Source organism: Lolium perenne, chromosome 1 (assembly GCF_019359855.2).
Source record: "Lolium perenne isolate Kyuss_39 chromosome 1, Kyuss_2.0, whole genome shotgun sequence".
NCBI lineage: Eukaryota > Viridiplantae > Streptophyta > Magnoliopsida > Poales > Poaceae > Lolium > Lolium perenne.
Genome location: NC_067244.2, coordinates 70058770 through 70130858, shown reverse-complemented (window position 1 = coordinate 70130858; position 72089 = coordinate 70058770). Strand labels below are relative to the sequence as shown.

The window sequence follows — 72089 nt, the reverse complement described above, 5'->3', positions numbered from 1 at the left end:
TCTCCAAGATTTCAAAGCCTCTTACTAATCTTCTTCAAAAAGATGTACCTTTTGTTTTTGATGATGATTGTAAGGAAGCTTTTGAAAATCTAAAGAAAGCCTTAACAACTGCTCCTATAGTTGAACCTCCTGATTGGAACTTACCACTTGAAATTATGTGTGATGCTAGTGATTTTGCTGTAGGCGCTGTTCTTGGACAGCGAGTAGATAAAAAACTGAATGTTATTCATTATGCTAGTAAAACCCTTGATGCTTCTCAAAGAAATTATGCTACTACTGAAAAAGAATTGTTAGCTGTAGTCTTTGCTTGTGATAAGTTTAGATCTTATATTGTTGATCCAAAAGTTACTATACATACTGATCATGCCGCAATCAGATACCTTATGCAAAAGAAAGATGCTAAGCCAAGGCTTATTAGATGGGTACTTCTGTTGCAAGAATTTGATTTACATATTGTAGATAGGAAAGGTGCTGATAATCCTGTTGCTGATAATTTGTCTAGATTGGAAAATATTGCTTATGATCCTGTTCCTGTTAATGATAGTTTTCCAAATGAACAATTGGCTGTAATAAAGGTGAGCTCGCGAGATAGTCCTTGGTATGCTGATTATGCTAACTTTATTGTTTCCAAGTACTTGCCTCCAACCTTTTCAGCTCAGCAAAGGAGGAAATTCTTTTATGACTTGAGGCATTATTTCTGGGATGACCCACACTTATATAAAGAAGGAGTGGATGGTATTCTGCGAAGATGTGTTCCCGAATATGAACAGCAAGAGATATTAAGTAAATGTCATGGTAGTGCTTATGGAGGACATCACGCCGGAGATAGAACTGCGCAAAAGGTTCTACAATCAGGTTTTTATTGGCCAACTCTCTTCAAAGATGCAAGGAAGTTTATCTTATCTTGTGATGAATGTCAAAGGGTTGGTAATATCTCTAGACGCAATGAAATGCCTATGAATTATACTCTTGTTATTGAACCGTTCGATTGTTGGGGATTTGACTTCATGGGACCTTTTCCCTCTTCGGAAGGTAAAACTCATATACTTGTCGCTGTTGATTATGTTACTAAATGGGTGGAAGCCATACCTACAAAAGTGCTGATGGTGAGACCTCTTTAAGAATGCTTTTAGACATTATTTTTCCTAGATTTGGAGTTCCTAGATATATTATGACTGATGGAGGTTCTCATTTTATTCACGGTGGTTTTAGAAAAACTCTTGATAAATATGGTATTAATCATAGAATTGCTTCCGCTTATCATCCTCAAACTAGTGGGCAAGTAGAACTATCAAATAGAGAAATTAAATCTATCTTGGAAAAGATTGTTAATAAAACTAGAAAGAATTGGGCTAGTAAATTGAAGGATGCACTATGGGCTTATAGAACTGCTTATAAAAATCCCATGGGAATGTCACCTTATAAAATGGTCTATGGAAAAGCTTGTCATTTACCTTTAGAACTAGAGCACAAAGCTTATTGGGCTGTTAGAGAATTAAATAAAGATCCTAAACTTGCCGGTAATAAGAGGTTGCTGCAATTGAGTTCTCTAGATGAATGGAGAAGTGAAGCTTATGAAAATGCTAAACTCTTTAAAGAGAAAGTTAAAAAATGGCATGATAGAAGGATTATCAAAAGAGAATTTAATATTGGGGATAAAGTCCTATTGTATCGGTCTCGTCTCAGATTCTTTGCAGGGAAACTACTCTCGAAATGGGAAGGACCATATGTTGTTGAGGAGGTGTATCGTTCAGGAGCAATTAAAATTAGCTCTCTCCAAGGCAATGCCACGCAAGTGGTGAATGGACAAAGACTCAAGCATTATATCTCAGGTGATTCTTACAATGTAGATGTTGATGTTATTCGAGTGGAAACACCGGAGGCCTTCATCAAAGGACAAATTGGCAGTCCGCCAGAACTCGACTTTGAATAGGTAACAGTACTGGTAATGAAAAGTTCGCAATTTACTTTCCGAACAATATTTTTGCTGTTTTTGGAAAATATGAAAAATTACGAGATCGAAACGGAGTGGAGGAGACGCACGAGGGCGTGCCCCCATAGGCCGACGCGGGCCCCGGCCAGGCCGCGCCGCCCTATGAGCTGGCCGCCTCGTCGCCTCTCTCCGACTCTGGTTCGACCTGGTACTTTCCTTATGACATAAATTTTTTTGCTATATAATCCCCCGGACCCCTGGAGGTCCGTATATCGTTTTCTCGACGTGTTTTGTTTCGAGCTGTTTCTGCCAGGATCTATTTTCAGTCTAGAAGCACCATGGTCTCCAAGAACAAGGGCAAGGAGCTTTCGGATGAAGATATTCAAGATCCCGAGTGGAAAGAGGTGGACAAGAGCGTCAAGGAAGAGGATGAAGAAGAGGTGGAGGAAGACTCGCGCGCACACCCGCGAGCTACCATCGCAAGCATCGAGGTGGTGGATAACCCTTTTAGTGCAAACAAGTGCGCAAGAATTCGCACCGGAGGAAGGGTTCCACGTCATTACCTAGCTCCGAAGACATCTTCTTCAGGCACTCACCATCCCTTCCGCAATCTAATTTTCAATAGTCAAATTGAAAGGACTCCCAAGGTAGCAATGCCTAGCAATTGGGATATAGATCGTTCTAACACTGCAGGAAGGATGAAGCCTGAGGGTGAAGATTGGGGAAATAACTCCAAGAGTTGGGACTCGCCGTCGGACATACTTCTTAACCGCGTCGAGCACAATTTGGAGATGATTCGCAACCTCACGTACAAGATTGATGAGCTTCAGGAGCTTGTTGAGAAGCTTGTCAGGAATTCATCACCACCATCGCCGAAGGAGTAATTCATCATCGGTATTGGCATCCCCTTGGTTTGTTCCAAGCTTGGGGGAGTGCCGCGGTATCACATCATCACTACCTTTTACTTTTTACTATCAAGTAGTGTCATATCATGAGTAGGGAAGTTATCATATAAGATAGGTTGCAGTGTGGAAGTATCTCTCCTTTAGTTGGTTGTCTATGTATCCCTTGGTGTGAGTTATCGTTATGGAATATTAATGAGAAGACTCATCATTTACATACTGCACATCTTATTTTAGTTTGCAATCCTTATTATATGATTGATCTTGTTATTACTATTGGTATCACTTTGGGAGCATTGAATAAATCTATTTGGTTTTGGCAAACTTAGCATTGGTCAATAGTAACAACACTTTGAGGTTTAAATAGAAAAGAGAAATACATGTAGTTGTTTCATTATCTTTCTTTCTTGTTAGCTCATAGCTTATTATTCTGAAGTTAAAACTGTTTGTGCTTGCAAGATGCATGATTGTTTCTATCACATGTATATTTGTTTGTTTCCCTCGACTCTTATGCTTGCTAATTAACCTTGCTAGCCAAAGACCTGTACTGAGAGGGAATACTTCTCGTGCATCCAAACCTTAACCCAAACCTATGCCATTTGTGTCCACCATATCTACCTACTACATGGTATTTCCTGCCATTCCAAGTAAATACTTCGTGTGCTACCTTTAAATAATTCAAAATTTACTATCTCTTATTTGTGTCAATGTTTTATAGCTCATGAGGAAGTATGTGGTGTTTTATCTTTCAATCTTTTTGGGCAACTTTCACCAATGGACTAGTGGCTTCATCCACTTATCCAATAATTTTGCAAAAAGAGCTGGCAATGGGATTCCCAGTCCCAAATTAATTAACCTAAATAGACACTCCTCCATGGTATGTGATTGATGGACGGCACCCGAAGGATTCGGTTAGCCATGGCTTGTGTAAGCAAAGGTTGGGGGGAGTGTCATCACAATAAAACTAAAAAAAAAAGGCACTCCTTCATGGTATGAGATTGTTGGCAGGCACCCGAGGATTCGGTTAGCCATGGTTTGTGAAAGAAAGGTTGGAAGGAGTGCCACACAAAATAAAAATAAAATGGGAGCCGCTCTTTGAAGGTTTGTCTGGCAAGGGGGTTAGAGTACCCGCTACCAGTCATTGACAACAACAAACACCTCTCAAAATGTTACTTTTATTCTCTTTATATGATTTCAAAACTGAAAAAGCTCTAGCACATGATTTAATCCCTGCTTCCCTCTGCGAAGGGCATGTCTTTTACTTTATGTTGAGTCAGTAAACCTATTTCCCTCCATCTCAAGCAAGCATTTGAGTAGTTGTGATCAAACCATTATATTGTGATTTGCTTCATCATGTCTTTTACTTTTCCTTGTTTAGTACAAGTTTTATCTAAATGAATATAGCTTTGCAAGTTATCAATGATCATGAGGAGACTATTATGATTGAGTATGCAAGTTGTGCCATATAAACTTTAACATGAGAGCGCTGCTCGATAGATAAGAATAACCTGTTAATTGTTCTCTGACCAAGAACGAAGTTTGCCATCACCAACTATGATTTCTTATGCACCTTTATTTGTGATTACCTTATACTTGTTTCAAGTTGAATTATATGAGGAAGTTGTTTACTAGAATGTCTTGTGTAAATGAATATGATGCTTCTTGTCCGTATTTGATTTATCGACTCTTCACTCCATAAACATGTGGTCCTGTTTACTGAGTTCAGTTTCGCTTGGGGACAAGCGAAGTCTAAGCTTGGGGGGAGTTGATACGTCCAATTTGCATCACTATTTTATATCATAATTTGCTGTTATTCATTGATATATTTCATATTTGGAGATAATACTTATGTTACTTCATCTATTTTGCATGTTTCATGATTATTGGAGGATCGAGCACCAGAGCCAGGATTCTGCTGGAAAAAGCGCCGTCAGAATGCAATATTTCGGAAGATCAACAGTTGACGGAAATTATACGAAAAACCTTATTTTCCAGAAGATGAAGTGAGCCAGAAGGGGGAGCCGAGGGGACCCGAGGTGGGCCCACCTCATAGGCCGGCGCGGCCCAAGGCCTGGCCGCGCCGCCCTGTGAGGAGGGGGCCCACAGCCCCCTCTCGCCTCCTTTTCTTCGCGTACGCCTTCGTCCCGAAAACCTAAGCTCCAGAGGGTACCTCGCGAAGAGTTACAGCCGCCTCTGCGGGGCGGAGAACACCAGAGAGAAAAGAGCTCTCCGGCGGGCTGAGATCCGCCGGGGAAATTCCCTCCCGGAGGGGGAAATCGACGCCATCGTCAACGTCATCGAGCTGGACATCATCTCCATCACCATCATCATCACCGCCGTCTCCACCGCTGCACATCGTCACCGCTGTAGCAATTTGGGTTTGATCTTGATTGTTTGATAGGGGAAACTCTCCCGGTGTTGATTTCTACTTGTTATTGATGCTATTGAGTGAAACCGTTGAACCAAGGTTTATGTTCAGATTGTTATTCATCATCATATCACCTCTGATCATGTTCCATATGATGTCTCGTGAGTAGTTCGTTTAGTTCTTGAGGACATGGGTGAAGTCTAAATGTTAGTAGTGAAGTATGGTTGAGTAATATTCAATGTTATGATATTTAAGTTGTGGTGTTATTCTTCTAGTGGTGTCGTGTGAACGTCGACTACACGACACTTCACCTTTATGGGCCTAGGGGAATGCATCTTGTACTCGTTTGCCGATTGCGGGGTTGCCGGAGTGACAGAAACCTAAGCCCCCGTTGGTATATCGATGCAGGAGGGATAGCAGGATCTCAGAGTTTAAGGCTGTGGTTAGATTTATCTTAATTACTTTCTTGTAGTTGCGGATGCTTGCAAGGGGTATAATCACAAGTATGTATTAGTCCTAGGAAGGGCGGTACATTAGCACAGGTTCACCCACACAACACTTATCAAAACAATGAAGATTAATTAGTCGTATGTAGCGAAAGCACTAGACTAAAATCCCGTGTGTCCTCGAGAACGTTTGGTCATTATAAGTAAACAAACCGGCTTGTCCTTTGTGCTAAAAAGGATTGGGCCACTCGCTGCAATTGTTACTCTCGCACTTTACTTACTCGTACTTTATTCATCTGTTACATCAAAACCCCCTGAATACTTGTCTGTGAGCATTTACAGTGAATCCTTCATCGAAACTGCTTGTCAACACCTTCTGCTCCTCGTTGGGATCGACATTCTTACTTATCGAAGATACTACGATACACCCCCTATACTTGTGGGTCATCATCTTCTTGAAATATGCAGGGATGAACCACGGGGGCATCCCCAAGCTTAGACCTTTCACTCTTCTTAATCATCTATCATCCTCTTCTCTTGATCCTTGAAAACTTCCTCCACACCAAACTCGAAACAAACTCATTAGAGGGTTAGTGCATAATCAAAAATTCACATGTTCAGAGGTGACACAGTTATTCTTAACACTTCTGGACATTGCCCACAGCTACTGGAAGTTAATGGAACAAAGAAATCCATCCAACACACTAAAAGAGGCAATGCGAAATAAAAGGCAGAATCTGTCAAAACAGAACAGTCCGTAAAGATGAATTTTTATGGGGCACTAAACTTGCTCAGATGAGAAACTCAAAACTAATGAAAGTTGCGTACATATCTGAGGATCACGCACGTAAATTGACAGATTTTTCTGAGTTACCTACAGAGAACACTGCCCAAATTCGTGACAGAAAGAAATCTGTTTCTGCGCAGAAATCCAAATCTAGTATCAACCTTCTATTAGAGACTTCACTTGGCACAACAATGCAATAAAATAAAGATAAGGAGAAGTTGCTACAGTAGTAACAACTTCCAAGACTCAAATATAAAACAAAATTGTTGTAGCAAAATAAAAACATGGGTTATCTCCCAAGAAGTGCTTTCTTTATAGACATTAAGATGGGCTCAGCAATTTCAATGATGCACTCGCAAGAAATAAGAGTTGAAGCAAAAGAGAGCATCAAAAAGCAAATTCAAAACACATTTGAGTCTAACCCACTTCCTATGAAAAGGAATCTTGTAAATAAACAAATTCATGAAACATAATGCAACAAGCATAGAAAGACTAGACAAGCACAACTTCAAGATTTTAAGCATATAGAGAGGTGTTTTAGTAACATGAAAATTTCTACAACCACATTTTCCTCTCTCATAAAGATTTTCAGTAGCATCATGAACAAATTCAACAATATAACTATCACATGAAACATTCTTATCATGGGCTACATGCATAAAAGTATCATTACTCTCCACATAAGCATAGTCATTCTTATTAATTGTAATGGGAGCAAATTCAACAAAGTAGCTATCATAATTATTCTCATCAAGTGTAGGAGGCATAGTATAATCATAATAAAATTTATCCTCCATAGTAGGTGGCACCAAAAGACCACTATCATTATAATCATCATAAATTGGAGGCAAAGTATCATCAAAGAAATTTTTATCCTCCATGCTTGGGGGACTAAAAATATCATGCTCATCAAAACCAGCTTCCCCAAGCTTAGAATTTTCCATATCATTACCAACAATGGTGTTCAAAGCGTTCATACTAATATCATTGCTACTAGCATGCAAATAAGGTTCCATAGGTTTTTTAATTTTCACATCAAACAATCCATGTCTTAACTCAGGAAATAGCTTAAAAAGCTCACTGTTACTTTCCATTATGCCTAGCTAGTGAAATAAAAACAAGAAACAAAAAGATGCAATTGCAGGATCTAAAGGAAATAGCTTCGAGCACTTACAACGGTACCAGAAAATAACTTAGTTACCTGGGACCGGAGTGTGAGTGCCTTTTACCTTTCCTCCTCGGCAACGGCGCTAGAAAATAGCTTGATGTCTACTCACGCTTCTTTTCCTGTAGACAGTGTTGGGCCTCCAAGAGCAGAGGTTTGTAGAACAGCAGCAAGTTTTCCCTTAAGTGGATCACCCAAGGTTTATCGAACTCAGGGAGGAAGAGGTCAAAGATATCCCTCTCAAGCAACCCTGCAATCACGATACAAGAAGTCTCTTGTGTCCCCAACACACCCAATACACTTGTCAGATGTATAGGTGCACTAGTTCGGCGAAGAGATAGTGAAATACAAGTGGTATGAATGAATATGAGCAGTAGTAACGACGCCAGAAAATAGCTTGCTGGCGTGCAGTTGATGGTAGTAATATTGCAGGAAGTAAAGATGCAGTAGAACAGTAAATAAGCGATGATTGCAGTATTTGGAAACAAGGCTTAGGGATCATACTTTCACTAGTGGACACTCTCAACATTGATCACATAATAAAACCACTCTACACTCTCTTGTTGGATGATGAACACCATTAATTGTGTAGGGCTACAAGAGCACCTCAATGCCGGAGTTAACAAGCTCCACAACATTCAATGTTCATATTTAAATAACCTTAGAGTGCATGATAGACCAACGCAATTATACCGAGTACTAACATAGCATGCACACTGTCACCTTCAGGCTATGAAAGGAGGAATAGATCACATCAATACCATCATAGTAATAGTTAACTTCATAATCTACAAGAGATCACAATCATAAACTACGCCAAGTACTACATGATGCACACACTGTCACCATTACATCATGGAGGAGGAATAGAGTACTTTAATAACATCACTAGAGTAGCACATAGATTAATAGTGATACAAAGCTCATATGAATCTCAATCATGTAGGGCAGCTCATGAGATCATTGTATTGAAGTACATAGGAGAGAGATTAATGATACGTCTCCGACGTATCGATAATTTCTTATGTTCCATGCCACATTATTGATGTTATCTACATGTTTTATGCACACTTTATGTCATATTCGTGCATTTTCTGGAACTAACCTATTAACAAGATGCCAAAGTGCCAGTTGCTATTTTCTGCTGTTTTTGGTTTCAGAAATCCTAGTAAGGAAATATTCCCGGAATTGGACGAAATCAAAGCCCAGGGGCCTATTTTTCCACGAAGCTTCCAGAAGTCCGAAGACGAAACGAAGAGGGGCCACGGGGTGGCCAAACCCTAGGGCGGCGCGGCCCCACCCCTGGCCGCGCCGGCCTATGGTCTGGGCCCCCCGTGCCGCCTCTTGACTTGCCCTTCCGCCTACTTAAAGCCTCCATGACGAAACCCCCAGTACCGAGAGCCACGATACGGAAAACCTTCCAGAGACGCCGCCAACGCCGATCCCATCTCGGGGGATCCAGGAGATCGCCTCCGGCACCCTGCCGGAGAGGGGAATCATCTCCCGGAGGACTCTACGCCGCCATGGTCGCCTCCGGAGTGATGTGTGAGTAGTCTACCCCTGGACTATGGGTCCATAGCAGTAGCTAGATGGTTGTCTTCTCCCCATTGTGCTATCATTGTCGGATCTTGTGAGCTGCCTAACATGATCAAGATCATCTATCTGTAATTCTATATGTTGCGTTTGTTGGGATCCGATGAATAGAGAATACTTGTTATGTTGATTATCAAAGTTATATCTACGTGTTGTTTATGATCTTGCATGCTTTCCGTTACTAGTAGATGCTCTGGCCAAGTAGATGCTTGTAACTCCAAGAGGGAGTACTTATGCTCGATAGTGGGTTCATGCCTGCATTGACACAGGACGTGTGACAGAAAGTTCTAAGGTTGTGTTGTGCTGTTGCCACTAGGGATAAAACATTGATGCTATGTCTAAGGATGTAGTTGTTGATTACATTACGCACCATACTTAATGCAATTGTCTGTTGCTTTGCAACTTAATACTGGAGGGGGTTCGGATGATAACCTGAAGGTGGACTTTTTAGGCATAGATGCAGTTGGATGGCGGTCTATGTACTTTGTCGTAATGCCCAATTAAATCTCACTATAATCATCATGATATGTATGTGCATGGTCATGCTCTCTTTATTTGTCAATTGGCCAACTGTAATTTGTTCACCCAACATGCTGTTTGTCTTATGGGAGAGACACCTCTAGTGAACTGTGGACCCCGGTCCAATTCTCTTTACTGTAATACAATCTACTGCAATACTTGTTCTACTGTTTTCTGCAAACAATCATCTTCCACACAATACGGTTAATCCTTTGTTACAGCAAGCCGGTGAGATTGACAACCTCACTGTTTCGTTGGGGCAAAGTACTTTGGTTGTGTTGTGCAGGTTCCACGTTGGCGCCGGAATCCCTGGTGTTGCGCCGCACTACATCCCGCCGCCATCAACCTTCGACGTGCTTCTTGACTCCTACTGGTTCGATAAACCTTGGTTTCTTACTGAGGGAAACTTGCTGCTGTACGCATCACACCTTCCACTTGGGGTTCCCAACGAGCGTGTGCTTTACGCGTCATCAAGCTAAATTTCTGGCGCCGTTGCCGGGGAGATCAAGACACGCTGCAAGGGGAGTCTCCACTTCTCAATCTCTCTACTTTGTTTTTGTCTTGCTTAGTTTTATTTACTACTTTGTTTGCTTTACTAAATCAAAATACAAAAAAATTAGTTGCTAGTTTTACTTTATTTGCTATCTTGTTTGCTATATCAAAAACACAAAAAAAAATTAGTTTACTTGCATTTACTTTATCTAGTTTGCTTTTTTGTCTTGCACTCTATATTAAAAATACAAAAAAAATTAGTTATTTCTGTTACCATGTCTAGCTCTGAACCTGTTACTTCTTCGCCTGAAGAATTAGTCTTCACTTTTAAACAAGGGGATGAGGAGAGTTTTAAGGATGCTTGGTCTAGAATTTTTACTTCTTATCGTAAAACTGAACCTCAAATGACTCTAAGTTTGCTCCTTAGTAATTTTTATTTTGGTCTTATGGTTCGCTATAGATATGCTTTGGATACTTTAGTGGGAGGAGATTTCCTTCATTGCAATGGGGATCAAGCTTTTAATGCCATAAAGAAGTTGGTTGCATCACATGATTCAGCTAATAACTTTGATTCAGCCCTCACTAGCATATATAGTAGATTAAATAATCTCGAGATAAGTACATCTCGCTTGAATGATAACTATTGCCACGTTCGTAATCATCTTGAACAAGTTTTAGTGAACTCTAAACTCTCATTGTGGGATCCTGCTGTTAAAATTATTATCGGTGATCGAACTCTCCATGCCTACTGTGATATTATGTATGAATTTTGCCTTATGCCTGAAAGTATTTATAAATCTTTGAAACTTTGGGGAGTTGATGAAGGGGGAGAAGAAATAACTCTCATAGATAACTCTACTATAATTCCTAAAGGAATAGCCGCAGGTGTGCATACAACCATTCTTGGAAGGACAATATCCATTGATTATCTTGTTATTGAAACAGGAAAACTCACACTCGGAAGATCCCTGCTGAAACTATTGGGAGCAGTCATTGATGTTGGAGAAGGCACTCTGAAATTCACCTCTATACCGGGGGGAAATCATATATTTCCTAAACCCAAGGGAAAGAAAAACAATAAGAAAGGTAAGGGTAAAGCCCAAGGTAAGGTTGACACGCCATCTCTTGATAATACTTGATGCACACTTTCTGCGCCTAGCTGAAAGGCGTTAAAGAAAAGCGCTTATGGGAGACAACCCATGTTTTTACCTACAGTACTTTGTTTTTATTTTGTGTCTTGGAAGTTGTTTACTACTGTAGCAACCTCTCCTTATCTTAGTTTTGTGTTTTGTTGTGCCAAGTAAAGCCGTTGATAGAAAAGTAAGTACTAGATTTGGATTACTGCACAGTTCCAGATTTCTTTGCTGTCACGAATCTGGGTCTACCTCCCTGTAGGTAGCTCAGAAAATTAAGCCAATTTACGTGCATGATCCTCAGATATGTACGCAACTTTCATTCAATTTGAGCATTTTCATTTGAGCAAGTCTGGTGCCATTTTATAATTCGTCAATACGAACTGTTCTGTTTTGACAGATTCTGCCTTTTATTTCGCATTGCCTCTTTTGCTATGTTGGATGAATTTCTTTGATCCACTAATGTCCAGTAGCATTATGCAATGTCCAGAAGTGTTAAGAATGATTGTGTCACCTCTGAATATGTTAATTTTTATTGTGCATTAACCCTCTAATGAGTTGTTTCGAGTTTGGTGTGGAGGAAGTTTTCAAGGATCAAGAGAGGAGTATGATGCAACATGATCAAGGAGAGTGAAAGCTCTAAGCTTGGGGATGCCCCGGTGGTTCACCCCTGCATATATTAAGAAGACTCAAGCGTCTAAGCTTGGGGATGCCCAAGGCATCCCCTTCTTCATCGACAATATTATCAGGTTCCTCCCCTGAAACTATATTTTTATTCCATCACATCTTATGTGCTTTTTCTTGGAGCGTCGGTTTGTTTTTGTTTTTGTTTTGTTTGAATAAAATGGATCCTAGCATTCACTTTATGGGAGAGAGACACGCTCCGCTGTAGCATATGGACAAGTATGTCCTTGGTTTCTACTCATAGTATTCATGGCGAAGTTTCTCCTTCGTTAAATTGTTATATGGTTGGAATTGGAAAATGATACATGTAGTAATTGCTATAAATGTCTTGGGTAATGTGATACTTGGCAATTTTTGTGCTCATGATTAAGCTCTTGCATCATATACTTTGCACCCATTAATGAATAAAATACATAGAGCATGCTAAAATTTGGTTTGCATATTTGGTTTCTCTAAGGTCTAGATAATTTGTAGTATTGAGTTTGAACAACAAGGAAGACGGTGTAGAGTCTTATAATGTTTTCAATATGTCTTTTATGTGAGTTTTGCTGCACCGGTTCATTCTTGTGTTTGTTTCAAATAAGCCTTGCTAGCCTAAACCTTGTATCGAGAGGGAATACTTCTCATGCATCCAAAATACTTGAGCCAACCACTATGCCATTTGTGTCCACCATACCTACCTACTACATGGTATTTTCCGCCATTCCAAAGTAAATTGCTTGAGTGCTACCTTTAAAATTCCATCATTCACCTTTGCAATATATAGCTCATGGGACAAATAGCTTAAAAACTATTGTGGTATTGAATATGTAATTATGCACTTTATCTCTTATTAAGTTGCTTGTTGTGCGATAACCATGTTCACTGGGGACGCCATCAACTATTCATTGTTGAATTTCATGTGAGTTGCTATGCATGTCCGTCTTGTCTGAAGTAAGAGAGATCTACCACCCTATGGTTAAGCATGCATAATGTTAGAGAAGAACATTGGGCCGCTAACTAAAGCCATGATCCATGGTGGAAGTTTCAGTTTTGGACATATATCCTCAATCTCAAATGAGAAAATTATTAATTGTTGTTACATGCTTATGCATAAAAGAGGAGTCCATTATCTGTTGTCTATGTTGTCCCGGTATGGATGTCTAAGTTGAAGAATAATCAATAGCGAGAAATCCAATGCGAGCTTTCTCCTTAGACCTTTGTACAGGCGGCATAGAGGTACCCCTTCGTGACACTTGGTAAAAACATGTGCATTGTGATGATCCGGTAGTCCAAGCTAATTAGGACAAGGTGCGGGCACTATTAGTACACTATGCATGAGGCTTGCAACTTATAAGATATAATTTACATGATGCATATGCTTTATTACTACCGTTGACAAAATTGTTTCATGTTTTCAAAATCAAAGCTCTAGCACAAATATAGCAATCGATGCTTTTCCTCTATAGAGGACCATTCTTTTACTTTCATTGTTGAGTCAGTTCACCTATTTCTCTCCACCTCAAGAAGCAAACACTTGTGTGAACTGTGCATTGATTCCTACATACTTGCTTATTGCACTTATTATATTACTCTATGTTGACAATATCCATGAGATATACATGTTACAAGTTGAAAGCAACCGCTGAAACTTAATCTTCTTTGTGTTGCTTCAATGCCTTTACTTTGAATTATTGCTTTATGAGTTAACTCTTATGCAAGACTTATTGATGCTTGTCTTGAAGTGCTATTCATGAAAAGTCTTTGCTTTATGATTCACTTGTTTACTCATGTCATATACATTGTTTTGATCGCTGCATTCACTACATATGCTTTAAAAATAGTATGATCAAGATTATGATGGCATGTCACTCCAGAAATTATCTGTGTTATCGTTTTACCTGCTCGGGACGAGCAGAACTAAGCTTGGGGATGCTGATATGTCTCCGACGTATCGATAATTTCTTATGTTCCATGCCACATTATTGATGTTATCTACATGTTTTATGCACACTTTATGTCATATTCGTGCATTTTCTGGAACTAACCTATTAACAAGATGCCGAAGTGCCAGTTGCTGTTTTCTGCTGTTTTTGGTTTCAGAAATCCTAGTAAGGAAATATTCTCGGAATTGGACGAAATCAAAGCCCAGGGGCCTATTTTTCCACGAAGCTTCCAGAAGTCCGAAGACGAAACGAAGAGGGGCCACAGGGTGGCCAAACCCTAGGGCGGCGCGGCCCCACCCCTGGCCGCGCCGGCCTATGGTCTGGGCCCCCCGTGCCGCCTCTTGACTTGCCCTTCCGCCTACTTAAAGCCTCCGTGACGAAACCCCCAGTACCGAGAGCCACGATACGGAAAAACTTCCGAGACGCCGCCAACGCCGATCCCATCTCGGGGGATCCAGGAGATCGCCTCCGGCACCCTGCCGGAGAGGGGAATCATCTCCCGGAGGACTCTACGCCGCCATGGTCGCCTCCGGAGTGATGTGTGAGTAGTCTACCCCTGGACTATGGGTCCATAGCAGTAGCTAGATGGTTGTCTTCTCCCCATTGTGCTATCATTGTCGGATCTTGTGAGCTGCCTAACATGATCAAGATCATCTATCTGTAATTCTATATGTTGCGTTTGTTGGGATCCGATGAATAGAGAATACTTGTTATGTTGATTATCAAAGTTATATCTACGTGTTGTTTATGATCTTGCATGCTTTCCGTTACTAGTAGATGCTCTGGCCAAGTAGATGCTTGTAACTCCAAGAGGGAGTACTTATGCTCGATAGTGGGTTCATGCCCTGCATTGACACCGGGGACGATGTGAGAAAGTTCTAAGGTTGTGTTGTGCTGTTGCCACTAGGGATAAAACATTGATGCTATGTCTAAGGATGTAGTTGTTGATTACATTACGCACCATACTTAATGCAATTGTCTGTTGCTTTGCAACTTAATACTGGAGGGGGTTCGGATGATAACCTGAAGGTGGACTTTTTAGGCATAGATGCAGTTGGATGGCGGTCTATGTACTTTGTCGTAATGCCCAATTAAATCTCACTATAATCATCATGATATGTATGTGCATGGTCATGCTCTCTTTATTTGTCAATTGCCCAACTGTAATTTGTTCACCCAACATGCTGTTTGTCTTATGGGAGAGACACCTCTAGTGAACTGTGGACCCCGGTCCAATTCTCTTTACTGTAATACAATCTACTGCAATACTTGTTCTACTGTTTTCTGCAAACAATCATCTTCCACACAATACGGTTAATCCTTTGTTACAGCAAGCCGGTGAGATTGACAACCTCACTGTTTCGTTGGGGCAAAGTACTTTGGTTGTGTTGTGCAGGTTCCACGTTGGCGCCGGAATCCCTGGTGTTGCGCCGCACTACATCCCGCCGCCATCAACCTTCGACGTGCTTCTTGACTCCTACTGGTTCGATAAACCTTGGTTTCTTACTGAGGGAAACTTGCTGCTGTACGCATCACACCTTCCACTTGGGGTTCCCAACGAGCGTGTGCTTTACGCGTCATCAATTAACCACATAGCTACCGGTACAGCCCTTAGCCTCGATGGAGAACTACTCCCTCCTCTTGGGAGACAGCAGCGGTGATGAAGATGGCGGTGGTGTCGATGGAGATGCCTTCCGGGGGCACTTCCCCGTCCCGGCGGCGTGCCGGAACAGAGACTCCTGTCCCCCAGATCTTGGCTTCGCGATGGCGGCGGCTCTAGAAGGTTTCTCGTACCGTGGCTTATTTGTATCGAAGATTTAGGTCGGGGGGCATCTTATAGGCGAAGAGGCGGAGTCGGAAGGGTTACGGGGGCGCCACACAATAGGGGGGCGCCCCCCCTTGGGCCGCGCCGCCCACACGTGTGGTGGCCCTGTGGCTCTCCTCTGGTCCCTCTCGGGTGTTCTGGAAGCTTCGTGGAATTATAAGATGCTGGGCGTTGATTTTGTCCAATTCCGAGAATATTTCCTTACTAGGATTTCTGAAACCAAAAACAGCAGAAAACAGGAACTGGCACTTCGGCATCTCGTCAATAGGTTAGTTCCGGAAAATGCATAATAATGACATAAAGTGTGTATAAAACATGTGTGTATCATCATAAAAGTAGCATGGAACATAAGAAATTATAGATACGTTGGAGATGTATCAAGGGGCCCACACAACAGGGCCGCGCGGCCAGGGCCTGGGCCGCGCCACCCTGGCGTGTTGCCGCCTCGTCGCCCCACTTTGTTTCCCTTTCGGACTTCTGGAAGCTTCGTGGAAAAATAAGATCCTGGGCGTTGATTTCGTCCAATTCCGAGAATATTTCCTTACTAGGATTTCTGAAACCAAAAACAGAAGAAAACAGCAACTGGCTCTTCGGCATCTTGTTAACAGGTTAGTGCCAGAAAATGCATCAATATGACATTAAGTATGTATAAAACATGTGTGTATCATCATAAAAGTAGCATGGAACATAAGAAATTATCGATACGTTGGAGACGTATCAGCCGCCGCCGCCAATCCCATCTCGGGGGATTCAGGAGATCGCCTCCGGCACCCTGCCAGAGAGGGGAATCATCACCGGAGGACTATACATCACCATGCCCACCTCCGGACTGATGCGTGAGTAGTTCATCCTTGGACTATGGGTCCATAGCAGTAGCTAGATGGTTGTCTTCTCCTCTTGTGCTGTCATGTTTAGATCTTGTGAGCTGCCTATCATGATCAAGATCATCTATTTGTAATGCTACATGTTGTGTTTGTTGGGATCCGATGAATATGGAATACTATGTCAAGTTGATTATTGATCTATCATATATGTGTTGTTTATGATCTTGCATGCTCTCCGTTGCTAGTAGAGGCTCTGGCCAAGTTGATACTTGTGACTCCAAGAGGGAGTATTTATGCTCGATAGTGGGTTCATGCCTCCATTGAATCTGGGACAGTGACAGAAAGTTCTAAGGTTATGGATGTGTTGTTTCCACTAGGGGAAAACAACGATGCTTTGTCTAAAGATATTTGTATTGTTTACATTACGCACAGTACTTAATGCAATTGTCTGTTGTTTGCAACTTAATACTGGAAGGGGTGCGGATGCTAACCCGAAGGTGGACTTTTTAGGCATAGATGCATGCTGGATAGCGGTCTATGTTCTTTGTCGTAATGCCCTAAGTAAATCTCATATTAGTCATTATGATATGTATGTGCATTGTTATGCCCTCTCTATTTGTCAATTGCCCAACTGTAATTTGTTCACCCAAAATGCTATTTATCTTATTGGAGAGACACCACTAGTGAACTGTGGACCCCGGTCCATTCTTTTACATCTGAAATACAATCTACTGCAATCATTGTTCTCTGCTGTTCTTTGCAAACAAACATCATTCTCCACACCATACGTTTAATCCTTTGTTTACAGCAAGCCGGTGAGATTGACAACCTCACTGTTAAGTTGGGGCAAAGTATTTTGATTGTGTTGTGCAGGTTCCACGTTGGCGCCGGAATCCCTGGTGTTGCGCCGCACTACACTCCTTCACCAACAACCTTCACGTGGTCTTCATCTCCTACTGGTTCGATAATCTTGGTTTCTTACTGAGGGAAAACTTGCTGTTGTACGCATCACACCTTCCTCTTGGGGTTCCCAACGGACATGTGCTTCACGCGTTATCAAGCTCTTTTTCTGGCGCCGTTGCCGGGGAGATCAAGACACGCTGCAAGGGGAGTCTCTCACATCCAATCTCTTTACTTTGTTTATTGTCTTGCTTTACTTTATTTTATTTTCTGTCTCGTTTGCTTTCTTTATATAAAAAACACAAAAAAATTAGTTACTTGCATTTACTTTATTTACCTTTTGTTTATTTCATCATGCTTCCCCCTAAGTTCACTCTGAAAGATATATCAGTAGGGCGTGGGTCTATCATTGGAAGAGATAATATAGAAGAATCTTTCACTCATGTTAGTACAGTTAAAGATTTTGAAGATAGACACTTGGTAGAACTTGCCCCTACTTATGAAATTGCTACTGCCTCTTTAGTACACATGTTGGAAGCTAGATTTGTTAATCTTAACCCTATAATGCAACATATGTTTCTTACACTCTCTGATATGGAAGTAGGAGAAAAGAGAGATTTTGTTTTAGAAACCCTTCTTAAAGAATTTGGTGATGTAGCTAGAGAAGCTAGAAAAGTCTTTATTCAACATAAGATGCTTGGCTTTTATACCGATTTTGCAAATACCCTTGAAAAGATGGAAAAAGATAGACTAAAGTACACTAATAAAGTAAATTGTGAGGGGGATATTAAAGTACCAATACCTTATAAGCTCTTAGGAATGCATGAGGCACTAGAAAAGAATTTTGATTGGATTGTTCCTGAAAATTTATTTGAGGAGGATAGTAAGCCTAAAAGTAATGAAAGAGGAGCCTCTGAAACTTACATAGATAAGATACAATGAATTGTTGAGAAAACTCCCAACTCCTATGTTGATGCTTCATCTCTTGACAATACTTGATTTACACTTTCTGCGCCTAGCTGAAAGGCGTTAAAGAAAAACGCTTATGGGAGACAACCCATTATTTTATTTCTGCAATTTTTGTTTTATATTTGTGTCTTGGAAGTTGTTACTACTGTAGCAACCTCTCCTTATCTTTACTTTATTGCATTATTGTGCCAAGTAAAGTCTTTGATAGTAAGGTTGATACTAGATTTGGATTTCTGCGCAGAAACAGATTTCTAGCTGTCACGAATTTGAGTAGATCTCTCTGTAGGAAACTCAGAAAAATCTGCGAAAAATCATGAGTGATCCTCAGATATGTAAGCAACTTTCATTTTATTTTAGCTTCTTCATATGAGCATGTTAAGTGCCTCTAAAAAATTCGTCTTTACGGACTGTTCTGTTTTGACAGATTCTGCCTTTTATTTCACATTGCCTCTTTTACTGTGTTGAGTGGATTTCTTTGCTCCATTAATTTTCAGTAGCTTTGGGTAATGTCCAGAAGTGTTAGGAATGATTGTGTCCTCTCTGAACATGTGAATTTTTTTATTATGCACTAACCCTCTAATGAGATTGTTTGAGTTTGGTGTGGAGGAAGTTTTCAAGGGTCAAGAGAGGAGGATGATATAATACGATCAAGAAGATTGAAAAGTCTAAGCTTGGGGATGCCCCCGTGGATCATCCCTGCATATTTCAAGAAGACTCAAGCATCTAAGCTTGGGGATGCCCAAGGCATCCCCTTCTTCATCGACAACTTATCAGGTCACCTCTAGTGAAACTATATTTTTATTCCGTCACATCTTATGTGCTTTACTTGGAGCGTCTGTATGTTTTTATTTTTGTTTGTGTTTGAATAAAATCGGATCCTAGCATTCCTTGTGTGGGAGAAAGACACGCTCCGCTTGTTCATATGAACACTGGTGTTCTTAGTTTTACTTTTAATGTTCATGGCGAAAGCTTAAAACCGCTTCGTTCATTGCTATTTGGTTGGAAACAGAAAATGCTTCATTTGGTAATTGGTATATGGTCTTGAATAATTTGATACTTGGCAATTGTTTTGAGCTCTCAAATAGATCATGTTTAAGCTCTTGCATCATGTAGTTTGAACCTATTAGTGGAGAACTACCGAAGAGCTTGTTGAAATTTGGTTTGCATGATTGGTCTCTCTAAAAGTCTAGATATTTTCTGGCAAAAGTGTTTGAACAACAAGGAAGACAGTGTAGAGTCTTATAATGCTTGCAATATGTTCTTATGTAAGTTTTGCTGTACCGGTTCATACTTGTGTTTGCTTCAAACAACCTTGCTAGCCAAAGCCATGTACTGAGAGGGAATGCTTCTCGTGCATCCAAAACCTTGAGCCAAAACTTATGCCATTTGTGTCCACCATAACTACCTACTATGTGGTATTTCTCTGCCATTCCAAGTAAATTGCTTGCGTGCTTCCTTTAAAATTTTATTCCTTATCTTTGCAATATATAGCTCATGGGAAAGTAGCTTAAAAACTATTGTGGTAAATAATATGTTGCTTATGTATCTTATTTCTTATAAGTTGATTGTTGAGCGGTAACCATGTTTCTGGGGACGCCATCAACTGTTACACTTTTGTTGAATATCATGTGAGTTGCTATGCATGTTCGTTTTGTCTGAAGTAAGGGTGATTTGCCATGAGTTGAATGGTTTGAGTATGCATATTGTTAGAGAAGAACATTGGGCCGCCAACCAAAGCCATGTATCATGGTGGAAGTTTCAGCTTGGACATTAATCCTCAAATCTCTTATGAGAATATTATCTGTTGTTGAATGCTTAAGCATTAAAGAGGAGTCCATTATCTGTTTTCTATGTTGTCCCGGTATGGATGTCCTCAAGTTGAGATCTAACAAAAACGAGAAATCAAATGCGATCTATCTCCTTGGACCTTTGTACAGGTGACATAGAGGTACCCCTTTGTGACACTTGGTTGAAACATATGTAATGCAATGATAATCCATGGAAATCCGAGCTAATTAGGACAAGGTGCGAGCACTATTGGTATTTGACGCATGAGGCTTGCAACTTATAGGATATTTTATGCATAACACATATGAATTATTACTACCGTTGACAAAATTGTTTCTATGTTTTCGAAATAAAAAGCTCTAGCACATAAGTAATCCCTACTTCCCTCTACGAAGGGCCTTTCTTTTACTTTATGTTGAGTCAGTTCACCTACTTCTTTCTATCTTAGAAGCAAACACTTGTGTCAACTGTGTGCATTGATTCTTACATACTTGCTTATTTGCACTCATCATATTACTTTGTGTTGACAATTATCCATGAGATATACATGTTGAAGTTGAAAGCAACTTCTGAAACTTATATCTTCCTTTATGTTGCTTCAAAACCTTCTATTAAGAATTTATTGCTTTATGAGTTAACTCTTATGCAAAACTTATTGATGCTTGTCTTGAAAGTACTATTCATGAAAAGTCTTTGCTATATGATTCAGTTGTTTAGTCATTATATTTACCATTGCTTTGAATCACTTCATTCATCTCATATGCTTTACAATAGTATTGACCAAGATTATGATAGTAGCATGTCACTTCAGAAATTATCCTTGTTATCGTTTACCTACTCGAGGGCGAGTAGGAACTAAGCTTGGGGATGCTTGATACGTCTCAAACGTATCTATAATTTCTTATGTTCCATGCTAGTTTTATGACAATACTCACATGTTTTATATATACTTTATATCATTTTTATGCATTTTCCGGTACTAACCTATTAACAAGATGCCGAAGCGCCAGTTCCTGTTTTCTGCTGTTTTTGGTTCCAGAAATCCTACACAGGAAATATTCTCGGAATTGGACGAAACAAAAGCCCACTGTCTTATTTTCCACGGAGCGTTCCAGAAGTCCGAAGAGGAGACGAAGAGGGGCGTCGAGGCGGCCACACCCTAGGGGGGCGCGGCCCCACCCTTGGCCGTGCCGCCCTATGGGGTGGGCCCCTCGAGCGTCCCCCGACTCTGCCCCTTCGCCTATATATTCTCTCCGTCGCGAAAACCCTATGACCGAGAGCCACGATACGAGAAAATTTCCAGAGACGCCGCCGCCAATCCCATCTCGGGGGATTCAGGAGATCGCCTCCGGCACCCTGCCGGAGAGGGGAATCATCACCGGAGGGCTCTACATCACCATGCCCACCTCCGGACTGATGCGTGATGAGTAGTTCATCCTTGGACTATGGGTCCATAGCAGTAGCTAGATGGTTGTCTTCTCCTCTTGTGCTGTCATGTTTAGATCTTGTGAGCTGCCTATCATGATCAAGATCATCTATTTGTAATGCTACATGTTGTGTTTGTTGGGATCCGATGAATATGGAATACTATGTCAAGTTGATTATTGATCTATCATATATGTGTTGTTTATGATCTTGCATGCTCTCCGTTGCTAGAAGAGGCTCTGGCCAAGTTGATACTTGTGACTTAAAGAGGGAGTATTTATGCTCGATAGTGGGTTCATGCCTCCATTGAATCTGGGACAGTGACAGAAAGTTCTAAGGTTATGGATTTGCTGTTGCCACTAGGGATAAAACGACGATGCTTTGTCTAAGGATATTTGTATTGTTTACATTACGCACAGTACTTAATGCAATTGTCTGTTGTTTGCAACTTAATACTGGAAGGGTGCAGATGCTAACCCGAATGTGGACTTTTTAGGCATAGATGCATGCTGGATAGCGGTCTATGTTCTTTGTCGTAATGCCCTAAGTAAATCTCATATTAGTCATCATGATATGTATGTGCATTGTTATGCCCTCTCTATTTGTAAATTGCCCAACTGTAATTTGTTCACCCAACATGCTATTTATCTTATTGGAGAGACACCACTAGTGAACTGTGGACCCCGGTCCATTCTTTTACATCTGAAATACAATCTACTGCAATCATTGTTCTCTGATGTTCTTTGCAAACAAAAATCATTCTCCACACCATACGTTTAATCCTTTGTTTATAGCAAGCCGGTGAGATTGACATCCTCACTGTTAAGTTGGGGCAAAGTATTTTGATTGTGTTTTGCAGGTTCCACGTTGGCGCCGAAATCCCTGGTGTTGCGCCGCACTACACTCCTTCACCAACAACCTTCACGTGGCCTTCATCTCCTACTGGTTCGATAACCTTGGTTTCTTACTGAGGGAAAACTTGCTGTTGTACCTCCGGCGATTTCCTGAACGGACGTGTGCTTCACGTGTTATCACTAGCCACACAACTAGCCGATTTCCTCCGGCGAGAGAGAAGACCACCACCGTGGTGCCACGGTCAGTGGCACCAGACGCCCGCCACCTGCCACCAGGTCGATGGCGTCTCCGCCATCCAGGGCCGCCGCCCTTGGTGCCGTGGTCCCAAACCTTGAGGAGGAGCAGTGCGAGATCCGTCTCCAACACCGCTGGCCCGGCGATGCCGAGGCTAGGACGGAAGGAGAGGATCGTGCCGCTAGGTTCCGGGTCCGCTCCGCCGCCCCCATCACCGCCCGCTCGAAGGCCTCGGCGAGGAAGAGGAGAGCCACGCCCCAGATCATTGCCACGCTGCCGCCATCATCACCGGCCGCCCGGCGAGGGGCCGCGCCGCCAAGACACTCCACGGGCCGGGGCCATCCCCCCGCGCGGAGGGTAGCCTCCATCCGCCGCACGGAGGGATCACGCGAGGAGCCCCCGCCGCCCCCATCACCGGCCGCGCCCGGCTTCGCCGGCAACGGCCTCCGGGGACGACGAGGAGGGCGGGAGGGGGAGGGGAGGATGGCGGCGGCGGCTAGGGTTTGCCGCCCCAGGTCGCCCAGGAGGGGGACGACCCGAGCGGACGATACGTCATGATCAATTGATTAGTTAATCACGACATGTACAACTATCATCAAGAGAATGAACTATTTCTATCTAAACTTTTGTCATGATTCGATACAAATCTGAACTTATCTTTGATATATCTTTACATGTTTATTGTTATTTTTTGTTTCTCTTCATTTTTATACACAATCAATTACATAGAGAAAATATGATTATCTTCATGTTATTGGTTTTGATAGTATTTTCATTTTAAATATTTATCATTATATATTTTATTTCCAGTCTAATCAAGTCAATCTTCGTGATGTTTGAACTGTCACTTTTCTCAATTACAAATAAGATTGCAACAGAGACTTTCTCGAGTTGTAAGTGGGGTTACAACTGAGACTCCAGTTGCAACTCAGACTTTTTTCAGTAGCAAAGGGTTAGCAACTCAGAATTTCTCTAGTTCCAAGTAGAGTTGCAACTAAAACTTTCTGTAACTTCAAGTAGAGTTGCAACCGAGACTTTCTATAGTTGGAAGTGGGGTTGCAACCGAGACTTTCTTCGATTGCAATTAAGGTTGTAACTAGGATTTCTCAATTGCAAGTGGGGTTGCAACTAGAAAATACTTTCGTTGACTAAGTCCATTCAAAGAATTTTTCGATTGCATGGTTTTATTTTGCGAATTATGAAAGGAGAAATTAACTTGTGTATTTTCGTCTTGAAAGTGTGAGCTCTCTAGCGCCGCTCTAATTAGGATCGCTTGATTTTTTGAAATGGGGATATACCCCAGCTGCTGCATGCATATGACCGTTTTATTACTTTATTAAGGTCATAATAGTACTTATTATAAACTCACGGATCAACTAGATTGGACACAAAGATCAACCAGCAGAAAAGGGAAAACAGCGGGTGCCAACAAAACATCAGTAAGTAATCCTATGATCAAGCCGTCGGCTACATCGGCTGTAAAAATCATGTGCTACCGTTTCCAGTCGATTGCACCCAGACTTCATGGCATCCCGCTAATCCTCGAACTGGAGATAGGACCACATACGGATCCAATGAATAGCCATAGGGATAACCTGCAATAAAGGTTGAGACTTTGGTTTGTTAAACACAACTCTATTTCGCACATTCCAAATAGCTCATACAATAGCGCAAACCTCGCTCACTCTAATGTTTACTATTAGGATCGCTTGATGAAAATGATTTTTGGGGGTTGAATGCATGTAACGGTCTTGGATGGATAGGCGTACTAGTCCTAGTACTGCTAGATTACTGGTTACTAGTTGAATGTCCGTGCGTTGCTACGGTCTCATATATTTGTTTTCATTGCCACATATGTTGCACATGTAAAATGCACATACAAAATATAGGCACATATTATAATGTAAATGTTAGAATTTTCAATTCACATAGTTTGACAAAATATGCATATTCATAGAACAGTACAATAGAGAGAGCTGTTAGCTACTCCAAAACAAAATACCAAGGTAGTGTAAGGTAAAGTTTGTTAGTTTCAAGAAGAGCGATATCTAGTGTCAAACAAACAATTATTATGAAATATCATGGGAAGCAAGACCACCAAATGTCTCTCGGCGCATGCAAAACTATTTTCTTTGCTGATGACCCGTAGATCCTTTCACCACCTTTACAACCACACTTTATCCCATCCGTCCATCCTAAGTCAGGTGATGAAAATATTCTTAGCATGACAATCCGTGTCCATTTTATGAAAGCCTACATCATAAGTCATAACAAAACAAGTTTCCATCAAAGGAAAATTGGCGAATATAAGGACATAAAAGTTTTCTTGGATTTACAAAGGGAAGGAAATACCTCTTATTTTTTTAGATACTCATTGGTGCGTTTAGTATAGGACCACTGGAACAGCAAGGAGATCTGCTTTGGAAGGTCATTCGCGCGTTATTAGCTGCTCGACTGTAATATCTGAGCCATTCGAAAGCTATATCGCACAAGTGAGGTATTGATCAAATGTATGTGATCTAGGAGAATTAGGTCCAATGTGAAAATGTTTTCTGTTGAAGTTGAAATAGTAGAACATGAAAATTAAAGTATAAATGAGATTAATTACACGGACATGCCACAACTGAGGTAGTTGTACATGGACTAAGGGCTAAAGCAAGCCTCGTCGTATGACCCTGAAGCCTCCTAGAGCGTGATGAATGGGTTTTACCAGTGGGAGTGCATGGCGTAGTAGGCAAGGATCTTTCTGCCTTCATTTTTGAAGTTGCATTTGGAGGGGAGCACTTGAAGGTTGTCAAGGCATCAGAGTGATGAAAAAGGATCCCCCGGAAACAATAGATTTCAGAACAAGTCTCAAAGAACAGAAAACATAGAAAATTGTATGTCACATAAATCTCACTACTGTTGCAGACTCCGATGTCACGCCATCCTTCTAACTTTTGGAATCCATTCTCACCTTGGAATATATCAAAAAGTTCAGTTGCAAGCCCAAAGCTTGTAGCACCAAACATTTGATAAATCAACACCTTTAGGCTTATTTAATTTGTAGAACTAATAAATAGGGTCTCACGGCCAAAGGTCTAGCAGAATATAAATGATCCACAAAGTAAAATGAAGCATAAAAGGTAACCTTGGTGCCATACTTGAGACAGGGCACTGATTATGTTTGAAAGTTGTCACAACCTTGGTTCATGAATCTCAAAATTGCCTCATTATTTGACTTCCTAGAAAAATATAATATAATTTAAACACTATGCACATTAGCATTCTCCTATTTGTACAATGAATGCAGCACCAAAAATTTATCATGATCAGAAATTGATGTAACGGTAGCTATGCTGCAACTTAAAAAATAGAAAAAATGCTAAAATAACCTACACAATTAGTTTGGATCGTATTATAATTTTGTGAACAATAATTATTAATGTTGATGAAACGGTAGCTATGCTGCAACTCTGCTCTTCTGGATTGTGCATCCCAGGATTTGGATGACAAATGTTAATGTTGTATTCCCATTCTCGACCTGTCTGAGTAGTTAGAAACCAATTAGCATAATTAAAAAATATAATGATGTTATAGTCGGAAAATATAAAAAAGGCGATGTTGTTAGTAATGTTGATGAATCAAAAGAAAATATTGAAAGCTCACAAATGCAACATATTAACATGCCAGAGTAGTTAGAAACTTATCACCTGAAAAGTTATCAATAAATTTTTGGAGCAGAAAATAAATGGCCAAGAAAGTAGCACCTAATCTAAAGTCTGAAAAAGCATACTAATCAATAAATTGAACCATTTGCACATCTAAATCCTGGAAAAATATGTGTACTTACACTCAATGTAGAAACTTGATCTAGGCATGCACACGAATATAATAGCCTTATGTAAATAACCTTGTGATACCATAGGAATTTACATACTTGAACACAACTTCATAGCTTATACCCTTGTATGAATAGATTGTAAAAACTCATCGATAAACATGAACAGTCGCTAGAACTGGAAGTAGATCATTATTTCACCTTCTGAGCAAATTCAAAGCTAGTTCAAGATTGAGAATTAGAACGAAACGTTGAACATAATTTAACCACAATATGATAGCATAAAACTTCACGTCAGTAGGCATAGTCCAGAAGGTAATGCAAAACTATAATCATCAACACAAAAGGGTACACATGTAACCTCATTCAGAAAAAGTACACCAACAACCATGCATAGAAAATAGGCAAATTCAATAACAACCCAATTAAATATCAGAGTTAAGCTTACATTAATGTGATAAGTAAGAAAATAAATGCAGTGTTTTAAGTATGCATGGCAGAGAAGTTTTGCATCTCCAAGTTAACCTTGTCCTTGATAATTCTCCATCTCATCTTAGGGCCCTAGACATCATCGACCACAGCACCATGGAGTCCCTCCATTGTGAATCCTGAAAAAAATGCAACGGGTGGTCAAAGTTTGTAGAATGCTGAGAAGTCTCTGATGTTAAAATTTTGCCAACATCCTGGTGCATAAACTGTCAGACGTGCTTCCTATTTAAATAACACAAAAACAAGACAAATTTTAGCAGGTGGACATGGAACTTCGCAAGGAAATACTTCATTGCCTGAAATTTTTTTGTAAGGTCAAGAATAGATTAGACCGTTTGATTGACTGCCACTGTTCTAGCTTATCTCCCTCAAGGTAATATGTTCCTTCGCATAAATATTTCAGTGACATTACAGGTAAATCTAACTCCTTAATCACTTTAAAAATTCAATGAATATGAACATGCTACCTTCACGGTCCAACACGTGATCATCCAATTTTAGCGTGTTGATGACCCGAGGCCCTTCCTCTCTTTGGTTGTGAAGCTGTTCATTCATCAGACATACATCTGAAAGATGCTTTTTTCCGAAGGAAGAATCCCCGTATACAAGGGGATGGGAGGACGGCGCCCTAGCGGCAGCGGCCTGCGGGATCTCGAGGCAGCGAATTTCTAGAAGCGATTGTCAAAGCTGAGGACGGTGACCTTGGGGTTGGGACAGCAGCCTTCGGATCTCAGGACGGAGGGCGACGTATGAGCAGCGGCGGGCGAAAGGGGGAGACCTCATGCCGGTGCTCGAGCATGGCGGCTGCTAGCAGGCGCATATACTCCCGCGCGTCATTCGTCTGTGTGGTGCTGAGAGATTGTTTCCTAGACATGTAGGAGTAAGAGATTTTTTTCTGGCAAGAAAAGGTATCTTTCCAACCTGATTGATTTATTTCCTAAAGCACTTGAGATTGTTTCCTTCACAATTAATTTCCTAATTCATTGATGCGGTGGTGATAAAGGGAATGAAATTGTTTCCTAGTTATTTTCAATCGTGATTGATATGCTGTGAGGGTTGACAAATGGAAGGAGGAAAACTTGCAGTGAAATTAGATCGGACGAAAGAGAGACGTAAGATTAGATTGAACGGCCAGGATCTTTTCAATGACGACCACCAAAGTGCGTTGAGTGTCAAACGACCAACTCCCATTTAATAGTAAAGATAAAGGAGAAATAAAAAAGGAAAAATAGCTTAAATTGATGAAGTGATATTTTAGTTCTCAACAGAATGAGTCCTAGTCAGTTTTAGAGTATTAGGAGGGTTTTACTTAGATATGATGAAATAAAATATGCCTCAAATACACCTAAAATTCGGTGGTTTTGCCAACAACCGAATAAAATCTAAGTGATTATAGGGTAGTAATTAAGGGGATACGCTACATCCGTGTAGGGATGTAAATGGAGCGGATATATTCTGCATCAAATCGGCATCCAGATGTGGTAAGTGATTTTAGGTATTCGCCGGATATATATGGATGCGGATACAGATAGTGTCGACCGGACATTCGTACTAATATGCTAGAGGATATGGTATCGGCAAACCCGGCGGATGCAGATTATTCGGCAATTTTTACGGATTATCTAAGGAAATTATTTAGCAAAATCTAATTTGCTACAAAGAAGTTAGATGTAAGTCCCTGTTCAGTGTTACTCCACCGTTCGGACAGAGTTCCTTGGCACTTGGAAAACCTGGATTAGGAAGTGCTCATGGTTTGTTTGACAAGGCACCACCATGGGAGAACAATGCCTTTCACCCTGGGAATTTTGCAACACGAGGTGATCATCTGTCGCTAAACAGGATACCATCATGGCAACGAAATGCATTCAGTCCTGGGAATTCAGAAATACAAGGCATTGGCTATGTGTTTGTTCAGGGGCCACCATGGGGGGGGGGGGGGGGGGGGAAATCCCTATCAAACTAGATTTTTTGCAACACAAGGTAATTGTCTAGTGCTCGACGAGATACCACCATGGAGTAGAAGTGATTTCAGTCCCGGGAAAGAGGGAATGGTGAGAGTGCATCCAGTGTTTAAAAAAGGGCCATCATGGAGTTGCGACTGTTTATATCCATGGAGAAGGAATACTGTGAGAAATGGAAACGACAAGCACCATAATATCATGGATGTGACAAATGGTGATTTGCTGCTACTGCGATACGGGGCATGGAGTTATATTCATTGCGTTGCATGGCAAAGAATCAAATCAGCAGCACTTGGCCATTTCAATATCCTTCAGCAGCTTGCATGTTGCTGGGCATGGCCTCCTGATCGTTATACTCGAGAAGTTGCAATATCCAATTTAGTTTTAGTCAAAACTGAAGGAGGTTTCAGTCCTTGTGACATTGGGCAGCAAAGGTCATACAAGTGCATTGACTTCTGTTCTTTCGTCCATTCGGGATGCCTCTTTCAGTACAAAAAGTGGGATCCAGGTGTGTGGATTAGTGTTGCAGAAGTAACAGAGATTAGTACAACAGGGACACGTGATACTTATTGCTCCACTTCTGGGCTGCAAAAAATACCTGCTATGAAGCTCAAGCATAGTATTGCCAAAACTAACTTCTTCCGTCATGGAATTGGTGATCCAATGGGTTCTTATGCCACAATGGTTGACAAATTTGAGCAAGGGCAGCGAGCAAACTTTACACAGTGCATTCACATGTTTGGCGATATAGTGTTGGAGCTTTTCAGAAAATTTTGTGTGGTGCTAGACTCTACAAGTTTTTGGTCAATGGAGGTGAAGATGCACAATTCTAGCATTGAATCGGGCCACTCATCTCTATTTTTGTGTCAACAACTGACTGAGGAAATTAAGGCTGGTTATACATACATCATGGAGGATCCCTTGGAGACACCTGTGCTTGTCAGTATGCCTCTCACAAATGTAAGTCCCAGGCTCAACGTATGGTCAAATTTTTCACTAAAGGAAAATGCAGAAAATGATACTATAATGCTAATGGAGAGGAATTTGCACGATCATGGCTATGATCTCAACTCCCAGCAGCAGTCCATGGTGCATGTCACAGAATCTCGTTTCTTTATATGGTTATGGAGCCATGTAAAAATGAAGTGGAATGCAGGTTATGTACACAGCATCACATTGAGTTCAACACTTGTTCTGTCCAAACGATATGTTGCTTTGGAGAGACCGTGGGATCCTGGCATCGTCATAATGTATAAGTCAGTTGTACCAGCTTGTTTCAAGGCCAGAGGATCTCAATGTCGAAGTGGGAGATACAAAGTGTTGCGACCTGAGCAAGCCATTGCTTGGGGGCAAGCAATGTTTTTTGGGGGCGGTAATGTCACACCCGTGGATATAGCTGCACTGGGCCTAGCACTAGCAGTCATGGGTTGTGGCCCAGGTGGACTTGGGCTTGGGCTTGTGGTGGAGACGATAAAAGAAGCAGCGCCACCTCTCGTCTGGCTCTTCCCCTCTCCTCTCGGTTCTCCTCTGGATCATCTTCTTGTTCAGGTCCGGTGGCTACACTTTGTATCTACCTCACCCCCGATCCTCACCGGCGGCCAGGGGGTGTGACAGATCCTTCTCTTTGCTTTTGTCCAGGAGCTCGGTGTAGATCTTGTGTGGACTGAGATCCAGATCTTGAGCGCCCTCCATTGCTCCATTGATCTCGGTCGCCGTCATACATAAAATCAAAAGGGGAATAGTTTAGCCGAGCTAAATTTCGACAATCTACCGGGGCTCCCGCGGCCGTCGTCGACAACTTCGCCAGGATGGGATTTGGGAACTACTAGGGGTGTGTTTGGCAGCCCGGGTGGACTCAGATTTTCTCACCCCATCCCACTTTTTCTCAGTTTTTGCTGTTTGTTAGATCGGGTCGGTCCGACTGGGCACTGCCCACCTCGCACGAAAAACGCCCCTCAGCCTGGTCGGATTGGGAAGCTCAAATCGAGCTTCTCAAGTGAGCTCGGCTGAGGGCATCCGAAAAAACCGCCCGAGCGACCCGCGGAGCCACGCGTGGGACGCGGCTGCCCACCCGCCCCCGTCATTTCCCCCCGCGCCTCTCTCTCTCAACTTTCTCTCCTCGCGCTTCCGCCTCTCCTCGCCGCCGACGGGCCCTCGCGAGCTCGCTTCCGCCTCTCCATCGCCGCTGACGGGCCCTGCGAGCGCGCGCCGCCTTCCTCGTGGCCATGGCGCCGCCTTCCTCGTCTCTGCCGCAGCCCCGCCGCTCTGCGGATCCACTCCAAGCCCCACCTCTCCACTCGCTTCCGCCTCCGCCCCGCCTCGCAGTTCCGGCGCCGCCACTCGCAACGCCACCGCCAGACTGTCGCCGCCCCCTACCTCGTCGTCTACGGCTCCGGCTCCACCTCCGGCCTCCTCCTCTCCTAGCTCCCCTCACACGTCCGGCGGCGCCCTGGCGTACCTCCTCTGCTGGACCCAACAACCGAGCATGAAGCTCCGCCCCCGTCCACCGAGTTCCGCCGCCACGGCACCCACTGTCTGTCCCGCCCCCGAGCACCAAGCTCCGCTCCGGCCACCGAGATTCTGGGCACGAATCCTGCCGGAATCGGGGCCACGTTCGTCTCAATCGGGATCTGAGGACCCGATTGCTTTTTTCGTTTTTTGTTTTGGGGCTTTTGTGTAAAATATGGACCTGCTGTGAATCTCAACACATACGAACCTACCAAACAACTTCCCAACTCAGCATGTCTCAACAAACCCAGACTACCAAACACATGCCAATATCTCAACTCAACTTAGCTGAGGTCAACATGTATGAGGAGAGATAGTGATTCTCTATAGACCCAGCCTACCAAACACACCCTAGGATGAGAACTTCAGATACGGGGAAAGGGATTGGAGGGTACAGCAATACAATACATAGTATAACAAGGTGTTAGATGCAAAAGTGTTCCACCAAGTATAGTAAATCCGATCTGTACCACAGGTTTTACATCCGATGGTCTATAATACGTAATCCTTTGATCTCACTTCAGGTTCAGATCTCATACAAGTTGTGCCCACGTAAACTAACTCCCCTGGAATAATAAGAGAAGAAGCCTTATAACAACAGGAAACAAAAAAAAAAGCAGCCTTTGATGTACTTATTGAGTGCAACCATAGACAATAACTGCTAACAAAAAAAGGACAGCCTTTAATACATTGGCTGGAAAAGTACAGAAAACAGAGCACTGGCTATATGGCGACTCCATCTAACCAAGCCCATTCTGTCTATCAGCGAACCACCTCTTCTATATACTTACGCATTGGAAAAACGGAACCATCAACTGCAAAACCCTCCAGCTGAGCCTTTGAACATGATCTTGATCCTGTATTTAATTTTGAGTGGTTAATATTAACTCTATGCATAGCAACGAAAATTTCTAAATTAAGTAATATGTATGAACTTACCATAGCAATACATAGTCAGAAAGTGTTCCACCTAGAGTTGTATCAGCATGTATGAACACATCAAGCAATGGACACTTGCACTCGCTCTGTGGAGATATCAAATCACTTAGATATGATGGCAACATTTTGATTCACATTGTATAACTTCAACTGAAACATGCCATGGAGTACACCTGTAAGCGTAATTGTAACACCAATATCCTAAGTGCTATCATTTGTTGGTGTGATATGCCTCTTCACTGAGGCAAATGGAGGCAGCATACTCAATTATTAGCACCGAATTTAGACTGCAGGGTAGGCCAATTATTTTGAGCTGGACAATTTGGGTGGCTACACATCCAACTGAACGAAAGTGAGGCATCCATTGTATTAGATCAAGCTCTCCAGTGGTAATCCACTAAGTGCATGATCTTGCCCAGTGATGAAAATGCAAGTGCATTTAGAAACACTAAGGTGCGCATATAACATTAAATCATATAGGCCCAGGACTGCATAGAGTTGTTGCATAGTAGCGTGCATACTAACGATGAGATCTAATCAATGCATGAGCACTTGCACTGAAGACCTTGCTTACTTATAGTTTCAGAACAAATACAAAACAATGAAGGATGCAAACAAAACCTAGGCAGAGGTGGCGCTGTGACCACGCGAAGAAGGAGAGCCTGGTGGGCACCCTGCGGACGTCCTTCATGAGGCTGGTCTGCTCCAAAATCCTTGCATGCTGCAGCCAACCATACCGACTTATCCTCTGAATTGCGCCGCATCTTTGCTATGTCGTTCGTCCTCCACCGCCTTGGCATGCTGCTCGTCCAGCTTCCCCTGCAGACAGTGAATTGATTGGTGAAAGCTGGTCACAGATGGTAAGAGCACTACTGTTTAATTAATAGCAGCTAGCACGAAGAAAGACCACTCTCAGTGAAATCAACATGATCACCATCCATCGTAGTGTCACGATTAGTAGTCACTTCTTGGTGCAGAAAGTTGATAGGTTGAGCTGTAACGAACTGATGTTACATGCCCCGTTTGGTTACTGCTAGTAGTTGCTGCAAGATAAATTATTTATTTGGGAAATTTAGATGATGCATCAGTTCGTGGTGTTGTACTCTTTTCGGTCTTGAAAGGGTTGTCAAAATGATATCTCATTCAAGATGGTCGTAAGAAGGTACAAATAGAGCTCAAATTAGTAGGACTGTTCAATGGTTTTTTCCATAGAAAAGGGACTGGATAACACAAAAACAAAATAGAGAGATTTTATGTTCATGTCAATTAATTACCTCAGCCTTCTTTAGCTAGGTGTAGGCCTACATCAATAGAAGAAATCAAGATGTCATTTAAATCCTCATGCCTAACATCACCGCCGTTAGACCCCTGAATGTGAATTGCATGTCATACATCTAGGCCAAAAAAAAGAAAGGTTTACTTAAGTGGCGTTAGACCCCTGAATGTGAATTGCATGTCATACATCTGGGCCAACAAAAAGAAAGGTTTACTTAAGTGGTTGATGCAGCCTTCCATGCTGGTGTTTCTTAGGGTGTGCAGAAGCTAGTGTTGGTGACATATAACACATACTGTTTAAGTGGTTAATGGGGAGAATGGAACAGAAAATATCTTCCTTTTTGTTGTTGGCCGTGTGAAGCTGGAAGGTGATATCTACACCACAGGAACTTGCAGCCTTAAAGTGCAAAGGGTACCCAGAGAAGCCATCCGCTACATCAAATCCTGAAACAAACAAATACTTTAGATGGAACAAAGTAGAAATTTTTATTTGCTAGGAAGAAAATAAAGAAATCTTGAATAAGTTAAATGTTAAATAGCACCAAAAAGGGTAACACATCCCTGTAATAAATTTATTCATACGGGGCAATGGAGAAAATGCATAACATAACTTGCACAGCGCATTGAATTGACAGGAACATGTTTCAGAACAGTCTGTCAAGGAACATGAGGAAATAAATAAATATGAAATGCATATTCAGCCTTTTCTTTGTCAATTAGCTAGGGATGTTCTTTTCACACTGGAAGTTGATCATATTTCTGTGCACACAGTACAATGAAGGATTTGTATTTTGTTTGTATCGTGCTTTGCCTACTCCAACCGGCATGAAACCATAGTAGGGCTACATATCTTCATAGGTGCTCGTGGCAAGAAAAAAGGTATATATATATATTCAAAGAGAGAATAACCTTTCGTAGAAACCTGAGAAAAAAGTCAATCTAGCTTTTCATTTAAACCCTATTTGTTTGATCCGAAATAACATGTATTCAGAATCTCATGTTTTGGAATCTAACTTTGGAAGTCAGTGCAAAGTGAAGTACATAATAACTTTTTTGCCGAGATTGTGCTATCTTCAGATTATCACGAATGATCCACACCTTTTCTTCAGCATCGTTGATTACATCAGGGCTAAAGATTTTCCTTTCACCGGTTTCAGACCAGTTTAGAGGTGTTCTGCATTTGCGACCATAAAGAGCTTCAAAAGGTGCCATGCCCAAACTGGCTTGATAGCTATTATTGTAGGAGAATTTAGCGAATGGAAGGCGTTCTTCCCATTTCATGCCGAATCAGATTACACAAGCACGGAGCATGTTTTCGAGGATCTGATTGACACTTTCAACTTGACCACTCGTTTGCGGATGATAAGTTGTGCTGAAGAGCAGATTAGTTTCCATAGCCTTCTGAAAGCTTTCCCAAAATCTGGAAGTGAAGATGCTTCCGTGATGCGAGCTTATTTCCAAGGGAACACCATGAAGAGAGACGATATATGCGAGCTCAGCCAACTGACTAGCAGAGATTGTTTCTTTGACAGGAAGGAAGTGAGCAACCTTGGAAAGACGGTCGATCACTACAAAGATAGCATCATTGCCTTTGCCATACTTTGGAAAGCCAGTTATGAAGTCCATCTCAACATTATCCCATTTCCACTTAGGAATCTTCAGGGGTTGTAGGATACCAGCAGGTCTTTGATGTTCTGCCTTGACACGGCGACATACATCACATTCCGAGACATATCGAGCAATATCACTTTCCATTCTAGTCCACCAATAGGTTGTCTTGATATCGAGATACATCTTTGTGCTTCCAGGGTGGATAGAGAGAGGAGTGTCATGAGCTTCTTTGAGAATGAAGCTTCTCAGGTTTGGATCCTTCGGAACAATGATTCGACCTTGGAAGAACAAAGTTCCTTGAAGTTGATAGAGAAAGACTTGTACTTTGGCTTTTGCATGTTCTCTTTGATGTTTTTGATACAACCATCTCTTAACTGTCCGGTTCGTATCTTATCCTCACGAATTTGTGTGACCACCAAGTTTGCAAGATAGCCTTGGGGAACAAGTTCTAGATTCAATTTCCTGAATTCTTCACAAAGAGCTAGTTGACTTTCTTGACTCATGAGAGTGTTGCAATAGGATTTGCAACTAAGGGAGCCGACCATGACATTATCTTTGCCTGGAGTGTAGGTGATAGACAAATCAACCTTCACAAAACAAGGTGTGGAATTGATAGCTACATTAGGTGGCCATCATCTACCCTTGAGATAATACTTTCCCAAAATTATTACTTCTCAAACCAAGTTATTTCTATTTCCTTTCCAAAAGTCCCAAAACCCTAATTTACTTTCTTCTCTATTTTGACCACAAAACTATTTCTAGTTTTATCAAAGCATTTCAATTTATTTTTCTCAGATAAAATAGGGAATGTGGGTGGTATTTTACACCATCTCATTTCCACTCTAAAAAGAGTTTCTCTAAAATATTTCTTTCTTCATTTGGTTTTAAGCTAAAGGCATGGTTTTAGAACTTATGCCTTTTCCTTTTGAAATATAATTTCTATAAAACTTATTTTAATGCATGTTAATGGTGTATATGCCATTTGTTGCACTTTTACTCTCTTTATAATTTTGGGAAGATTTCACCAAACTAGAACTGATTTATACAGTTGGCATAAGGTTAAGTCGCATATAATTATGTACGAAATCTATTCGCACCAAATTGGTCGAACTAAAATAGCAAGTAGTCAAAAAAAAAATTGAATACAGAATTATGTGGAAAAAGTAAAAAAGACTAAGGTACCTTTATTCTCTTATTATGGTTTTGATGTATTTTGACAGATATATTAGATACTACCCTTTGCTCCCTCTCTCTTAATAGCAGGTACCTGTAGAACAACAGGAATAGTCTACGTGATCTAGAAAACACACATATACAGCGAAGCAATGTGTTGCCAACCAAGAAAAGGAATAGGCCATACTCAGTATTCTGAGCTCCTGACTGTTGGCTGCCTCTTCAGCTTAGCATGCTCCGCGCATTTGTTTTGTTAAGATTCGTAATACATATAACTCTATTTTGTAAACACACAATGAATTCAGAGAGTTTTGAGATCTAACACTAAGAGCGGCGATGCACCTGACCGTAGATGCATTCGGAAGGGAGCGTCCTGCGTAAGCATTGGCCATGACGGATGCTCCCATGGCCGCGCTGCCTTGGGAGGAGAGGAGGGCACCGATGCACCTAAGCATGGAGAGCGCCATGAGGGTCAGCAAGAGCTCCACCGGACAGCTGTTGGAATGCTGCCCATGGAGCTCATCCACTGTACAGAGAGAGATAGAGAGCTCACGACGTGGATGGTGGCCTTAGATGCATCCCGAAGTGACCATTGGTTGCGCTGGATCTTCCCATAGACCCTGCCTCTGGAGTGAGGAGGGTGCCACACCTCGTCCGCGCCTTTAATCTCATTGGCAAGGAGATGTGGGCACCGGACTCCTCTGTTCCGTCCGCCGACTCAGGAGGGAGAGAAAAGTGCAGCACCTCCTAAGGGGGAGAAGGGCGCCCGCTGCATTTCTAGGGAGAGGGCAGCCTCGTCTCGTCTCGCAGGGAGGGAGAGGCGGATGGCGCCATGGGAGGCCAGGGAGGGAGAGGCAAACGGCGGCCTCCATGGGAGGATTTGGGTTACAGCGATTAGGAGGAATAGATTTGGGATTCCAATAGAGTTCTAGATTTTTTTTTGGAGGGGAATATATAGTTCTAGATGGAATCGTGGTGGAGTTCCTAGACTATTCCACGGCGGGGCCGCACCGCTTTGACCGCTGGGTAGAAAGGAAACCGAAAGAGCCACGCCTCAACCGGTATCCGGTTGCCCAACCTTCCAAAAAAATGAAGAGAAGTAACCAAGGAAGGTAGAAAGAAAAAAAGAGCACATGTCGCTCAAATGATGGAGTTAATCGATCAGAAATTGCACATCTACAGTGCTCCAATCGACCAGGAGGCATGAATCCATCTACCTTTTATATAGGGTATAATAATGAGGAGACTAAAGATACAAACTACAGAGGCTGAACATACAAACTGGGATTGGCATCCTGCTAAGCTAACTAGATAGGTTTTGATGGAATCCTCGATTCTAGGTTCAGATTCAACAAAACCACATATAGAGTTGATGGATGGATGCATATGCAGAGCGATTCGTTCATGACAATTTTAACAAATGTGATATTTTTGGAAAACATAATTAAGCACAAACTGAACTCTCCGAAAAACTAAAACTAGATTTGTTCTTTTTTTTACACTAGTACAAATGCCCGTGCGTTGCTACGGGTACTCAAATTTTATTTCTCAATGGATATATATATAATCCACAACTTAGTATGAAACTTTAAAACAAATCAAGAATATCATAATATACTACATCATGATAATACCGAACGCAATAACAAGACATCATTGTTGTGCATCTATGTGGTTCAAGTTCTAGGTCTTCTTGTTGCTCTTCCAGGGCAAGTCTCGCACATGTGTTATGGGCCATCATAACTGTCAACTCAACAATTTCTTATTTTGGATGTATAATAAATTTGTCTGTTCTTTGCAACATGAGAAAAACATGGCATTTGTTGTCAGTTAAGAAGCATGATAGTTAACCTTGTTGTGGTCCACCAAGCAAATTGCTCACCATCGTCCACTCATTCCCCTCAGCTCCTTGGTTGTCCATGTCACATTGTCTCAAGCCTTGCGTTTTTAAAGAATAGACTATGCAGCGAACAATTTTTTTTTGGCTATTTGGTACAACTTGTTTTATTTCTCTTACAAAGTTTGCAACACTTTGGAACTCCTTGTGTTACAAAATCTCTCTCAAAATTTCAATCCTAATAAGAGTATTTGTTTACAAGAACAGTTAGGTAGTATCATTTGTCCTTACAGGCTTTCAAACTACTCTGCGGAGTGCATATCCCATAACTTGCATATGTTACAACTTTTTGCCCAATTAAGTTACCCTTTTCAATACTTGCATTTCTAAGCATGTTTTCTCTGTAAAATTTTCAACTTATCAGACTTTTCCATTTAACCATATAATTTCCTTCACAGATAGAAGTCAAAAGCTTTTAACATCATAGGTCTTTGACTTGTTATTTGACAATTATATTTGGATGTCTTGCATCAATACTAAATAAGTTCTGAACTAATTAAAGTACTACAAAACATGGGATTTGTTCTACGAAACGGAAATTATTCTTCAGATCCACCTCGTATTCATGCTAGTGTGGATGTCGAGTGAAGCACATCTGAAACAACCACACATCAAAATGTCCATCGAATATTTGCATCTACTCATAGTGCAGTTTCTAAGAACTTTCAGATAATTTAGATAAATCCACTTCAGATAATTTAATGCAAGAGCTTCATTTCAAAGATAGAAAAAGATAGAAATCCACAAATATACATATTGGAACAAATAAATTGTATGCATATTATATCTCATAGGCACTCCACTTTATATCTGCAAACCCAAAGAAATTGTAAGCAGTCAATTCGACCTCCTAGATCATTCTTTGGAATCAATTCCATAATACTTGGTGCATATTAACCTCGGAGACAAACTTGAAGACAGACAAATCTAGAGTGGCAAACGGGCAATGCCTGATCTATACAGAATCTTTGTCTCGAGCTGAAGTAGTGCGAGCCAGGTTCAAGCAACCGGCCTCCTAGTCATCATCCTACCTCTATTCTAGAGTTACTATCAATTAAACATAATCAGAAGTTAAATCAAGGGAACTGGTAGCAAAGCCAAACTGCAACATTTTATTCTTATCAATTGACCGCTATATAAACAAATAACATTTTCTTCTCAGGCAATACGATGTTCAAAAGAGAATTCGTTTGTACTTCTCAAATGGAGATAAGTACCTGCAGGTTGACAATCTCGATTTCAATTTGGAATTGGTCACTCGCAGGTACAAACCAGAATTGATATCCTAGAATTCATATAGTATAATTACTTTGAAGTGAGGCACTAAAAAATATCTGCATTAGCCATTGTCCTACAAAATTCAGTGCATCTTAGGCATGCTCCACGCATCCACCAAGGAAAGCCACATTTTCTCACTTCACCAAAAGTAAAGCCAAAAATAACGTGCAACTAAAACACAAAGGATGCAAACTCATGGGCATCTCAACAGTGCACCAAATTAATTTGCAAGGTAGCGTCAATTATTTAATGTTCATCCATACTACTTGTTAAAGAATAAAAGGCTGGATGTCACTTAATTTAACCTAACACAAGTAATTTCATCTAGGAGCCAATCTAAAAAAATAATTGATAAATATGGCAGTTGACATCCAGGGATTTATAGACTTCAAAATGTAAGTACATATGTGCAAAATTTAGTCTTAAGCCAATAGTTTCGCATTGGTTAGCTTTGCTGCCAAAACATATGTTTCCTGAAGGGACACGGTTTCTCCTATGCAAGCACTAAAAAAGGGGACATATATAAACAAATAACCTTTTCCTTGGTCCAAGTTGTAGCTTGAAGTAACACATGAACATTATCATGGACAGATCAGCATTACAATCCCTGCATGTGTTGAATCCTTATAATGCAAGTAAACATGAGGCGTTTTGATCGAGACTAAATTCGGATTTACCTGTACCGCGGTCGATGTTAACAGTGACCTCACACATAAGATGTTGATCATGTCTTAGCTGGTTCTAGAATCCCATTATTTATGTACGGAGGCCCTGTACATGCACAATAAATGCTGAAGGTTAATGCTTACCAATGCAAGAAGCCAAGAATGAGGGAACGGGTCCGATTACACCCAAAACTGGAATTCATCGTTAGGTTTTTTTTATCATGTCAGCTCCCTAGAAAAGTTTGAAGAATTGTTGTGTTAAAAAGTTCAGGTAATTCAGAGTTAGGGGTCTTGGTTGTTTGGGTGTTGTGGGAAAATAAATCCATGATTTGATGATCGTCCTTCTTCTAGTTGCGGCCAAACCTGAAATCCAAACGAATCAATCAGCTAGTGCAGCGACGGCAGATTATTTAGAGGCAGAATAGGACAAATCATGTCTCAATGGCATGTCGTTGCACTGATTTGAGGAGCGCGTCGAGGAAGCGCTCGTGCTCCTCCGGGGCCACGTCTCCCTCAGCCTGAGGAGCCGTTCTACCATCCCACTGCCGGTCCCTCCCTCCCGGCGTGGGAGTCCATCTCCCTCATGGTTTGCCCCGGGCTGCTCCACCTCTGGGAGACATTCCAGCCGCAAGAAGAAGGCAAGTAGGCAGCGACGCAGCATCTTGGTCGCCCATGACCCTGGATCAAGTCTCATCGCAAAGCTTCAGGCGCATGGAAATAAAATGTTGTTATGTCATATGAATAAGTCGCAGGGTGATTGATCCATTCTAGACAAGACGCGATTATAAACAACATGTGGTTTATAAATAACCAAATCCACAGAATTATAATCCACAAGGCAAACTGTAAATAATTATTTTTTCTATTCAACTATTCTATTTATATGCAGGACTACAATAGTTTCAGGCTTGTTCCAAGTTCTAACAGTAGCAGATTAGCAATAGTTTCAGGCCACAGCTGTCCCTACAATAGTTTTTCAGTCAATTGTTTCCTCAAGAACATGTAAATTGAAACCCCATTTTTAAATATGAAGACAACAAACAATCTTCTCATTGTACAAAAATTCGAGATAGTAGTATGAAACCAACAAGTTCTGTATTAGTTTGACAGCATACATGTGTTTTTTAAATAACCAGGTACATACAATTATAATCCACAAATCTAATATGTTCACCCGCATACAATGGGAAAATATGCTCACGTGGGTAAAAGAACTGGAAAAGCAATACACTACGTACTGAACCATACATTCACAATTTAGGATTGGGATTCAGAGTTCTATCGTCCGGATGGTGGCGGCAGAGGTTTGCGTGCACCCAGATTCAGAGCAGAAGCTCATGGATCTTGGCTGGCTGATTGCAGGAGACAACATCGATTTTGCCAAGACCGAATCAAGAAGCGGCATGTCACTCAGCCTCAAGAAATAGGGGAGACCGGGAGACGGACCTTGGCGTGAGAAACTGCTTCCTTGCGAGACGCTGGGAAGATGGTGTGGTCCGGTTTTCCCTCACCCTCGCCGTCTCCGCCTCAGCCTCGCCGGCGCCGAGGCCGCTCGGATCCGCTCCGCCGGTGGCTATTCTTCCGTCGCTCCCCCAGTCCCCATCATGCCCTCGGCGCTAGGGTCTTCCATGTACTCCGCATCCCCAGCCCCGGCGCCGACGCCATGAGCTTCCACCGAACAACGTGACCTACCGATGAGCCAGCTAACCGGCGAGATTCAGTGATTTGTGAGATGCAGTGTACTGCAGTAGGTGCGAGCTATCCAATGGCAGGGCACGCGAGGAGGAGCACAACGAAGGTGGCCTGCCCCTGGCGCCGAGGCGGCCGCAGGTGGTATCGTGAGATCCAGGATTGGGGTTGAGGTTGGGGCACGATGAGGAGATTTATGCTGGCTTGGCCCACCTGTCGGCGCTTCCGTGAGGACGAGAGGTTGGACGACCAAGAGGACGACCAAATTAGGGGGAGAAGGGGGAACACGTTCCTTCTTTTTAAGTAGTAGAGATAGAGATACTAGCGTTTGGGCAGAGGGACAAACCCAATGGTCGTTAACCTTGCAGACACCATGGCATTTCTGACGCAAGAGGCTTTGGTGTCCCGTTCAGTTCAGCACAAGCGGCAGGGTGCAAGATGGATCAAATCTAGGTTTTTGTGCCGAAGTTTTCCAAAAAGGTCAGATTTGTCGACTTTTGCCACCATCCATGAAAAGCTACTCAGATAGAACAAGATGTAAAACAGGTATAAAAGCATGGAAGCAATACATCCATGAAAGAACAAATGGCTGGTGAAATAGAAACTCTTTGATGGTGAAAAAACAACAATTATCGGGTCTATAAATTTAAAATATTTCAATAATGATGTCTATTATTGAACTTCTAGATATTTTATTATTCAACTCTCAGATATCATTGGCGAAACATTATTTAGCACAAGACTAGTGTGTTGGCAACATGGGTTTGCGCTTTCAAACATTATAAAAATGAAAGCATTGGTACACACATTCATCTTGTAATCCGGAATGCCTTCCAAGAAGTGCGGCATTCATGGCCGTGGATAGGCGGATAGAGAGACAGAGACAGACCCTGGACAAACAAGTTACAATTAAGAATTTTTCGCATGCAACAAGGTGGTACATTGAACTCTAGTCATAAATTGGTATTACTGCCAGAAAATACTTATCTTTGCAGCAGAACCAGAAAAATAAATTCTGCAGTAACGTGAGCTGGATTTAATTACTAACACAGATATCATGTTCTGAAGACTTATCCGATGAATCATCAACCATTTTGCTTTTGACTTTGCTCGAATGAGAACTCTCCCTCGCTGGTTCTGAAATTGCAATGGAGGTGGCAAACCCAAATGTCAAACATTAGATATGATGTATTCTTGAAAAAACACTAGATATGACCAACTTGGAACTGGAAGTTGATTGATTCCAATGATGGCAAACTCGCTAGAAATGACCATGAAAATAATTGCATCATTTTCTAGTGTTTTGGTTTACTATTGTGGTAACCTAATGACGAAGGGTCATTCTTAGAAAATGGGCCTCGTTCCCGATTACCATAATTTGGCTACAACCACATAAAGCAGATGTAAATATAATGGCATTCCTGGATGATGCATAATAGATTCTCATGACATGGTATGGAAAAAAATCAAGAGTTATGACTTTCACCAACACATGGTCCTCACCTTTGATAAGTAAATCTTCGAGCATTCCAATTCATTTTCAGAACTGCATGGAGTTTGATAATTGATACGCGCCATTGTTTTGAATGCTTTCATCACTATCCATGCATGATATTGGTGGTATATGGCATCTTTCGCTCACTCAAACAAACACGGCGTAGCAGGCCTGCATCTTCTGCATGATGCTTGTGACATGTTTCTCCTTGCTATTGCCAGCTCTATTTCTTTCAGATTGATCTTGACAGTCCTCAAAAGAACTATCATTTATAAAATCATGAACTTTGGTGTTGTTCCTTCTCTTATAAGTTTTGATCACGTTTTTCTCTATATCATGGAGGTTAGCATGAGTTTCATCCTTCCTTTTCACTGGCAACGACTTTACGCTGTTACCTTTCTCACTTCTTCCGAGCATTGGTTCCTTAGGGAGAAATTCTAGTTTTACTTAACAAACAACAGAGAAAAACTAGAATTCTGCATGGGGAACAAATGCTCGGAAGAAGTGAGAAAGGTAATATCGTGAAGTCGCTACCGGTGAAAAGGAAGGAGGAAAATCATGCTAACCTCCATGATATAGATAAAGACATAATCCAAACTTACAAGAGAAGGAAGAACACCAAAGTTCATGATTTTATAAATGACATGACTATCAATATCGATCTGAAAGCACTAGAGCTGGTAATAGAGGAGAAACATGTCATGAGCATCATGCAGCCAGATGCAGGCATGCGGCACCAACGTGTTTGTTTGAGTGAGGGAAACATACTATATACCACCAATAACATGGATAGTGATGAAATCATTCAAAAAAACAATGGCGTGTACCAAAATCCACGCAGTTCTACAATGCTCGAAGATGTACTTATCAAAGGTGAGGACCATGTGTTGCCGAAAGTCATAAATCTTTATTTTTTTTCCATACCATGTCATGAGAATCTTTTATGCATCATCTAGGAATGCCATTATATTTACAACTACTTTATGTGGTAGTAGCCAAATTATGGTAGTCAGGTACAAGGCCCAATCTTTATTTGGTCTTTATGTTTCTTTTATTATGGAACTGGTTACAATATAATCAATTTTCTAGTCTACGGAAGGAATGACTACTTTTTTAGGTATGAATGAATTTTTATGACATATGATTGAATCAAAATCACTAGAAAAAGCGCGCGCTCCTAGGCGCGCTCCTAGGAGTCACGTCCTGAGTCCATGTGGCGCGCTCGAAGAGCCTCTCGTGGTCCCGTCCTTTCATCCCATGGTCGACATGTGGGAATGTTGCAGTGCATCCCGCAGAAAATGCATCATCCACCCCGGGAATCTAGCTAGCTTTGTGCTCGATCAATCACAAGCCTGCCAATCTACCTAGCTAGGCTATCCTAGCATAGCTAGCCTTTTTTTTCACATGAGCTATTCGCAGCGGTAGCGGCCTATTTCCCTTGTGCATGGATTTTCTCTTTTCCTTTGTAGATTTGAATATGAAAATTACATTATCTTTTGAACCGAGTGCTTAAAGATGTCCCGCAGCTGCTGCGCTCTCTAGAGAATTCCCAGCATGCTTCTAACATTATGATGCGTCGTGTACCAAACAACACCTTCAAGAAGGAATGCGACGACAACGGCGCTGCTGCTCGGACTGGTCATATGGTTTCCCCTCATACACGCAGGGACAAGGCAGGAGGACTTCACCCAACGCCCTTCGGGAAGGAAGGGTGTCGGCCAAGCCGACAAAGATTTCTCCCGACCCTCGCAACCCCTCCCTAGATGCTCCGTCGTGTTCCAGCAAACTCACCGCTCACCAACGCACGCCACCATGGCCTTAGAAACATCATCATTGTCTTACCGCGGCCAACGAACCGAGGCCAGCAGAACCAAGGAGGATCTCCAAACCAAGGAGCAATGAGGTAGTGACCACGTGGGAGGGAACCGCCTCCACCGCCAATGGTGGTACCCTTCCAGTTCCGACATGTCGTCAAGGGGCACACCAGACCCTCCTGGCCCGGCCGAGCACAGACCCACCTAGCCCATGCACGTGAAGCCCCTGTCAGGATGTTGCAGGACACGCACCGCCACCCCAACCAACCGCCGCTCGGGCCACCTCTCCCGGCCACCGGAGGCAAGCCAACTTCGCCCAGGCCTGGCCCGCCCAGCCCTAGATCGAGCTCAAAGGGCCTGGATCTGGGCCGGGAGGACGCCGCCATGTGCCACCACTCCACCCCCGCCGCCAACCAGTCGCGTCAGCGCCAGCCCGCCGCCCAAGAAGCTGCGCCACCAGAACCGTTGTCGAACAGGGAGCACCGCTGCCGGCCGAGGGATACCCGTGTTCCCCCTCCAAACGCGCGAGTAGGGGCTGCTCTTCCGCCGCCGACACCACACGGGGCTTTGCCCAGCGGCCTGCACCGACGGCGGTGGCTGGGGAGGGTGGAGAGGAAGGTCGAGAGAGGGTAGGGTTTCATCGCCGTCCTGGCGCCCGCGGGGAGCGGCCGGGAGGGCCGAAACATCACCCCCTTCCTCTTTCTTCCTCTCCCAATTCATACAAAGAACGGTAGATCTAGTATAGGGCCAACAGTTACATGGCTCGGTTACGGCCTTGATACAAAGATGGCCTTGATCCAAGGTATGCAGAAGATTAGACACAGTGCACACTGGGGAGAAGTTCGCAAACGGCAACAGGTGGTGTACATCTCGAGCAAGCATGTCGGCGGCCTAGGTGAAGGTCTGGTGTGAAGCTCCAGTGGCTCTAGCGTACCAAGGCGAGGTTGTGGCGATCTAGGCCAACTACAACAAAGAGCACTGAAGATGCTCGCAACCAAGAATGTTAGAGATGAGGTAGGGAGATGGGAGGGAAATGACACAGGAGAACAATGTGGGAAGACAAAGTAAACTGCAAAGAAGAGGCAATGGTGGCGCAGTTGAAATGTATGTAGTGAAGCTGGAGTGATGTAGCCCCGCCTATCGTCGACGCTACACCATGGCCAAGGAGTCCCCCAAGTGGACCAACAACACAAACCCCCGCCATATATGTCAAGGTGAACTCTTTCCTCTCTATGGTCGACCTCAACACCAACTTGAATGGTATGCTACCTCATGCCTATCATCATTGTGTCTATAGGTGCCGACATCGACAAGGACCAAGAGAGAAGGAACTCCCATGGTGCAAGGAAGAGAGAAGAAGAAGAAGGAAAGAAGAGAAGAAGGAAGAGGAAGAAGAGGCGGGAGGAAGAGGCCCAGCCGACCCAGAGGTCGGCCAAACCGGGCCCCAGGCCGGTCCCAGGGCCGGTCAGACCGGGCCCCAGACCGGATCCACCCCGGCGACAACCGGCATCGTACCGACGCCAAACCGGGAAACTTTTGCGAACTTCCCGGTCTGGCGCCCGGTTGACCGCCCCAGCGCCGAGCCGTCCGGTCACAGGCCCGGTTGGCGCCCGGTTGACCGGATTTCACGGGACAGACTCGACCGGAAACGGCCCGAGTCGATCCACCGCGTACCTTTTTGACCCAAGTCGCCTTGTACCTCTATATAAGCACCTAGGTCATCCCCTTTACTCCTTAGACAAGATTTTAGGCTTAGACATGAAGTTGAGTTTTGTCTCCCTAGGGTTTCATCCCCTTTGTATCAAGGCTACCCTTGTTGGATGTATGGATTTGTGAGTGTGAGATTCTAGTGCTACCCACTCTCTCTCCCACTCCTAGATTCATCTCCCTCACCAATCTCTCCGCTCGGAATTCTACCGCGTGTCTCTTCCGGGTTGATTCTATTGGCGTGGTCCATCGAGCCACGGGGTAAGTAATCGATTGTATCGGGTTGGTGTGTGTGCGTGAGTTCCTCGTGTTCTTCGTGTTCTTCGTGCTCTCCCTCTCTTCCTCCTTTGGATTTCGGGTCAATCGCAAGATCGGGCCACAAACGGGGTCTTAGACCTCATCATATGGTATCAGCAGCCTTTGGTTTCCGCGGATTTGACCCCCCACCCACCCAATTTCATCTCTGAAATTTTTTCCCCAAAAATCCCCAAAAATAGCCCTAAATTGCCTTTTGACGGATCTGCGATTTCGTTGCGTTTTGAGTGGTTTTGGTCCATGGATTCGATGTTATTGTGCTTGATCTACTATTTCCCCACCTTCTACCCCCAAATTCCATCGTTTTCCTTCGATTTGGGTCGATTTGGACGAGTTTGGCTCAAGAACACGACAGGCCGGTTGAGAAATCCGGTCAACCGGGCGGCAGACCGGGCCGGCGCTGGGCCGGTCGGCCGAGCGCGCCAAACCGGCGCTAAACTGGCGCCAACCGGGCGCCAGACCGGACCAGCCGGCCCAGGAGCCGGTCAACCGGGCGCCAGACCGGGCGCCACCACTCCCACCTCCGCCGCCGACCACCACCACTCCTCTCCACCACCGGCAAGCTCCGTCACCCTCCCAAACCACCGGTACACACCACCGCGGCCCCATAACCACCGCCGCCATCCGGAAGTGCATCGACACCACCCACCACCGGCTTACCACCGCCACCACCGCCACCACCGCCGAGCTACTTTGACCCATTTTCTTCCGCTAACTTGTGTTTGCTTGTTCCGGTTTGAGTGCCTTGTTTGTGAAACTAACCCGCAGCTTCGAAGCAAGCGACGACATCCGAGGCACCCCGAACTTGCAACCGTACTCTTGACACCACCGCCATCATCGCAAGTTGTGTGTTCCGACACCGCCTAACATTTTCATCTAGGTATAACTTGCATTCCCCTTGTAACCCCTCTTCTTTTGCGATCTATCCTATCGAGCATTGCTTATCAAGTGTTGCGAGACATTGCACGTGGCCCCGATTGTGAGGTGTGTGTGTAGTGTGGAGTCAAGCTTCTAAGCAAAACTCGTGTGGCAAAATAGCAAAAGCGAGCTAACGTTAACATAGTGCGAGAAAAAGCCGCCAAAACACAAAAAGAGTGCAAGTCGCACCATACATCCATACATACAAAAGTGTGCAAGTGCCACCATAGATACAAAAGAGTGCAAGTGCCACAGTGTACAAAAGAGTCATAAGCTTTTAAGCAACCGAGAGAAGAGAAGAGAGGCCGCGTGTGAATCTTGTTGTCTCTTCATTTGCAACCAAAGCTTTGGCTCTCCTTGTGTTAGTGTGACACCGAGCACCTTTACATACACTTTTCCGCTCACTTTTGGTTGCACTAACCCCGCTTATCCCGTGTGTGTGTTCCACAACTTTTCCGTGTTTATAGTGATCTTCACATTGACATTTGGATTTTTGGACCTCACCCACTTTTAACAACATACTTGATTTCGGATTTCGTCTTTTGGCTTTCCACCATACTCACCTAACACCATATTTGCTAGCTTTTGCGTGTGCTTTTGTGTGAGTACCCGATACAATTGTTCTAACTCTTGGTTTTGTTGGATCACCCCAATCTTGTCATACCACGGTAAGGTTGCGAGGTAGTGTTCTTCCACTAACATACACCATATAGATCTTGTCGTGCTAACATGTATAGCGACGAAGAAGATACGGAGGAGTACACGGAGCACTTCGAGGAGGATACCTCTTCAAGCACCGCGGATGTGGAGGAACATGTGGAGCTCGACACCGACTCTAGCTCCGCAAGCATCACCGACATGACCGACATCGAGGAGCTCTACATCGACAATGGCTCCTCAAGCATGGACGACATGGTGGAGCACCACCTTGAGGACGACATCGACGAGCTCTACATCGACAATGGCTCACCACTCATGGACGACATGGTGGAGCAACGCCACGAGTACGACATCGACGACATGGTGGAGCAACACCACGAGTACGACATCGACACCATGGCGGAGCCTCACCTACGCTCCACGATGAGCAAAGACGATGCTCCCAAGTACACCTACGTCGCCAATGGAGCTACATATGAAGATAGAGGACCTCCAAGATGGCACCATCATATGGAGCATCAAGAGCGTCCCCAACATGATCGCCATCGACACACTTCTCCGAGCTCCACAAGGCGCCACCATGAGAGTGCTTATGCACAAGATCGTCGACCTCAAGTACATCATATGGAGCATCAAGAGCGTCCACAACATGATCGTCATCGACACTCTTCTCCAAGCTCCACAAGGCGCCGCAAGCAACATGCCAAGTCGCATGAGCCATCATCTAGGCATGGCAACGACCGTCATCGACTCACACCATCTCATGATAGTCGTCGACCACTACCACCTCATGGTCTACATCGACATACGTCACCACATGAGCTTCGCCGCCACAAGCCACTTCATGATCACCATCGACCAACATCCCCCAAGGATCTTCGACGACCCTCATCAAGACATGGTGATGAAGCACGACGACGAGAGCCTCGACATAAAGGCGACAAACACCATCATAGGGTGTCTACCACTCCAAGGATGGAGAGGGCACATCAAGAAGACCTTCCTCATAAGGCGACTTCTCCCTCTTGTGCCACCACCACAATGGCCCCTACCTCGTCACATGCCTATGGACTCCGATGCTACAAGTGCAAGCAACAAGGCCACCCTCCACGGGAATGTCCCAATCTCCTATGTGAGGTGTGCAAGGCCAAGGGTCACGAGGCATGGCAATGCACAAAGCCAAGCGCCAAGACGCTCTACTTCGACGAGCTACAAGCCCAAGCCACCAAGAAGCCTTTGACGCCAACACTTCAAGATGAAGATCGCCAAGGTGAACTCAAGGGTGAAGTTGAGCCGAGCCTAGCTCTCACCAACACCATGGCGCCACCAATAGAGGATGACTTGGGAGGCGATGGAGTTGAGATGGTTGAGCATGGGAATTTCCCTTCAACCAAGGAGACGCATGGAGATGAGAAAGTCGAGCCTACTCCCCTATGCTTCATTGATGAGTTGGTACCAATCCCATGTGAGCATGAGAGCCACCTAGCCCACTTGAGTGAGAGTGATAGTGAGTTGAGGGACTCCCACCCCATATGTGAGTTTGAGTGCTTCCATTTGGAGGACATGAGTGATACACAAAGTGAGTTGAGAGAGGTAGATGATAGGTCCATGGAGGACATCGCTTTGGCTAACACATTAACCTCTCCCTCTTTGGTGTCTTCTTATGTTGCACTAGGTTCCAAGGAGGACGAGTTCCCGCTCATGGAGACGATGTACATGGTGCATGAAGATGATGATATCTCACCATGCTTGCTCCAAGATGGACATGTCGACCACATGGATCCTCCTACTTCCACAACACCTACTTCAAATGAGTCGGCCTACAAAGGTAACAACATAGGTGTTGATGATGCCATGATCCCACTAGTGGACATGATGCCTTTGGAGTGCATGCATGATCTCGATGATCCATTTGCTACTTCACATGCTACTTTCATTTTCCCATGCGATACTTTGCTTGTTAACATTGTTGATCATGTGGAAGTGAATGCTTGTGATACCATGACCATGCCATGCTATGAGAGCTTCAATTTTTCTACCATTGCTTGCAATATGTCGACCACTTGCTATTTCCCATGTATTGCTTGCAATGATAATGATAAGGATGACATTAGCTTCCGCATGTTTTGCCCCAAATGTTTACACCATTCCATGATCCTTGCATCCAAGATTGTGAACAATTGCTCTTTCTTATGCTTGGTATGCAAGAATGCTTATTTCATTGTCCACGAGATGGCCCCCATAGCCTTCTCAATTTTTGATGATCATGAGTTACCACATGCCATGAATGCACCTTTTTGCCATATGCACCATCGCCATGCATTTCATACTATCTTGATTGACACTGATGGTGATGTGCACAAGACATGGAACATCATGATGGATGATTTGTTCCTCTACCATGCACACACGCTTTTTGTTTTCTCTTTTGTGTGTATAGGTACCCGAATGACAACTTCCACCGCTACGGAGCATGAGCTCACGAAACGCGCAATTGAGAGCTACCCAACACGGACGAGATACATGATCCAACCCATGGGATTCACACCAAAGGGTATGTTCCCAAACGCCTTCGCCCTCGTGTGTTTCCGGCTTGTCTTGTCGAGCTTCCGGTTTGGACCAATGCCTCGTCACCTCTTTTGCCTCTTATGCAACATATCTTGACACATCTTGTTGGCACAATGGTTGTTGTATGTCTTGATGTTATCATCATACACTCCGAGAATCTCAAGGACCATGTCATACATGTGAGAGACACCTCATGCATCTTGTGCCACATGTCACACAAAAAGTTGCTCTTCTTTGGATTTCTCCTTTCATCTATCGCAATTGAAATGGATTCTTTGACACTTGAGGATACTCATACTCGGCTCACGCCAACCATACTTTCCCAATTGAGAAGTTTCCCTCTCTTTGCCATTGCACATAAAAATTTTGCCCAAAATTTTGCCGCCACTACTTGCCTTTTGATTGTTCCATTTGTTTGGGACAATGCTACACATCACATTTTTGACACTTTACAAAGGAAACATTTACATGCACAAAGTTTTGCCCTACAAAATTTTGGATACATCGACACTCTTTTGGTTCCCATTTTTGCCAAATGCCTCTTGGAGAAACGACTTGATGCTTCGTATTTGATTGAGAGCCTCTTGTTCGCCGATCACCAAATTGGCCTCCACAAGCTTTCCATTCGCAAGTTGTTTTTCCCCAAGCTCTTCTTCGACCGCGACTTTATCCCTCTACCACAACATGGGACAACCGTCATGGACTACACCGTCGGTGAGGAGGAACAAGAGTCGAGGACGACTCTTCCCCAAGGGGAGGGAGATGATGTAGCCCCGCCTATCGTCGACGCTACACCATGGCCAAGGAGTCCCCCAAGTGGACCAACAACACAAACCCCCGCCATATATGTCAAGGTGAACTCTTTCCTCTCTATGGTCGACCTCAACACCAACTTGAATGGTATGCTACCTCATGCCTATCATCATTGTGTCTATAGGTGCCGACATCGACAAGGACCAAGAGAGAAGGAACTCCCATGGTGCAAGGAAGAGAGAAGAAGAAGAAGGAAAGAAGAGAAGAAGGAAGAGGAAGAAGAGGCGGGAGGAAGAGGCCCAGCCGGCCCAGAGGCCGGCCAAACCGGGCCCCAGGCCGGCCAGGCCGGTCCCAGGGCCGGTCAGACTGGGCCCCAGACCGGATCCACCCCGGCGACAACCGGCATCGTACCGACGCCAAACCGGGAAACTTTTGCAAACTTCCCGGTCTGGCGCCCGGTTGACCGGCCCTGGCGCCAGGCCGTCCGGTCACAGGCCCGGTTGGCGCCCGGTTGACCGGATTTCACGGGACAGACTCGACCGGAAACGGCCCGAGTCGATCCACCGCGTACCTTTTCGACCCAAGTCGCCTTGTACCTCTATATAAGCACCTAGGTCATCCCCTTTACTCCTTAGACAAGATTTTAGGCTTAGACATGAAGTTGAGTTTTGTCTCCCTAGGGTTTCATCCCCTTTGTATCAAGGCTACCCTTGTTGGATATATGGATTTGTGAGTGTGAGATTCAAGTGCTACCCACTCTCTCTCCCACTCCTAGATTCATCTCCCTCACCAATCTCTCCGCTCGGAATTCTACCGCGTGTCTCTTCCGGGTTGATTCTATTGGTGTGGTCCATCGAGCCACGGGGTAAGTAATCGATTGTATCGGGTTGGTGTGTGTGCGTGAGTTCCTCGTGTTCTTCGTGTTCATCGTGTTCTTCGCGCTCTCCCTCTCTTCCTCCTTTGGATTTCGGGTCAATCGCAAGATCGGGCCACAAACGGGGTCTTAGACCTCATCATGGAGGGTACTCGTACTCAGGAGAATAATGCGGGAAAGGCAAATAAAACATGAAGGGGAGGCAACAATGGCGCGGTGAAATGCCCATCCATTACGAAGACACGAGCAAACACACATAGTGAAATGCAAGTTCTAATGATGTAGCTGGCTAAAAAACTAGAGGATTCCAGGTAGTGGAGTGCAAACATATGGGATATATGATTATCCTTCATAACTCCTGAATAATTAGAAACCCTGAATTGACAATTTATCTGTCAGCAATCACCAAGGCATCAATAATTCCTTTATTTGGTCATGAAGATTGATTTTACCTGTACCATATTTATGAGAATCAACCACCCATGAATGGCAAGAAGTACAATTGTAAGACGCATCAGAACTGAGTGCTAACTCAGTGGCAGGGCTAGCGAGTGCGCGGCCAGCCCACCCGGGTTCAAATCCCCACCTAGCAGTAATTTCGCTCGGAGGGGCGAACTTTAAACCGGATTATCATCATAGCGTCCATCCGCGAGGAGAGTCTCATCCTACCTAACAACGTATAGCCAAGGGAGGTATCATTCCCCCATTCGTCAACCTTTTTTAATTGTAAGACGCATCAGCTAGAAAAATTAATGCAACAACAATGCTAACAATCATTACCAAACACCTTGTCATCAGGTACTTCAGATTAAACACAGACTAGTTGTTTATTATGGAATCTAATTCTTTGATCTATGATCATTCAATGGATCATTTTCCCTCTAATCTTCCCCAGGTACCAAAGGAGATGTTTGGCCTCATGCGGCAGTACTAGAAAATAGGAACTTCATTTAACCTAACGAGCAGAAAAAAATAGATTAACTCTGAGCAACATATTGCCTCAAATTTGGATTTGCTAGAACCCTTTCTACTTTAGGCATATCCCTAGTTCTATGTCTTAATTTATTGAGCAGAAAGGTGTCTTTTCTGTTAGGTAGTGTTATTTTCACGTTGGTGCAAGAAACATGTATTGTGGTTCCAGCCATTTAGGGAATGAAGGAGCATGGATTGTGCAATATTAAAAACTGGCCGATTCAGGTGCTACATGCTCTCGGCGAGAGAGCTGTTACATCGTGTGGGGTGACACGCAGAGAGTTGTTCATCGTGTTGGGCGACATGAAGAGTACTGGAGCTGTATCTCTCCACTGACTACTCTGTTCGCTCTCCTATTCTAATACAGATCGTCTACCATTATTGTCCAGCTTGTGTTGATGCAGATTTTACCAATCATTATGTAGAGTTAATCGGTTGGAACCAAAATGAGTGCAGGATGGTACTGCAGTCATATGGCCTTACTTGGTGAGTTGGTGTTCGTGGCCCAAGTGTATGTTTTGCTCACGGTTCTTGATATATACTGGGTGTTAAGACAGGTGGCAGTTACTTCTGCTTATTGATCCGACAAAGAAAACTCTGCTTGGTTGATTAAAAAAAATCTTCTTGGTAAGGTATCGGGCCCTCTACTTTCAATCTAATAAGACTTTTTTTTTATTGTCATAGATGATGCACTGATGGAGCCTGGAGGCAGAATCTGGCCCTCTACTTTCCTTTTAGTAGGCTCTATCAGGTCAGCATGTTGGTTTTGTCAGGCAGATCTTGATTCTGATAGCTCACCAGAATTCTTGCAAGTATAATGAAGAAAAAAAAAACTAAACTCGAATGTTTCTATGAAGTTGAATACTGGAGCATGTATTAGGCCTAACAATCTGCAACTGTAATATAACCATTTCATTTATAGTCTTAAACAAACTTCCAATTGAAGCCGTGTTAGTTTAACATGAAATTTTGGGATCTGATTTTGTTGGTGGTGTATTTATGTCTATGTGATTTACACATGTGCTATTTTGATTATAAAGGGGAAAATGAGTGGTGCTTGTGCTCTGCTCGAAATTGAAGTGGGAAAATCCTTTGAGAAGATCATGTAAGCTTATTCCTTCCTGGAAATCGGCAATATGGCAGGTTCATTTTGGATTTGGTTCACTTGCAAGATTATATTTCATTTTGTTTTCCATATTTGCTGTGTCGGTGATCTTCTTCTTATTTAATATCTTAGAAACCACACCAACAATATGTAGCTGACGCAATACACTTTCATCTAGCCCAGCCCCCCATTAGGCAAACAAGAACTTACTTTGTGCTGCTCCACGACTGCATATTTTTCTCTCCCTCTGCAACGCACAGGCGTTTTTGCTAGTAAGAAAAAAAATTTAAATAAGCAAACTCAGAGCAAGCGATATGTATACTGACTGAATAGAGAAACGAGTAAGAATAGAGAAACAGTTAGAATTAAAATCTTATATATCATCTCTGGAATAGAAATATCTGTTTGTGAGAGGTACACATTTATTAAATAAAAGCATAGTTCGTAACATTTTTGGAAACAAAGGGTCTCTGGCAGAAATACTACTTGAAAGAACAAAATAACAGAATATTACTTGAGAGAAAAGAATGAGAATCATTTCACACTGAACTTATCCGAGGAAACTCAAGTGACAAGTGGAGTAAAAACAGCAGTTACCAGCTACTTACATGCCTAGGATACGGGCTCTGCCATGTCCATCTTGATTCGGCCTCTTTTGTTTCTCGAATACCTCTTGATCCAGCCTAAGACTAATTTCCAAATGTGCAGTTTTCAGTAGGTTCATCTTCCCTGTTTTGTGCCTTTGGTATGCGCCATCTTGTTACTGAAAAATCTTCGTTTACGCGTTTCCATCAGCCACAGCATAGGGAAGAAACCATGTAGATAAATAAACAAAGTAAGTTGCTACCAGGGCATTATTAGTCATTTTCTGATACGCAAGCAATACAAGTTCAAAGTTTGTTCCTAGAAAACACAAGTTCAAATCTATCACATAGCTACTGTACCGTGGCTCATACGGCTGCAGACTTGAGTGCAAGCATATGCATGATGAGCTTCAGTGTGAATAGATGGGAAAGTGGCAAACAGATTTATTACCGATATGTTATTGCACTGATCTCATATCACCCTAAATGTGAAATCCAGCTAAATGAACTAAAACTACTCATATCAAAAGAGCCAAGAAGAGAAGCTACCGAATATTAATTATTTTAGTATTTACGCAGGTAATAAGCAGGTCCAGAGCGCAATTTAGCCCCATACCGGCCATACGTATCCTCAGCTGGCATTGTTGCAGACTTGCAGAAGCAAAAAAAATCGAATACCACCGTGATGGGCCTATTTCAGGATCTGTCTGCAGGCTATAATCTGCTTCAAGGTTATATAGCCTTTGAAACTTTGTGCTATTAGAATCACTGGAGGAGGCCGGTCATATATATGGAAGGGAGGAAAGAAGAGAGAAACACACCGTCAGGATGGAGGAGGCGGGTTGGGCGGTCCTGCGCCAAGATGGAGGCCCTTGCGAGTAGGCGGGAGAGGGACGCCGTGGCGGTGGTCAGAGGAGGGCGCCGGAGGCGGCGCTCAGGTAGGGACGCGTACGCAGCTCGATGGAGGACCCCGGGGGCGGCGCTCAACGAAGGACACGGTGCTCTCGGGAGGCCGCGAGGGGAAAGGGGCGCGGAGACGGCCATCTAAAATCGTGGTGGAGAGGTGCCGGTCCGACTCAAATCTATCGGTTTATTTGGATCCACCAGTAGACAGAAAATAAATAGGGCAGTGTCTTTGTGTATGGTTTTTTACAATTAATACCGATATATATTTATAATAGCACAAATGAATAAATAATGTACAATAGAGATACACTGTATCCAGCTATTATATAAAATAAAGTCTAATTTTTTTTGCAATTAATAACATATGTATTTATAGTACGAAATAATATACGGTAGAGGTACATGAGCTGTCTTCAGCGATTACAAAATAAAATCTAAAAATTTCAGAAATTAATTAGATATATCTTTATAGTCGTAAATAATATATGGTAGAGATACATGAGCTATCTCCAGCGAGTAAGAAATAAAGTCTAAAAATTTCAAAATTAATACCATATATGTTTATAGTACTAAATAATATATGGTAGAGATATATGAGTTATCTCCAGCGAGTATGAAATAAAGTCTAAAAAAACGAGCTTTAAGGTTTTTAAACTCTCTTTCTTCTTCCATGAACGTAGGTATAGGTACCAAATCATACACTTCTCCCGTAATTATAATTTAAGCTGCAATGTCAAGACCACGTGCAGTCATGCATGCAAGTATTGATTAAAGTTATTAATCAACATCAGTAAAAGTGTCAACACTAGTATGACAGGGAGGGGAGCTAAGAGTACGAATCATCCATGTCGAGGATATAGCACCCGTGAAAAAAATTGCAAGGACAATGCTACTCGCGACAACCATGAGAAAAGATCAAAAAAATCAAAAAAGATCTAGATAAATTTGGTAAACAAGACATCTACTACCTCCGTCTCGGTTTAACAGGCGCGCACGCAATCCAAAAAATTACTTTGACTATTATTTTAGTCAATAAAATATGAAATATATGTTGAAAAAATTATATCATTATAAACCTTTTTTCAATGCGAATCAAATGGTATAAATTTTGTAGACATATAATTTATATTTTGTTGACCAAATTAATGGTCAAATTTTATCTTAAACTACGTGTGCGCCTATTAAACTGAGACGAATGGAGTACCAAGAATCTAACCGGATCTATTGAAAATATTGTTTTCATTAAAAACTCCACGTATAGATCAGGTTCCCCTTTCCTCCCCCACGCGAACGAGGCCAGGAGAAGGAATGGGTACCGATCTATGGAGGAGGCTATGGTGGAGGTGGCCAGAATTTTCTTAAAGCTGGCAGATATCTTCGAAGATAGTCCGGTTCCATTGGCAACAAAAGTTGTGTCCTCTTATGGTTTGTTTGGGGCGGGTCGTGAACCCAGCGGGTAGAACATTTTTTTCATAGTATTTCATATTAAAGGTAACTAATTGCGTGCTCGTGCCGTTGTGATGGTTCCATATATTTTTCACGGCCACAAATATCGCATATATAAATATAAAATATACACAACTATTCACATGTATACAAAACATTACCACACAGTGTTATAAAAAATGCCAGAATTTTTACTGCAACAACAACAACATCAAAGACTTTTTCCCAAATAAATTGGGATATCCTAGATATGAAAACAAGTAGAAAAAAGAAAGTCAAAACAAGAACAAGAAGGAAAAAGAGAGTAAACTAAGATTCTGTCACATGGATCACTGATCTCCATGCCGTCCTATCAAGAGCCAAGATTTTAGGTACATTCCAATCCCTCATGCCTCTCTTAACCGCCTCCGCCCAAGTTAATTTTGGTCATCCTCTACCCCTTCTAGTCTCCTTCATGCACCTTAGAATTCCACTGTTAACTGGAGCTTCAGGAGGCCTTCGTTGGATATGCCCAAACCGCCCCAGTAGGTGTTGGACTAGATTCTCATCGATCGGTGCCACCCCGTGTCTATCGTGAATTATCTTATTCTTGATCCGGTATTTTCTTGTATGGCCACACATCCATCGTAGCATGTGCATCTCCGCAACACTCATTTGCTGGATGTGTTGTCTTTTAGTTGGCCAACATTCCGCCCCATATAGCATCGCCGGTCTGACTGCCATCCTATAGAACTTACCTTTCAGCTTTTGTGGGACCTTCTTATCACATAGGATACCAGATGCTTGTCGCCTCTTCATCCACCCTGTGATTATGTGGCAAACATCCTTGTCGATATCATCATTGCTTTGCAACATTGATCCCAAATATCGGAAGGTTTCTGTCAACACCCGGATTTTTAAGTCCAGATGCCTATTATGCCATACATCGCAATCCCAGGAATATTGTTTTTGCGAGACATAATAGATTGATATCATAGAACATCATTCATTACAACTCATAATTGTCTTACATCAAAGGATCACATGATCCAGTCTTAATACAACATAGTGGATCTAAGGATCCAATACAAAACACACAGCGGAAGTAGCGTAGTACCGGTCCATCTGTTCCACAGGCAACTGTTGACGTCAGGAGTAGTCCTAGTTATCGTAGACGTCCTGTTGTCCATCTTCATGATATTGCTGCTCTTCTTCATAGTCTGGACATTTGAATAGCCAGGGACAAAGCCATGAGTACTTTAAAGTACTCGCAAACTAATACTAGTGTAAGCACTATCAACTATATCAATGGAATTCTAAGCTCTAGGTTCATTTGCATAAAGCCAGTTTTATTCCATAAACATTTAGTAATCAAAGACTCTTCATTTACCTAACTTAACTCAAGTGGGAACATTAGTGTCATTCCCACAACTCTGTTGTGATTCAAAGTCAAAGTCACCTGTCAAGTTCAAGTCACAAGTCACCCGTCACATTTTTGAAAAGTTCTGATGACGGAACAGTATGGTCTTTCCAACTGTCCATGACCGCGGACGTGGCTATTCGAATATTTTTACACTCTGCAGAGGTTGCACACTTGTGCCACAATATTTGATTACATCCGTCAGGGATAGCCCTGAATAATCATAACTCAGTATGCGGATCATCAACCATTAACCTTTTACTTACACATCCTAGTATAGGCACCTCTCCCTATGAGCTTGGCCTCCCAGTGATAGCAAACCGCCAACCTGGGAACTGCACAGGGCTTGGGTAGGACATTCACCTCATTTCACGTCATTTCACTTTCAACGGAGGCAGCCTCGGCATAACCCCTATGACGCTTGTTCAGAGGAAACCCGTACTAAGACACATAAATTTCCAGCTAAAGCCTTACCCATAATCAGGTATTGTGGGGGTACTCAAATATTGGAATGGTATCGCATCCAACCCAATCATCAGTTTTTATCAAATTCACCATGTCATTCAAGTCACATTCACCTTCAAAATCTTTCAATAGAATGACTCATCATTCCAAGGTTTTCAAAGTCATTTCAAATCACATGTTCCCATTTAGAGTAGTCATTTTTAGTTTTTAGCACTAGCAACTAGTCATGAGGGGTGCTAATTAGCTTGTATTGCTCTAGGCTAAATTTGATGCTCTTGTACTACTCCATATCTAGACCAAGTGAATCATGAATCAAAAGTAAACTTTGATAAACCAAAGTCAAAAACTTGTAAAGTAAAAACTTGGATTGGGATCATTAAACATAAACAAGGGGGTTGGAGTGCCTTGCTCTAGGAGAGCTTTGCACTAAGGTATCTTGCAAGAATATTAGCTTACCTTGATTGGTACAGTGATCAAAGCTTTATTCTTCTTCCTGGTAGAATACCTCCTCCTCCTGGTAGTCCTCGGTGCGTCTATAAACGGATACGAGGTATACAATCACCACACAAAACTTAAGTACTAGACTTAACACACAAATGGTTCACACAAGCCATCATATCATCACAACCTTAATCACAAGGGGGTTGGCTTTGTTTTTCTTTTAAGAAAACTTGTAAGAAGAAAATAATTTCCTCTTATTAAAAATATTTACTAGGGTTTCTATTTAGTTCTTTGGAGAAATAATTTCCTCTCATTGAATCTTGTTAAGATTTAAGCTCCTCAAATAATAAAGTATGAGTACATGTTGACCAAGGTCAACACTTCATATTTATCATTTGGGGAAAGTGATTTAAATGAGGTATTATACCTCATGCAATTTAAATACTACTATGGAAATGATTTAATATTCTCAAATAATAACATATGAGGTCATGAAGTCTAATTTCATCACCTCACCTTGAATTACTTGGGAAAGTGATTTAAATGAGATGTTAGACCTCATAGAATTTAAATATTATTTTTGAAACAATTTAAATGAGCTAGAAATGGCCACATAGCCACTATTTGAATCTAGAAACAACCATATCATATTTTTACATATTCAGATAGACAATATGAAATGTGATTTTTGAGAGTTGGAATCAACTCAAAATTCATTATGGTTGATTTTTAATAAATATTTGAATTTGTAAAAGGTACCGACTTGATATTTTTATTGCAGGTGATCTACAATGAACTAGGGTTTGAAACCAGTGGGGTTAGTTAGATAATTTCATAAGCTTTCCAACAATATAAAATTCATAAAATTTGGCTCAGTAGATTTGATTCTATTAAATTTTGAATCAAGCACCAGTATTGAATTTCAGTTAAACGAAAAAATTCGAATTTGAATTGTTGGGCTGCGCGGGAAAACGAATTGGGCCAGGGGAGAAAAAGAAAACGGGCCGGCCCACTGCATGTCTCGCACGAGCAGGCCGCCTGACAGCGGGACCTACTGTCAGCGGTACTTAAACAGCGAAACTGTATGATCTATGTGAGCCGCAGGATTAGAGCAAGATCCGACGGTCCATGTGCGTCGTCGTCGACGACGAGCACGGGCTCACTGGCGGCGAGCCTAGGGGGTCGGCGGCTCACCGGAGGTCCGGCGGTCGTCGGCGTTGATGCAGGGTGGCGTTGTCGAGGATGGCAAGGCTCCTTGTACCGACGGCGTCTCCTGGGGCGGCTCCTAGCTCCGGCGATCTTACAGTAGTACTGGCGGCGCTCCGGTGATCGATTGGGGCTCTGTGGATGAAATTTGGATGAGGGATTGCTTGAGGAGGATCAGGGAGAGGAGACGAGTGAAGTGGTGTGAAGAATTGGAGTGGGGGAAGCCTCCTTTTATAGGGTTGAGGAGGTTGGCAAGGTGAGAGAGAGAGGGGAGGAGGGTGACATGGTGAGCACGGTGGTGGTGACCAAGGGGATGGTATGGCCATGGCATGGATCCTCTATGCATTTTTCTTGGTCTATGAGTGCAATGCAAGCTTAGGTGAGGTGAGGCCAAGGTATGTGACATGGTTGGCAAGGCTAGAGAGAGCTAGAGCATGCACAAAAGATCATGGCCAACATGTGTGACATATGCCATGACATAGGGAGAGAGCTTGTGAGCATGGCTAGGCAATGTGATGTCATTGGGAGTTGTTGGAGTACAAGGTTCACTATAGATGAGCACAAGAAAAAGGGGAGTGAGGTGGGGAATAGTGGGTAGAATAGTGGTTGTACTTTTTATTCAACTATGTGATCACCATATGTGAGATGCAATGATCTCATTTGACTTTGAATTTGGCCAAAATATGTTATGGCTGTGATATAAATAATGTTTGGCATCAATTGGTGGTCTTGGTTTGCAATTTGGAGTTGGCTTGTGAAAATTCCAAAATTTGGGGCAATCTAGAATCTGTTTCAAAGTTGCCACTTTGCATACTTATATTAAGAGTTTGACTTTGAATCAGCAAGGTTGACTTTGACCAAGTTGTTCACTTTTATGAGTATAATAGATCTGGGCAAAAAGATTAGAAAGTTTAGTTTAAAAAAAAATTAACCAAAGGGGCTCAAAGTAGGTAACATGTTAAAAGTGGCAGATTTGACCATTAGCATATGTAACTTAGATTTTCATTTTTTTCCTTTGATTTGTGTTGCTTTTCTTTGACCCAAATTGTATTGTTTGGTGTTCAAATGGTATAGTGTTGTGTTTAAGCAATTCAAACAAAGAAAGTGGGGCATTTGCTCAAATTTGCAAATTGGCCATACACTCACATATGTCTCTCTCCTATTTGATTTTTATTTTCTTTCTATTTTGTTTCACTTTGGATTTGGCTTGGTGAGTACTAGGTTGGGTTTGTTAAGGTTTTGAAACCATCTACACAAGGTAGATCATGACATAGGCCTATATTCACAAATAGGGCCATAGGCTCATATGTGCCTCTACTTCTATTTTATTTTCTTTTTAATTTGTTTCCATTTGATCCTAAATGCATGGTTGTGGCTTAGGATCTATTTCAAATTCTTCAAACACACATTCATGGTATTAGCAAACATTCCATTCATTCACATAATAGAAAAGATTTTGGAAATAGGCAAGTTTTTGTTAACCCTAAAAATTGGATAATTGAAATTATGGTTCTTAATTGTTTCAAAATTTCGGGGTGTTACAGTTTCCCTCTTTCGCAAAATATGTCCTTCTAATCTGACATCTCCGTCTTCAGCACACTAAAGTTGCATTGCATGTACTCAGTCTTGGTTCTGCTAAGTCTAAACCCCTTCGAATCCAACGTATGTCTCCATAGCTCTAACTTCCTATTTACGTCGGCTCTGGTCTCATCTACTAGCACCACATCATCATCAAATAGCATACACCAAGGAATATCTCTTTGTATATCCTTGGTCGCCTCATCCAACACCAAGGAAAACATGTATGGGCTTAAGGCTGACCCTTGATGTAGACCTATCGTGATTGGGAAGGTATCAATCTCGCTATCACCTGCGCGGACACGTGTCACAACACGATCGTACATATCTCTAATGAGGGTAATGTACTTTGTTGAAACTTTGTGTTTCTCCAGTGCCCACCACATGACCGTCATTGGTATCTTGTCATACGCATTCTCCAAGTCGATGAAAACCATATTAAGTCCTTCTTTTGCTCCATATACCTCTCCATAAGTTAGCGAAGTAAGAAAATCGCCTCTGTAGTCGATCTCCTGGGCATAAAACCGAATTGGTATTTAGTGACATTCGTCACTCTCCTCAAGCGATGATCGATGATTCTCTCCTAAAGTTTCATAATATGTCTCATAAGCTTAATCCCTCGATAGTCAGTACAATTTTGAATATTTCCTTTATTCTTGAAGATAGGTACTAATATACTTTATTGTGTTTTCGTTGCCACTGACAATAATATAATTGGGAGATCTATCGGCTAATATACATGCCTAGTAAAGCGTATTTAGTTTGTCTGTTTCAAGGAGAGTGATACTTTGTAATAAACAAGTCTTTTTATGAAACATCTTGAAACCCAACATTACCAAGTTTCTCTCGGCACATACAAAATTATATTTTCGCTAATAAAACAGAGGCTCCTTCACCATGCATATTTACAACCACACTTTATCCATCCATCGCAAGTATGTTAGCAACTCTCACTTTTAGTTGCCATGATTCAGGACGGTGGAATATTCGAAAATTTACTTATTCTACGTTGTAACTAAGTCATAACAAAGCAAGTTTCCACCAAAGGAAAAATGGTGAACTTAAATATGGACTAGGAAGCCCTGGCACGGCGGCACGCCGTACCCGTAGGGTTATCATGAGGAGATTAATAAAAAAAGTAGTAACATTTGTTTCGGCAATAGAAGAGGCCATGGATAATGTTTTTTTTGTCGAAATAGTTGTGGAAGAAGTCAGTCGTATTCTCGTAAGGCGACTGTGAGGCGATTAACAAAAGGTATAGTATCATTTTCGAATAGAAGAGGCGACAAATAGTGGACTATTTTGTTTATAGTTATCATATTAGAACCATAAATGTACTATAGAAGAAGGCAACTATAAATGGAGAGTTGCCATCGACAACTGCTAAATATTGCTGCTCGTGCACATTTGGAAATTACTGAAGGAGATTGTTGCTTGTGCACCTTTTAAAATTACTGGTAAGAAAATACCATCGCAGAAGAATCACACGCCTTTAAAAAACCATTTTTAAATAATTACCATAGGGAAATTACTATTTAATACTGATGATTTGTGTGGAATAACTACCGGCGGGCTGATGAAGGTTTAATGTCAAATAATCACTGTTGAGGTCAAAATTTGGTATGCAGAAATAACCATCAAAGAAACTTACAAATCACCTTCGAAGTTACCATGGTGAAACTACGATTGGGAAAATGTGTCAAAGCATAGAAAAGTATTAAAAAAATACTGCTAGAGAATTACTCATCGTAGACGAGGTACCTTCGGGTAACTGCCGGTGGGAAATTATAGCCGAGAAGTTATCTCGGAATGTTACCATCGAAGGGTAAAAGGAGAGAAACGAAAAAATGGTCGAAGAAATATTGTTGGAGAGTTTCTCATTATCGAGGAGGTACCGTGGGGTAACTACCGGGAGAAAGTTACGGATGGAAATTTATCTCTAGAAGTTACCGTCTGGAAATAAAAGGAGAGAAAAATTAAAATAAATATTTCCAGCAAATGGTGACGTGGCGGTCGCTGATTGGTGGAAAATGATGGCTCTCCAGTGCCCATGCGGAGGAGCGATGTGAGCTATATATATTCACACATGTATGTAGTAGATATGTATACACTGGCTGATGTGTATTTTCTGATGCATGTAGTAACACATGAAATTTACGGCCTGGCAGAAAATTATGCACCATTGAAGAGTGAGAGTATTGAAACCACATACGGAAACTACAGATGGAAAGTTTTGTTAGAGAATTACTATCTAATGGAAAGTTTACCATTGATAGCCGACGACAAATTACGGCAATAAAATTATGCAATCTCAAAGACTTGTCGTAGGGTAACTACCGCTTAAAATTTATGGCCGGAATGTTGTGTCAGAAAATAACCATCGAGTAACTAAAATGAGTTGGGAAAAATACCACCGCATATATAGGCTAATTACCGTCAGAAAGTTACGATGTGCATCGAATCGACTTGCGTTAAATATTATGATCGAAAAGTTGTACCGGAAGATTATCGTCAAGTAATTTTTAAGAAAGAAGCTAAAAAGGTATATGGTCTGCCAAATTATGGCCATAAAGATGTATCAAGAAATTACTAACTTAATCTATTGAAAATACTATTTTTTATTAAAAACTGCACACACAGATCAGGTTCCCCTCTCCTCCCCATGTGGACAAGGCCGGCGGAAGGAAGGAACCGATCTATGGAGGATACTATGGTAGAGGTGGAAAAAAAAAAAGTTGCCAGCTGTCTTCGAGGATAGTCCCATTCCACTGGCAACAAAAGTTGTGTCCTCTTATGGTTTGTTTGGGGCGGGTTGTGAACCCAATAGGTAGAACATTTTTTCATAATATTACATATTAAATGTAATTAATTGAATGCTCGTGCAGTTGGGATGGTTCGTTATATTTTCATGGCCACAAATATCGCATGTAAAATGCTAGAATTTTCACACTGCGACAACATATGCATATTGTGTGTTCGTTGCCACTGACAATAAAGGAGAGCTATTGGCTATTCAGAGTCCAAATACGGAGCGGGTATAAGCTAAAGTCATGAAGCCACACAATAGTATAATTTGAAAGTTTGTTGGTTTCAACGAGAGTGATACTTAATTTGTAATAAAGAAGCCTTTTTACCAAACATCTTGAAACCCAACATTACCAAGTTTCTCTCAGCACATACAAAACTATCTCTTCGCTAATAAAACGGAGGTTCCTTCATCATATTTACAACCACACTTCATCCGTCCATCGCAAGTCTGTTAGCAACTCTCTCTTTTAGTTGCCATGGTGCGGATAGTTAGGACGGTGGAATATTTGAAAATTTACGTAGTCTATGTCATAACTAAGTCATAACAAAGCAAGTTTCCACCAAAGGAAAAATGGTGAACATAAATATAGATACAACTAGTTGATACCCCATGTGTTGCTTGGAGAAAATTTCATGTACAGAAAACATGAACAATGCAAAAAAAAATAGGGCTCATTTGTATATCATGTTATCAAGTGCAAACATATTGATTTTCATGGCCGGTGCTCTCGCCTATACACATTGTGATTTTTTTTCTATGGTCACATCGACTAAATTTGTGGTAGAGGGGATGTGATAATGGCGCAATATAGAAAAGACAATGCACCCGATGATATATTGTTGAAGAACACAGAGGTTGCATGTAACACCCCAACAATCCCCCGTCCGGGCCTATTATAAGCCAAATTCGTAATTGTTTTTAAAACTCCTATTCCCCACCTCTCGGTGACATATCATTCTTTCACCATGCCACCTAGGGCACGCTTGTGCTGGCGCAGGAGTCACGCTTATGCTCCACGACAACCATGGTTGGACATATAGCTAGGCTAGCTAGCGTGGTGGAGTCACTGGCGTGGCATGCCATTGTTGCATAGTGCGGGCTCCCGTGGGATCACCACGAGCCCGTCCCACCTTCCTAGCTCCTCTAGCTTGAACTACTCGAGGATGAGATTGAGGGCCTCCTCCTCGTCCAGCTTGGGCAGTTGCAGGGGGGCATTGTCCTCTTATTTGATGGTCGTCGCCTCCCTATACATCCTCGTTGGAGTCAACACTGGTGATGACTAACTCCGAGGCAGCACGATTGAAGGCTTCACAACGAGTGGCGGTGATGATGTCCTCGATGATGCGGCCGGACACTAACCATAACTGACTCGACTCGGAGACGTTCTTCTCCAGTTGGTGATACAGATACATCTCAAATGTATCTACTTTTTCAAGCACTTTGCTCAAGGATTTGCTCCGAAATCTCACCATATATACTTGGATAAAACTGTTGAATCTGACGCTGTTTTTAGCAAAAGTCTTATTTCTATCTGTTTTCGCAGAAAAGAAAATCGAAGAAAAATACCACAAAAGTTTTTCACCAAACACATGGGGCTTGGAGCTTGAAATCACACGAGAGGAGCCACGAGGCTCAAATGAGCACCAGTGGCGTGCCCACCTGCATAGGGCGTGCCACTAGGGCCCATTTGGCCCTCGAGCATCGCCTCGCGTCTTCCTTTCACGTACCCTCTTATAGACCCTAAAACCCCACCCTGCCAGAAGTACATAGCTTTTCACGAAATAGAGCGTTGCCATGACCACGATCTTCGTTTTGGGGTCAGATTGATCATGCTCTCCACGCCGGAGAGGGAGATTTTGAGGGCTTCTTCACCATCACCGTCACCAACGTCATCACCAACAACCATGTGCTCACTCTCCATCATCATGAGTGAGTAGTTCTCTGTAGGCATGTGGGGTGTGGGTGGGGTTTAGATGAGATTGATCATGTAATCATCCATATGCATCGAGATTTGAGGTGTTTGTCTTGAGGACATTCATGTATGAGTGTTGGTACATCTATTCTATGTTTAATGTTTATTGCTAGGGTCCAAGTGACATGATTTTAGTAATGAACCTATATTGCTCCATCATATATATGAGTTTGGTATTTGTCTGCAAGGTGTATTGCTCATTATTATATTGAACCTGCGAATACCTAAAGTGATAGCAAGGAAAAAACAATGAAATATGTGATAGTTCGAGGATATTGTGTATTTATGAAGTTTAATTCTTTGCTCCGGGGTATTCGAAAGAATTAGCCTTAATTGCATGTAATTTTAAGTTGGCTCCGGTGAAATGGGTAGGCAGAACTAAAAATATTATGCTAATTCTCTTATCAGTATGCATAACTATATTTAAATCAGGTTAGAAAAAAGAGCAATAGCCGACCAAATGGGTCAACGTATTGGATGCCATAGACATGGTGAGTCGCCTTCGCGGCGTCATATAATCAATAGCTTTTTGCGTCAAATTTAAGTCGCCCAGTTACACCTCCGAGGGGGTGGCGAATATGGGGGAGGTTATCGATGTGATACCCCAAAAGGTGACATCAGAGATGAATGATCAATTGATGAAACCAATAGGGGCTGATGAAGTGAAAATCGCCCTTTTCCAAATGTTTCCCACAAAGGCTCCGGGACCAGACGGCTTCCCAGCACATTTTTTTCAAACCCACTGGGAGCTATGTGGGGAAGAGGTGACCCTAGCAGTTTTGCGTGTACTGGAAGGGAGAGATGATATCAGGGGAATAAACCAGACTTTTCTGGTGTTAATTCCGAAAGTGGCTAGCCCAGAAGAATTGGGGCAGTTTAGACCAATCAGTCTATGCAATGTGATCTTCAAAATAGCATCGAAGGTCATGGCCAACAGGCTGAAAGTTTGTTTACCTGAGATCATTGCGGAGGAGCAATCCGCTTTCGTCCCAGGGAGGTTGATCACTGACAACATCATTACCGCATATGAATGCTTGCACTTCATGAAGCGGAACCGGGCGAAGAAAAACAGATTCTGTGCGCTCAAGCTGGATATGCGGAAGGCGTACGACCGTCTTGAGTGGAGATATTTGGAGGCAGTGATGCTCAAGCTGGGTTTTCACAGTCTATGGGTGAGGATGGTGATGAGATTAGTTACAACCGTCTCGTTCCAGGTTCTATTCGACGTGGGGAGGCTACCACAGTTCCTTCCGACTAGAGGGGTCCGTCAGGGGGGACCCAATATCGCCGTACCTTTTCTTGTTGGCATCAGAAGGCCTTTCGTGCCTCTTAAAATACCACAGTTTATCATCAGAGCTCCATGGATTAATGGTGGCGCCGTCGGCATCGGCGGTCAGTCACCTCCTTTTTGCGGATGATAGCCTGTTGCTTTTCAAGGCGGATACGGAGACTGCGGGTAGAGTTCAGCAGCTGTTGGATCTCTATTGTATGGCCTCGGGACAACGTATTAACCGGGATAAGTCCTCTATCTTCTTCAGTAAAGGATGCCCGGGAAGTGTGAAGGAGAGTGTCAAGACTGTGCTTGATGTGCATTGCGAGACACTCAATGAGAAATATCTAGGAATGCCCTCGGATGTGGGGCGGTCCAAGATGGGGGCTTTCAAGTATATTAAGGACCGCATATGGAGCCGCATACAGGGGTGGCTGGAGAGACTGCTGTCAGCATGAGGAAAGGACCTGATGATCAAATCTGTTGTGCAGGCGATCCCAATATTTTCAATGGCATGTTTCAAACTGCGAAAGGGGTTGTGCCAGTGCATAAATACCATGATACGCAAGTTCTGGTGGGGGTGTCGTGAAGGCTAACGGAAGCCAAGCTGGGTGTCATGGAAGGAGATGTGCAAACCAAAACATATGGGCGGATTGGGTTTCAGGGACATCGAACTTTTCAATCTAGCTCTTTTGGCAAGGCAAGGATGGCGCATACTGCAAAACCCCAGATCTTTGAGCTCACGGGTACTAAAGGCAAAGTATTTCCCGGACTTGGGCCTACTAGAGTCCGCGGCGCTGTCGTCGGCGTCCCAGGTCTGGAAGGCAATCCACGAAGGCCTCCAAGTTCTCAAACAGGGCCTGGTGAAGCCGATAGGCGATGGGGAGGCAACAAATCCGTGGACGGAGCAATGGCTCCCGCGTGATTGCATGCTCAGACCGATCGGATGCATTACACCCGATACGGAGAACCCTCCAGCGCGAGTGGCGGAGCTTCTGGACCCGAGCACGGCCGCTTGGAGAGAGGAGGAACTCCGGCGTCATTTCTTACCCATGGACGTGGAGCTGATACTACAGATCCCGCTGAGTACCAGGCGTCATGAGGACTTCTGGGCGTGGCACTACGATCGCCGTGGTGTGTTCACGGTGCGATCGGCGTACAAGATGCTCATAGCAACAAAAGAGAGGAGAACAACTTGGTTGGAGGGCACCGCTGCAACCTCGGACACTGCCGCGGCGGAAAAGGAGTGGAGGACGCTCTGGCATATACCAGTACCATCGAAGGTACGGATGTTTCTGTGGCGTTTGGCAAAGCAGTCTATGCTGACGAATGACGTCCGTCACCGTCGCAACATGGCTGATGATGATCGCTGCCAGCTATGCGGGGCTCAGGACTCCTGGCGCCATGCTCTGCTGGATTGCTCGATGTCCAGGGCAGTATGGGCCCTAGCAGACGAGGATGTTATGGAGCATCTACTGTGCTCTGGGGAAGAGAAGGCGCCGGACTGGCTATCAATCTTAATGGCCACACTACCGCATACGGATCAGACGATCGTCTTTGTCACTCTGTGGTCCATCTGGCACGCAAGACGCAAGGCGATACATGAGCAGGAGTTTAGAAGTCCGATGTATGTTCACCTGTTCGTGGAGCGGTATGTGGCTGACCTGGGGCAAGCTTACGCCCAACAGCCGCGGCGGGCGTCCTCTAGCGACGGTGGCAGGGCGCCATGGTGGATACCTCCTCCGGTGGGGGTGACGAAGATCAATGTGGACGCCGCAGTCAGCAAAAACACGGGCCTCGGCATGGTGGCGGCGGTGGCACGGGATGCAGAGGGAGCGTTTTGTGGAGCCTCGGCGGTGGTGCTACCGGGGAAGACAGACGCTGAGACTCTGGAGGCTCTTGCATGCCGGGAGGCGCTCTCCCTGGCGCAGGACATAAACACTCGAAGGATTCGGGTGGCGAGTGATTGCCTGAACGTGGTACGAAGCATGGACCAGGGTACCATGGGAGTTTACGCACACGTTGTGCGGAAGTTTAAGGGGACGGCACGAGAGCTTGATGAGGTGGTCGTTGTTGGAGATATGCCCAAGAGGCAATAATAAAAGTGGTTATTATATATCTTTGTGTTTATGATAAATGTTTATATACCATGCTATAATTGTATTAACCGAAACATTGATACATGTGTGTTATGTAAACAACAATGAGTCCCTAGTAAGCCTCTTGTATAACTAGCTTGTTGATTAATAGATGATCATAGTTTCATGATCATGAACATTGGATGTTATTAATAACAAGGTTATGTCATTATATGAATGATGTAATGGACACACCCAATTAAGCGTAGCATAAGATCACGTCATTAAGTTATTTGCTATAAGCTTTCGATACATAGTTACCTAGTCCTTTCGACCATGAGATCATGTAAATCACTTATACCGGAAAGGTACTTTGATTACATCAAACGCCACTGCGTAAATGGGTGGTTATAAAGGTGGGATTAAGTATCCGGAAAGTATGAGTTGAGGCATATGGATCAACAGTGGTATTTGTCCATCCCGATGACGGATAGATATACTCTGGGCCCTCTCGGTGGAATATCGGCTAAATAGCTTGCAAGCATATGAATGGTTCATAAGAGACCACATACCATGGTACGAGTAAAGAGTACTTGTCAGGAGACGAGGTTGAACGAGGTATAGAGATATCGATGATCAAACATCGGACAAGTAAAATATCGTGTGACAAAGGGAATCGGTA

The 72089-nt window shown here is 42.9% G+C and overlaps 1 long non-coding RNA gene across 5 annotated transcripts; it reads right to left on the bottom strand.

Moving 5' to 3' along the window:
- Positions 1–32010: 32010 nt before the first annotated feature.
- LOC127296601 (uncharacterized) lies at positions 32011–56913 on the bottom strand. Of its 5 annotated transcripts, none has more exons than XR_011755080.1 (10): positions 56659–56913; positions 56454–56578; positions 55862–56025; positions 55464–55522; positions 40396–43209; positions 40254–40325; positions 33759–34203; positions 33106–33303; positions 32485–32570; positions 32011–32402 (listed from the first exon to the last, which is right to left on the bottom strand). It is a non-coding gene; the product is annotated as an uncharacterized lncRNA (long non-coding RNA). The 5 variants fall into 5 exon arrangements; XR_011755082.1 differs by having other exon boundaries at positions 55862–56016; XR_011755079.1 differs by lacking the exon at positions 56454–56578 and having other exon boundaries at positions 40396–42962; positions 43121–43209.
- Between the last annotated feature and the right edge of the window lie 15176 nt (positions 56914–72089).